Source organism: Oreochromis aureus, linkage group 14 (genome assembly GCF_013358895.1).
Source record: "Oreochromis aureus strain Israel breed Guangdong linkage group 14, ZZ_aureus, whole genome shotgun sequence".
NCBI classification, from domain to species: Eukaryota; Metazoa; Chordata; class Actinopteri; order Cichliformes; family Cichlidae; genus Oreochromis; species Oreochromis aureus.
In genome coordinates, this window is record NC_052955.1 from 24,007,977 (window position 1) to 24,074,737 (window position 66,761).

The window sequence follows — 66,761 nt, forward strand, 5'->3', positions numbered from 1 at the left end:
CGCAGGCATTATCTGTCCATCGATGTCTCCCGTCAGGGTAGGATTCTTTTTCATGGAGAAAAAAGACAAGACTCTTCACCCCTGTATCGACTTTCGTGGGCTCAACAAAATCACTGTCAAAAACAAGTACCCTTGTCTTCTGCTTCCTTCAGCGTTTGAACTACTTCAAAGAGCAACTACCTTTTCCAAACTCAACTTCTGCAACGCTCTGCTTCACCTTGTCCGCATTCAGGAAGGGGATGAATGGAAAACCGCCTTCAATACTCACCTTGGTCATTTCGAGCACCTCGTCATGCCTTTCGGCCTCACCAATGCCAGGCTATGGTAAACTCCGTGATTTCCTTCACCATTTTGTGTTTGTCAGCCTCGTCTTCTCTAAAACCCAAGCTGATCATGTAAAACAGGTTCGGCTCATCCTAGAGCACTTATTGGAGAAGCAGCTGTTTGTGAAAGCGGAGAAATGTGAGCTCCAGGTTCAGACTGTTTCTTTCCTTGGATTTATCATGGTGCAGGCGCAGTTTTGGGCAGACCTGGCTAAGATTATGGCTGTGGTTGAGTGGCCCGAGCCCAAGTCCTGGAAGGAAGTCAAGAGGTTCCTGGGGTTTGCCAATTTTTACCGACGGTTCATAAAAGATTTCAGTAAGGTGGTTTCTCTTCTTACTGAACTCACTTCCCCCAAACAGCTGTTTCTTTGGTTTCCCTCTGCCCAGCAGGCTTTTGAGCGTCTGAAGCAACTATTTTTGTCCGCACCTGTCCTGATCCAGGCAGACCTGATTCGACTGTTTGTTGTGGAGGTGGATGCTTCAGACTCGGGCGTTGGAGCCATCCTCTCGCAACAGGTAGATGGTAAATTACACCCCTGTGCTTTTTTCTCCCGTTGTCTGTCCCACGTGGAATGAAATTATGAGGTTGCCGACTGGGAGCTTCTTGCCAGTAAGTTGGCCCTGGAGGTGTGGTGGCACTGGTTGGAGGGAAGGTTAGAGGGAATTCTTCAACCGTTTTAATCTCACCATAACTTACAGGCCGGGATTGCACAACACAAACCCGGACACCGTCTCTCGTCAGTTTGCACCTGAAGTGGAAATGGAAGAGAAGGAAAAGCCCATTCTACCCATCACATGTGTCATGGGCTGGTTAACATGGAAAATAGAAATGCTGATCAGGGAAGCCCAGCAGCAAGAATTCGATCCTGGTTGGAGGCCCTGAAAGTCGACTGTATGTCCCTATGGTGGTTCATAGCAAAGTCATCCACTCGGCTCACACAGCAAAATTCTCCTGTCACCCAGGTAAGAATCACCTACTCCATATGTGCTCAAAACAAGGTACCAAACTCCTCACCTGTCAGCATGCTGCGACTGCTGCCTATTCCCAAGCAACCGTGGTCACATATCACCCAGGACTTCCTCCCTCCTCAGGTAGCACCACCATACTCACCATCACTGATTGCTTTTCCAAGGCAGCTCACTTTACACCATTTCCTAAACTACCTTCTGCCTTGGAAACCGCTAGACTCCTAAATCAGGACTTGGACCAGGGTCCCCAGTTCACTTCCCAGGTATGGAAGGAGTTTTGTTCAGGAGCCCCAAGTCAGGTTGTCCTCTGGCTTCCATCCACAGACTAACAGTCAAGCACAAAAGGGCAAATCAGGAGCTGGAAGCCATGCTGCGCTGCATCGCCTCCTCCAACCAGCCCACCTGGAGTGAGCACTTGGCGTTGGTGGAGTACGCTCACAACTCCAGCACATCAGCTGCCACCGCAATGTCCCTCTTTGAGGCATCGCTGGGATATCAACCTCTATTCCTTTCCATCACGGAGGTTGAGTTGGCTGTTCCCATCTGTTCAGCACCACATGCATTGCTGCTGGCAAGCATGGTGGAACATGAAGGCGGCCCTCCTAAGGACCGCGGAGCAAAATAAGAGACTGGGTGATCGTCACTGCCCTCCAGACCCAGCCTATCAACTCAGCCAAACGGTGTGGGTCTCCTCCAGGTACATCCCCCTGAGAACGGAATCCAAGAAATTAGCTACTCAGTTCATTGGCCCTTTTGTCATACAATCTATTATTAACCCTGTGACTGTTCAGTTGGCTCTTCCTCGTAACATAAGAGGTCACAATGTGTTTCATGTGTCTCAGATGAAACCAGTCCGGACCAGCTCGTTGTGTCAGTGTTGTGTTTTCTACCTTCTCCATCTCCCTGTTTGTTTATTTGTGTGTGAGCTCGCGCTTCTGGAAGCTCGGGCGCCGGTTGGCATTCAACCCAGAAGTGTTCCCTGTTGTGTTCAATTTCTTCAGGAGGAAGTACAGGAGAAAAATCTGTCTTTTAAAAAGATTTAATTTATTTCAGCAGAAATTAAAAGTTTATAGCACTGGACCTCTCTGTGAAAGCAGTCATCTGACTTCACAAAGAGGATGACCCTGAGTCGGGCTGTACAGTTTTAAACCACAACAATAACATTATTATTATGACTATCTTCTTCCGGAATCGACGTGGCAGTCCTGTTGTCTCCTTTCGAGTCTCCTCATGAGTTCACATCCACTCATGTCCGACCTTTTATCTGCTCCCTTCCTGAAATGACAGAGACAGCCTTGATTGTTTAATATTATCCTGCTACTGATTATTTTTTATTATCCAAGTTTGGGACATTCTGTCCGGACTCCCTTGGCCCAGAAAATATCATCCTGACAGTTATCTAGTGTGATGTGTAAGTATGTAGCAAGAGACCCTCTGCGCTTCCACGTCAATCCTCAATATTTCAATTCAGTCATAGCCCTCAACGACATTTCCAACCTCAGAAACAGGGAGCGCCAACATGTAAATGAGCACATGTGATGTGTATATAAAATAATAAAAAACAGATTTATTTAATCATTTTAAATCATAATATCCTGCGCTGAAGCCAACCACACCTGCCATTCATCAGCCGTCGCCAGCTGCCGCCAATCACTGCCATCTTGGGCTGCCTATATAACGGTGTGGTTGAGCGTCAGTCAGCGCTGGATTGTTGAGTTATACTCGGAAGTACAGTCGTGGAAAGTGTTTGTGAAAGTCTCGCTAGTATATAGGATTGCCTAGTCATCATGTTTTCCATTGTGCCACTGGAAATCAGGAGCGGAGAGTGTTTCATGGGAGAGTCACGGACTGGCGATTGTTGTTTGGAAATTGCGGTTTTCACTGCACAGCCACGAGCACTGTTTGGGATTCGTGAGAGAGCACTGTTTGGAGCCACCGCACTAGATTTCTGTACAGAACTGTTTACCCTTTGCCTCACTGTAAAACTCAGTGTTCTTTTCCTGAAGAGTTCCAAGTTTCCGCATACTCACACCTGACAAAAAGAGAAAGCAGTAAATGGATTCAAAAATCGAAGATTTTATGAACAATCCACAAAAGACCCGACTATGATTCTATGCTTTTCAGCATTTTTTATTTTCATCGTTGCTGTTTTACACACACAGCTGCAGCTTTGCAGCTCACAGCCAAACACATCACCCACAACAACAGACAGACAGGACCCAGTTCCCACTTTAAGCTGGTGAGGTATAATTGCAGATGCTACTCAGCCAGGGCCATGCAGAAATGTTTAAAGGGGTGGGTGCTCAAAGTTAAAAAGGGGCGCATAGAAACAGCATCAAGAATCTAATATGGAATCGCATAAAACTATATCACTGTCATCATGTGGGGACAAAGCAAAGTAAACACAGCCTATGTTTTACCTGATCGGGTACAATGTTGCTGTTGAGCGGTTAAGGGTGCCCCTGCTGGTGATAGTGCTGGAGGGCAGGGCTGTGTTGATCTGAGACTGTTGACATTAAAAAGTCTATAGGAGAGATGGTAGCTGATTAAACAAGTGTTATGAGATAATAGTAAAATGAAAAGATTTGTGATAGTGCTTGGAATCATAACACAAGAGATTTAAAAAAAAAAAATCTGGGAAATAAACTAGGCTCAACCTGTGACTCACTCTTTGCCTCTCTTCCTCCTTCCATCTCCTCATCTCAGTCTCCACTTGCTGTCCATCTGAGAACAAGGCACAATTTGCTATTGCATTAATCTAATATTTAATTATCCACACTTAAAAACATACATAACATTTGAATGCAATAAGTTTAATTATTTATTGAATATTTATTGAGTATTTTAATATTAGCAAGTACCCTTTGTTCCAGGTCCTCCACAGCTGCTCCTCATCAAGAAATGTGGTAGTTATCTGTAAAGAGGAAAGGTTGTTACTGAGAGCAAATAAAGTTAACCGTTGAGGAAAGATGGGGGAAATGTGTGTGCAAATCTAGAAATAAAGGTGGTGCAAAGAAGTGACTATGAGATGTGATTACTCACCTTCCTTTCCTGTGTCCTCTCCAGAGTGTTTGGGCAAATGCTTCCTGGGGGTCCAGACACCAGTTAAAGGCTCCGGGAGAGGCCATGGGTTAAGGGAGTGTGGGGAATCTTTGTGCCTGGGGTTTTTTAGAATTTTTATAATAATGGTTAAGGTGTAAAGGTGAAATGTAAAATATTTATTAATATGAAAATGTAAAATGTATGTCCATATTTATTTATTGAAATTGATGTATTGCATAATATGGTGGAAGGTTAGGATTTGAGAACTCACCTGTTAGTAAAATAATGGTTTAGGCTTTGGCCCACATCTGTCTAAAATTGTATGTAACCATGAATAACGTGTTGCCATGTCCACCAGGAGAGACTGGACAGTATAGATGTAAAACAAATATGCCAGCAGTTCATCTCAGTTAATGAGAGGAGAAGGCATGTGTTTGGCTCCTTCACATAGTGGACATTGACTTGTTATGTGGGACACCAGTAGTTCATGTCTGTTGCTGTAACAGTAGTTCATGTTTAGAATAAAAAATCCCAGCTCACTTACTTGATCGGGGCAATAGTGTGCCTAAAATGTTGCAAAGTTTTGCTGAGAGATCTTTTACTTTGTGGTAATCAATCAATCAATCAATCAATATACTTTATTAATCCCGAGGGAAATTAGGGTTACAGCAGGCAGCACGCTAATGGCGCATGCGCACTTACAAAGGAACCTTCTGACCAACATTACACAAACATCACATTGGGGAGACATGCCAGAGGGTAGGCTGATAGGAAGAAAAAACAACGAAAGTATGTGACATGAGGAGAGAGGAGGAGAAAAAAAAACTCCACTCAGACTGAGCTCCTAGTGGGAGAACAGTTTGATAACAGAAAAAAAAACACCTCAGCACAAAAAGCACATGACTATCAATACACCATAGAAACACAAGACAAGCAACGGGGCGGGGAAAGGGTGAGAGAGAGCCGGTGTAGACAGCGCTTCCGGTCCTGCAGCATGCCTGCGCTGGTCCAGTCGACTACCATCTTCACCGGTAGGGCACAAGCATCGAAGGCGTTTGGAAGGGGAGGGGGAATCAGTGTGTGCATATCAGTGTATGTGTACGTGTGTGTATGTCCAGAGTCAAGCTGAGACACTGTCCTTCGCCCTGCCAGGCTAAGTAAACAGTCTTCCAGCCAACTCAGGTGGCCTTGCATGGGATGGGAAGGAACAGTCACAACATAGTCGTTATCAGGGATTGTTTTTGATCGGCTCCAGCCTTGAGCCCACAGCTGGCGCCGAAGGGGTAGCCGTATAATGATGGTGATGTTTCTTTTGCAAACAACTCATAAGAATTTCAGGCTGTTTTTTTTAGCACTCCGACACAGGTCTCTCAATCTCCTTTTTTATAGCATCGACTTTCCCCAAGATGTTATTAGCCATCGATCCCGAGATCTTGTCACTCTGTTGCTCACAGAGCAGATCCTGAGACCTCACGACCGCAGCCAACTGATCCGAGATGTAGTCCAGCTTCCTCCCTGAGTTGTTGTTTCGGGTGGAGTCGTTCCTGATGTAATCCAACATACGCTCAGAGGTGTTAGTTTGAGCATTCACTGCAGTCGTAAGCGCCTCCAAGCTCTTAACCATGCTGCTGCTTTCAGTGAGCCCTTTCTGAGAACTCGCACCTCGTCCAATCATTTCAATCCCAGCGGGCAGCCTTGTGGGGATTTGGACAGCCGGCTCCGCTCTCTCAATTTTTCGATAAGCCAGGGCCAAGCCAGCTCCGATCAGCAAGAACCCTGTTACCATGGTTCCGAATAGGTAGATATCTTCAGCGTCCTCGATCGACAGTCCCGCCAGGCACACGACCCTCCAGTTCTGCCACCCGTCCATCGTGTATCCGGCAGGGAAAGTCCCTCCAGTCCCTCCAAAACTACTCATCTAATCTTAGATGAGTAGTTTTATGGACAAAAACCACCAGGTCATTCAGTGTTCCCTTAGTGCTAATGTGTAAGAGATGTTGGTGTACTATAACTGAAGTAATGTTGTTAAGTCCTTAAAGTCATATTCTTTTATTGTCATGACTGTATTTGAAGCTATTTTTATTTTTGTATGATACCTGATTTATATGGAATATGGCTGAAGTAAACTAAAGTCTAAAATACTTAGTCATTTGTTTAATAGTAATGTAACTGTCATGGTCCTGGGTCGAGCGACCCAGTGTTTGAGTTTATGTATCTTTTGTATTCTCTTGTGCCTTAGCTTAGTTCACCTTGTTTATTTCTAGATTGCAATTTAGTCTTGTTCCTTAGTTGTTTATGTCATCTCCCCCTGCACTCAGTCTCCCTGGTTTCTGCGTCTACGTTTCTTGTCTATGCAGTTATGTTAAGTTCATGTCATGTTTTATCTCCATGTCTAATCTCCATGTTTCCTGTTTTACTTTGAAAGTCTGTATTCTATGTCAGTGTATTTAGTTTCACCTCTCCTGTCCTGTCGCTAGGTTCATGTGTGTCAGCTGTGCTCCCATGTGTGGCCACTTCCCCTGATCATCCCTCATGTGTATTTAGTCTCGGTGTTTCATGCAGTCTGTGTCGCGTCGTCTGTGTTCCCACCCTCCATGTTCTTGCAGCCAGTCTGTATAATCATCGCCATGGTTTTCTGAGTCTCCTTAGTTTATCAGTATCTGTTTCCCAGTTTAGTTTAGGTTCAGTTTAGTCACGCTGTTTCTGCTTTGTTGTGAGACCTGTCATCAGCCACAATAAAGGCTCGCTTTCAGTTAAGTTTACTCCAGTCTACTCTCGTGTGTGCGCACCTGGGTCCACACACACCACCGCACGGCCTGTCTCCGCAGACCGTGACAGTAACATTATATAATTCACATATAAAACTATGAATTGTGATTTTAAATGGTTTAAAAGCATGTAGAATAGCATATGCAGGCAAGTATATTTCTCCTTTTGTTATCAAGAAGCAAAGACAAAAAGGAAAAAAGAAACAGGCCAGGGTTCGGTGGTTGAATCATCCGTCCCCACCAATGCCAAAACCAAATCTACGCCCTTGGCTGAGGTATTCACTGAGCATGCGGTCGGTTGGGGCCATCTTCCTGATGTACTCGTGGATGTTCGTTGTCTCATCTTAGACTGTGGTACTGACACTAGTCCCCAGCCTCCTTCCTTCCGCTTAGCATAGAGCCTCAGGGTGCCTGACTTAGGGTGAAACCGTCCATGCATGATCAGGAGCTTCCTGGTCTTGATGTGAGTGGCTTCTATCTCCTCCTTTGGCCAGCTTATTATCCCACAAAGGTACCTGATCACGGGCAGGGCGTAGGTGTTGATAGCCCGGATCTTGTTCTTACAGTTCAGCTGACTCCTCAGGACTTGCCAGACCCTCCGCAGGTACCTGGTGGTTGTAGCTGTCCTAGCAGCCTCTTTGCGGTTCCCATTTGCCTGTACTTATAGCTGTCCTTAATGTCTGCGATGTTACCTTCTGGTGGTTCGATCCCCTTCGTTCAGACTACCTTCCCTCTCTTCGTTACCATCCAACTACACTTCTACAATCCGAATGACGTTCCAATGTCCTTGCTGTGTATCCGGGTGGTATGGATCAGTGAATCGATGTCTTGTTCACTCTTGGCATACGGCTTGATGTCCTCCATGTAAAGGAGGTGGCTGACGATTGCTCCATTCTGTAGTCAGTATCCATAGCCATTTTTGTCAGTGATCTGACTAAGGGGGTTCAGGCCTATGCATAACAGCAGTAGGGACAGAGGATCTCCTTGGTAGATCCTGCACTTGATGGTGACTTGTGCTATGGGGTTGAAGTTGGCCTGTAGTGTTGTATCCCCACTGAGTTCCTGATGAAGGCTCTTAGGGTCCTGTTGATCTTGTATAGTTCTAGGCATTTCAGTATCCATTGAGTCACACGCCTTTTTGTAGTCAATCCAGGCACTGCACAGGTTGGTCAGTCTGGTCTTGCAGTTTTGGGTGACTGTTCTGTCTAGCAATAGATGGTGTTTTGCTCCTCTGGTATTCCTGGTAATTCCTTTCTTTGCCCCGCTCATGTACTGAGCCATGTGCCTATGCATCTTAGCCACTATGATGTCTGACAGCAGCTTCCATGTGGTACTGAGGCAAGTTATTGGCTGGTAGTTGGATGGTCCCTTCTGGGGATCCTTGGGGATCAGGTCTGTCCGGCCTTCAGTTAGCCATTCTGGGTGACTAGAAACTGGTTCATTTGCACTGCCAGATGCTCACAGAGTGTATTCAGCTTCTTCAACCAGTAGGCATGAATCATGTCGGGCCCTGTGCTATCCAACCCTTCATACTGGAGACCCTTTCTTGGATGTCTGCTACTGTGATGGTTACTTGGCCCTGTTCAGGCAGGTAGCTGTGTTCTGCTCTTAGATCCACTAGCCACTAAGCATTGCCATTATGGGTTGCATCCTTCTTCCATATACTCTTCCAGTATTGCTTAATATTGCTTGGTGGTGCTGCTCTCATATTGTTCCTCTGCCACTGAGAGTACACCTTGGATTGTTCTGTGGCGAACAGCTGGTTTAGTCTCCTGCCTTCTATTTCTCTGGTATACCTCTTAGCTGGCCAAGGCTGTGAGTCTTGGCAGTTTTCAAGACCTCATGAATGTATAGCCACTTGAAGAGTTACTTGCTATATGTCTTAGCCAACTATCAGAGCTGCAGAAAGGTGCAATTAAGAAGGTGCCTAACTTACCTCCATGATACCTTGATCTTGGCCTCTAGTCTCTTTCTCCATGGAGGGTACAGCTCTTTGTGGCTGTTCAGCTTGTAGCCAAGCATCTCACTGATTACTTCTGCCGTGTTGTAGATCAGCTGGTTAGTCTCGGTAATGGTCACAGTAGGTATTGGCCGTAGTGCTGTATTCACATCAGAGGGTACTTCACGTAATTTTGGTAACCATAATCTTGATAGGTTTCAAGGTTCCAAGCTTCGCCATGATCCTATCTTTAAGGTCAGTTCCTGTTGTACTCAAGACTCCTTCTGTCGTACTTGGGGCTTGATACCCAATCTCGGGTGGGAGGGGTGATGACAATATCTCCTCCCTGACCTGTCGTCCTGGCTCCCCCTTGCCGCAGCATTTGTTGTACCTTGTCAACCTCTAGCCATATTAAAGCAGTTCCTTCTTTTGAATGTTGTAACCCTGACCCACTAGTTGTCAATCTGAATGCTGAGATCCGGACTCACTGAACTGGTCCTTAGGTTCGTCCCATATAAAAACCTGACCTATAAACAAGATCAAATATATGTCACAACCAATTTACGGATAACCCTCACAAATTAAACTAGTGTCACACTGCAGTAACTACTATTCAGATCAGCTATCATCCATTCAGTCAAGCTGTACAACATTCAAATGTCAAGGTTCAAAATTCACAGTATCAAGGTTCAAAATTCAGTTGTAACCTGCAGTAATATTACAGATTTTCCACAAGGCTTCAAATATTCAGTAACTATAGTCTCCGTATAATTCACTTTCATAGTAAACAGTCATTACATCCATCAAAAATAACTCACTGTATATATAATCAATCACAAAGAAATAAGTGTGTTACTCCTTTTAAGAAATGGAGTAATACGCAAATGCTTATCAGAAACTGAACAAAGTGCAAATAATTAATTTCAATAACATGTAAACACAAGAACTCAGTCTATGCATAGGAGCATTGAAACAGATGTGCTTAATCCCCCTTGTACCATAGGCCTAATAGTACAAGTGGAAATACACTAAAAAATTACCTCCACATATTTATCACTGAGCATGGTAAAACAACTGATTGACTATGTGCACGAGAAAATGCTAACTTCCTGGTTTGAGGCCGGATATGGGGTTGCACATTTCCGGTAGCTTTACTTTGCGGTAAATCGCTACTGCGAAGATATACTCCAAAATCATGTCCAAAACTTGAAAATGGAAAGATTGCGTTAAGTTCCAAATAGCAGAAGGTGGGAACACTCACCACTGTTGTGTCACAAAAAAATCTAATGATAGATTTTGACGTTTAACCACTTAAGCCCCACGTCTCTGGTACCGGGGGCAAAAAGGAGGAGATCACGTTTAATCGGTTATAACGCGGGTTGAGAAATATAAGTCCAGACATGTGTGGTATCCACAGAAACCTCATAATCTCAGCTAAAATGTCATATAAACCATTTCTACAACCACCAAACACACCGAAAATAAGCCGCGATTAAACGAGCAGTTACGTAAATGCGCAGAAGTCCGCTAAACAAACAAAACCGAACCAGAAATTATTCGGACTTCATATAAGTAACTGGTTAAAGATAGGCTGGTTAGCTCCCAGAGCTATCACTGACTCCACACACCAAGTTTCACCACGATCAGACCAAAATTCACTAAATTAGCCGCAAAAGAAGACCACAAAACACACAGCGGCGCAAATGCGCTAAAACAGAAATTGGCTTACCGTCCGATTATTTTCGCGGTAGCGGTAACCACGTGATTGACGTTTAAAGAGTTTAGATCGATTGGTTGTTTGCATCACTCAACACAAGCAGAACTGCATCACTGCAGCATAAGACACATCGTCCACATTCAGAAGCACATCTCTGTATAGTGACTGGTTTTATTCTTTAAACAGGCAAATGTTCAGCATTCAAACTACAGATTAACAACAGTCACAGATGTTTCCCGTTATGTCCACACCTACACAGCATGTTAACAAACCGTGAAAAAGCCACACAAAAATGAACGATTGCTGGTGAGGGTTTCTATACATTAGTATGTATGAAGGGTATGTTGTGACTTACCTTCTAAATTAAAAAGTGCAGTACTGGATGTCCACGATGTCCACGCATCAAAAAATAAATTGGCTACTTGATTTCACCCATCGCTGGTTATTTTTAGAACATAACACCAAGCAATAAACGAGGGACAGCTGAGAAATATAACATTTGAATCCCTTTTCTCCTTTGCTCTGAGGTGTGGGGGCAAAATATCGACAAGTCCGTGAACATCATTTACAGATATATTGGGTAAATGACCAAGACATCTATAGAAATGTAAATCGATGCTTAATTCATTCATTTGGTTAACTTCTTTTGGACATTAAACAGGGCACGAATAGGACACCGGAAACAAAGCTCCACACAGGATTTTCCGCACCGGAACTAGCATATGCTATCGTGCACATAGTCAATTGACACCATAACAGTATCAGTATAGACAGTATAGAATTATCTCCCATAAAACTATTATTTTCAGCTGCTCTGACCATCTACAGCTTTTCACAGGGTAATGACTCGGTTAGTGATGTAATTAGCATAACTATAGTGCGTTTCAGAAGCTATGTCCTAATTCATATGCCGCATCCTTCGGAGGACCCAGCCTTCACGGTCTATGTGGGCCGGGTCCTTCGAAGGCTGAGAAGGCCTTCGAAGGACCTAACAGCGTGGCGATACCCAGTGCAACCTGTGTATAGGCCATTGCTATAAATGGAAGGGTCTAGCCCTCAGATTTGCATCACCAGCTGTCTCGGTGGAGTTTAATAAACTCAGCTGTCTCGTCTTTGCTCGCTAATATATAACAGGACATTGGAGTAAATTCTCAACCATCTCACACTTCTGTTTAATCAGTTTTCTGTTTGACGTTTATTCAGCTGTGTGAAAACTAGAACTTTAATCACAGCCAAACCGATTTACTCAGGAACAAATAAAACACTGAAAAAAGCCAAACAATAACATTTTTAAGTTATCGAAGTGACTTTTATATCACGTTTAACCTGAGTAGTGAGACACCACGGGGGTTTGAAAACGATGTGCTGGGAGTCCCGTGTTCTTGCCGGCTCCAGTGAGCCTCGACCTCCCAGTTAGCTATCTGCCTGGTGGGTAACAGACGTCTTCGAAAACATCGGAGCACTTTTGCAAATATGTGTGTCTTGATAAACCAAGCAGATATTTGAAGTTTACAAACCTACATTCTCACCTGAAAATATGTTAAGAGTTTATTTTATGACCCAGAAAGAGTAATAAGAGTAATATTAAAACTAAGTAGCTGCCGCCATTGTTGGAAACTGGAATTGGTTGGGTCGCGCTATGAATTCTGAGATAGGTTGGGCCACGAAGGATACACCTGACCCATCCTTCAGATATGGGGAAATGAAGGATGCATTTGTTGGCAGCATTTGAAGAAGCGTTCGAATTGGGACAGCCTTCGTCGTCTGGCTGTAACATAATCGGCCTTCAAATGTGGCCTCCAAAGGATGCGGCCTATGAATTGGGACATAGCTCTAGAGACACTTACCAACTGTAACCACACTCATATTGTAGCAAGTGCCACTCATATGTCTAATTAGCTACATTTAGCTTACTGCTGTCGAGTGGGATGCTCAGTGTTTACGTGACGCCAAGGCTCAGTAAACTCCCCGTTTTCGCCCTGTCCTCTACGACAACCAATGCAAAACCATACTTAGTGAACAATATCAGTTTAAACAGTATTTCACTCGTTAGAGGTTATTTTCTCCAGCTTACCGATAAAAAAAGTTTTAGCCCGCCTGCTCTGCTCGGCTGTAGAAAGCAAGAGACTGAAAATACGGGAGCTGGCGCTGAGGGAGAAGAACTGCCTAGAGCTTAAACGAGAGGAGTGGAATAAAACAATAGGCTCTCATCAGAGCTCATCAACACTTGGAAAAACTTAACTCTTGTTTAGCCAAAACACATATCATAAATCTGTGTCCCTTTCATGTTTAAATAAATATATTGATTTTGTTTCACTGTCATTAAAGAAGGACAGCAAGAGCAGAAACAATGAACATGACATGTTTACTTTTCTTTTTTTAAGGTGATTTTAAGAACTGGTTAACAGTGTGCTTGTTTTTATCCCCCAATGGTGAAAACAAACTTCCATACAAATCAGATCTCAGCCTCTTGCGCCATCTTGTGGACAGTCAAACATGAGTAGCATAGTAATATTTGTTAATATGAGCAGGCACAGGTGGCTGTTCAATTTACTGCATTCCTGCTGTCATATTTATGCCATTACACACCACAAACTGTACAAACTAAAACACAAATATTCGACTCAGGCTGGCATGTTTTGTGTAGAAGGAGCTCAGTGTTCTGGCATCATGCTGTTGTGTTTCAGGTCCAGGCCTGGCATTCATTGCATACCCTCAGGCTGTAGCCATGATGCCCCTGCCTCAACTGTGGTCCATCTGTTTCTTTGTTATGCTCATTCTCTTGGGTCTGGATTCACAAGTAAGACACACAACTTTAGAACATTGCATTTATGCTTTGAAATGTACTCATTATTTTGTCCATTCTCTGCACAGTTTGTTGCCATGGAGGTGTTGATGACGTCCTTCATCGATATGTTTCCCAAAGTGTTGCGCAGGGCCGGTCGAAGGGAGATTTTTCTCCTTCTCTTCTGCCTAATATGCTTCTTCTGTCAGCTTGTCACGATTACTGAGGTCTGTATGTAATGTATCACTGCCAAAAAATGATTTGGAAATGTGTGCTTGAGTCTGAAAGAAAATATTTAAAAAATTATATATCCTAAATTCCTGATTTAAGATTTAAAACTAAACGCATATGAAATAAATATCTGTGTCATTGTCTCCAGGGAGGGATGTTTGTGTTCCAGTTGTTTGACTACTATGCTTGTAATGGAGCCTGCATCCTCTTCCTATGTGTGTTTGAAACTCTGGCACTGGGTTGGATATTTGGTAGGTGTGCTCTTCCATATAGTTCCCTAGTGATGTCGTAATGATGATATGATCAGGAAAATTTTCACAGATTTATCTTGTGGACAGTATAGACATTATAATGCTGTTTAACACCAAGTGTGATCAATATATGTTGTTTATCTTGCTTGTTCTCTTATTAAGGAGCAGATCGGCTGTATGACATAATAAAGGACATGACAGGGACACAAGTCAACTACTTCTTTAAACTCTGCTGGCTCTACCTCATGCCACTGGTCTCACTGGTGAGTTGAGCTTTAAGTGTTAGGATGTCAACACTCAATTCTCCACCAGCTAAACCATCTCCTTTTGTTTTCTCAGGGCTCTTTTATATATTCTTTCGAGTACCAGCCTCTGACCTTTAATCGGTGGTACGTCTACCTATCCTGCACATATGTGCTGGGTTGGGTACTGGACCTCTCCTCCATCCTGCTTGTTTCGGGATGAGCCATGTATAAGCTGGGCACTGGGACTGGGACCCTAAGTCAGGTGGGATGATTGTGGCATAAGATTAAATACAGTGTGGGAAATAATTATTTTATCTTCTTCTGAATTTGAAAGTTGTTCACTTAGAAAGAAATGAACAGGGTTTATTTTTCATGGTTGTTTCACTTTAATAAAGACAAAGAATATCAACCCCAAAATTAATAAAATAACACATTACATGAAAGTTATAAATGATTTCTATCTCAGTTTTAAATAAGTCTTTGATCTTATTTAGGAGGGATTTTGACCCACTCTTCTTCACAGAAACTCTAATTCATTTAGATTTAAAATTTGCTTATTTAGGCGCTGCTTTGTTGCCTTGGAAGTATGTTTTGAGTGACTGTCATGTTGAAAGACCCATCGTCAGTGTTCTGGCTGAATGAAGGAGGTTGCCATCCATGATTTTATGATACATGGCTCCAGCCATTGTCCCCTTAATACTGTGAAGTCATCTTGTAACCTACCTTACTGTTTATTTCTTTGTGGGCAAATTTTTAAAATTCTAATAATTATGTACCCCACTGCATATAGTTAAACAAAAATGTATAGCTTGCGTGCCTACACTGTAATTTTTAACTACAATATGCAGCCATCCAGCTAACTAAATGTAGTTTCCTATGACAACATTTTTATGATTTACATCCCAGCTTATGTTGTAGATTTTCAGAATTGTTATTAAACTTTTAAGTATGACAGTCTCAAACAAACCCGTTAATGCATACTTCCTACATTTTGTAGCGTTTCCATCATCTGTGGCAGCCAAATCTTGAAAACCTAGGGAACCAAAGGAAAGAAACTGGAGAGCAGAACATCAAAGAACAACTTCTGCAGTAGTTCAAACTCAACTGATACAAAAAGGTCATCTGGTCCTTTAGTTTTTGTAACGGCTATGATTTGGAACTGAATGTGATGTGACTTTCTCTGTTTACCTTTACACAACTGATTGTATAAAACATAAAATGTTAAAATTTTGTCACGTAAAAATAAAATTATTTTGAATTGCAAATGAGACTGATTTAATGGCATCCACCAAAAAATGAGTAAAAAATACAAATAGCTGATTGAGTTACAACTTTAGTTTTGTCTGAAGCACTTAGAGCAAGAAATCTACAAAACAAAGGCATAAAGAAATTTAAGTTTTCATTTTTATATATCAGGCCTTGTTCATGTATGCCTTTTTCCAGTATCCAATTCATATACTATGAGAGATATTGGCATGGACCTTGTTAAGTCAGGTGATGTCCATAAATATCTCACTCATGATCCTCACTCATAGGTTTGGGCAGCATGAGGGGCATAACCTGGGGACCCTTACTTGGATGCATGCTCTGACCAAAACCCCTGACCAACTGTTCGAAAGACTGCTATTTTTAATTCCAAAGTGGTTGCAATGGTAATAAGAGCATTAGGAGTTGTAACTTGGTAGAGGACCCAAGCTTGTGAAGATGTCTCACACATCAAACACACAATGGAGGACATGCAAATCAATTTATGTTACTTATACTTCATGTTTTAGTGGGGTTAAGTTAACTGGTGATTCTAAATAGCTCATATAGGTCTCTCTGTGTTAGCCCAGCGACAGACTGGTGACTTGTTCAGGATGTAGTCTGCCTCTCGTCAAGTGGTGGTTGAGAGAGGATTCAGCCTACATTTTCTTTCCATTACAATAAAACTACCATAAAAACCATTGATAGTATGATGCCTAGCAACCACCCATTTAATATAGATAAGAACCTTAAGGAGTCTAAGCCATTCCTGTGTGCCAAGTATGATCGCTGAACTCCAGACTGTGTAGGAGCTGGCAGCCAAACAAAAGAAATCAAAAATCAAAAATCATCACACACAAAGACAGACTTCATGTGTTATGATAAGATGGTAAATATCTTTTTCATATAATTTAGAAATGATTAAGTAACTAAAACATTCAGGCAACAAAGACCAGTTTAAGCTTTAAGAGAGCGCCATACATATGCCTAAAATCCCATTCTGTTACAGTGCTTAGACCAGGGGTCCCCAATCTCAGTCCACGAGGGCCGGTGTCCCTGCAGGTTTTAGATCTCACCCTGGGTCAACACACCTGAATCACATGATTAGCTCATTACCAGGCCTCTGGAGAACTTCAAGACATGTTGAGAAGGTAATTTATCCATTTAAATCAGCTGTGATGGATCAAGGACACATCTAAAACCTGCAGGGACACCGGCCCTCGTGGACTGAGATTGGGGACCCCTGGCTTAGACCCTAGAGGAGTAAAATAACTGAAGGGGGTGCCACATCTGGTCTATACTTTCACTAAATATCAAGGACCAATTGTATAAAATGCTCACTCTTTCCAACAGCCTCTGTACATAGTGTACTTTTCATATGTCAGCATGGTATTTCATTAGGAAAAGAACAGTGTAGAAAAGAGTTACAATCCACACAATCCAGCAAATGGAAAGGAAACTATTTCCATGGCTTTCAGGAACCAGAGACAGTGCTGCACTTCTACCACATGCAGCACCCTGTCAGTTTCCATAGCAGCAGCTAGAATAATTCAAGGTTGAGTAAACATGTGGCACAAAAACACAACAATAATAGGATACTCACCTTGAAAAGCTCCACACTGAAATAAAGACCATTTTCTCATATTGTTTTATTTAAATAGCTTAATTATGAAAACTTAGCATTAAAAACCACCTTAAGTTTCACAAATGTGTTCATATGCAGAAAGAGAGAATAATCTTGCACATACCCCATGCATTTAAAAAACAAACAAACAACAACAACAACAAAAACAACTGCATATGTTTATACCCAAATTTTAAAATTTATAAAGCAAAGTGTGCTTTTCTACGAGAAAAACAAATGACCATATTAAAGCAACAATTAGTGGCTTGATCCAAAAAAAAAAAAAAAAAGAAAAAGAAAAAAGAAAGTAAGCCCAAAGTAAAAAATAAAGCAGCTACATGAGAGGATGTGGTATGACTGGATACATAGAGCTTGTAGCAGAATTGCTTCCATTATCATGAGATGTGTGCTGTGTTTCTAAAAGAAAGAAAAATATTATAACCAACAACAACAGAATGATAGCCTGTGATGGTAATGTGCCCCTGTTTAAAAAACAAAACAAACAAAAAAAAAAAACAAACTTTAAGGCTTTGTGGAAAAGAGATTGGACAGAAATCCATATGTCCAGTGTAGTGTTGTGCAGTTTATATTTTGAGAGTCTTTAGCTTCAGCTGTGCTATCAAAGGCACAGAATAATCACCCTGATGTTGGTGATACAGGTATAAAAGAACTGTTTTTAATTCATCTTTCCCTGAATGTGGTTGGATTGAAACGACGCAAAACAACCAAACTTGATAATATATACTGCAGATGTCACCACTGCATGAAGTGCCACTCTCCTTCCCTTCTCCCAGGGAAACGCGTTTTTTCTCTTCTTTAAGTGCATCTCAAGCAGACATCGTACCATCATCTGTCATCAGATGGCGACTCTGGATTTGATTGCACTCAAGTGCATTAAGCCATTAATTAGGTCCGAAAACTGTGACATGCACAGTAAGGACTAAAGCTGTGTCTTTGTTTGATATCCGTGGACCTACAGAGATTTTCTGCATTTCTCCTGTAACACTGGGTTTAAAATATTCATAAAACTAAATGTCCACAACTAAAAACTCACCATTCAAAAGGCACTGCAGACTGGGCTAACCAGTAGAACTGTCAGGAGGTGTAAAGCTGGCTTTGTCTAAGGATGTCTCACTGGCCTTGAGCTTCCTGTCTTGTTTTGACTGTGGCTGCTGTTGTGCAACACAGTGCTGCTCTGGCATGGTGCTGAGGAGGCACGTTGGCAGGGCTTGTGTGGTCTCGGCAGCTTGTGGCCTGTTGGTGTCCCCTTTGGAAATGCTTTCTGATGGACTGGTAGAACCTGGCACAGTTGAGATTTGGATATTCTGCAGGATTTTAAGGTTGGGATAATTTCCTGACTCAGCCATAGCTTGATGGAGGTGCTCCCAAATAGTGATACCATTTAGGTTGAGGCTGGGGTTGCTGGCAGCCTGGCACAGCAGCTCTGTGTGCTGCCGCAGCTGGGAAAGGTCCCACTCTGTGGCATTGCTCTGACGCATCAACTCCTTTGTGCGCAATGTAATGTCCAGCAGACCGGACTGTCTGAGGATTTTTACTGTGTTGAGAAAACGTCGGTGGTGAATACTAGTGGCATCTTGGTTAAGTCCAACTGAACTGGTTGTGAATAATGAGTAGCTGGTGTCCTGACTGGATACAGATGGGGATCTCTGGCTCATGGAAGTAGGGGTGGGACTTGGGGCAGACAGTTGATCTTGGGGTGGAGAAGAACACGGCATGCCAGCGGTTGAGAGTGCCAACTTAGGTTGTTTATGAAGGTGCTGCTCTGGCAGATTTCGGGTCACAGACGGGCCATCACTCTTTTGTTCTGAGAACACCCTCTTGCTGAGACTCTGGGATTCGTGGATTGATGAAGATTTATCAGGTGGCTTCTTGCTGGGATGTGGCGCTATGCGTGGATAGGAGTTCAGAATGGGTAAGTAGGAACCAGGCGTTTTCCTTTCTGAGACATTAAACTTTCGGGACAAGGGCTTTGATAGCTGGAAGGTGGCAGGCAACAATCCTGGCTGCTGGAGAAGGATCATTTGACGAGAACCCTGGTTGATGTCAGTGATGCTGTTTCTCCAGAGAAGCTGGCCTCTTTTCTGGGTCACATCTGACTGCTGGAACAAGACAGGAAGAGAAAAGTCAATATGACGCACAGTACATCTGATGGGAACATTATTTTTCTTTCTGAAAGACTATCCTGTGTTGGTTGTATCCTTCTTTACCTGCTTAAGCATCGTGTCCTTGATCATATAAACGGGTGGCTGGTTATGACCATCAGGCATCACAGAATGCTTTCCAAGATTCCTTTGCATACGTTCTTGGTTTTGTGACGTTTCTGCATGTTCACTGGCTCTGAACTGGCTTTTGTTTCTTTCCTGGTCCTCCACATCTGCCTGTTGCCAGTCTGAACCATCTGCAGAAAAGTTATTACAGGAAGAAATGCCAACAGCTGAACACCACATTCAAGAGGACAGTTGAACTTTTTGTGACACAAAGCAGCAGAAAGATGTTTTTTTTTTTTTTTTACCCTCACTACCTTATCAGGCAGTACCAAATCCAACTAGGCAAACATTTGCTTTATTCTCACAAAAGGGAAGACAGGAGGGACATGCATGCTTTCCTACAGTCAACACTTCTTTTGTGGTATCAGTAACACAGTGTTCGTATTTCTGTTTTATTAATTTTCTTATTTGTATTTGAAATAAAATTGTGCGTTAGATGCTCTTAAATGACTCAAGCCACACAAGAACATCCAACAATACTCATTGCATTATGATTTTCTTCAAATCAACTTTCACCGTGTCCCTTAGGAATGTCACATAGATTTCTACACCCTTTATTTCACATAGATGAAAAGCTAACCCCAAAGGCTAAAACTATATATTTGTAATAACTTTTTCACTTCGAATTCAAGGAGATGCTTTAGACATTATTCCAGCAAAGCTGAAATGAAGATATCAATGCCTGCACTGGCTTGCATAAAAATCTAAATGGCATGGTGAGTAGCCTTGGAATATAATATGAAGCGTTCGCTATATTGACTCGGACTCACCAGAGAAGCCAGAGTCCTTCTCGGAGCTGCAGTGGGAGCCCCTCCTGCTTGAGTCATCTTTGTCTTTAGTGTCACGTATAGCCAGTAGAGCTGTATTGTTGCTCTTATCTTTAACTTTCTTGCTGGGTGCAGCACAAGGGCTGTGCTGATCGAATGAAGGCTGTTCCTTTGGCATACTGGACCCTATCAAGAAAATCCAAGAAATTTAGATAGCTCCTCTGTGCTAAAATGTAGAATACAGCAACCCTAAACAGGTTTACCATACATATAATCCACAAATAAACAACAATATCCTCATACTTCATACTATAGGAGGGTAATTGTTTCAGTTTAATTGGTAAAATGTAATACTCTGTTTCATTTGATGCATGGTTAACCACAGAGTTGAACAGATGGTCCTAACATCACTCACAAAGACACAGTTAGACAGATACTTTTGTAGAACTAACCATAAACCAATCAAGGTGTGATTGAAGCACAGACTCAACTTTAACAAAATGTTGCACAAATTCACATTCAGAGGCTCAGATGTAATTGGACAAATCCCTGATGCCAGGTGAGTCCCAGCCCTGTGTTTTTTTTTTCCTTTGAGAAATTAAACAGATAAAAAGGTCCACGGTTAATTGCAAGAGCTGTATTTCACGGGGTGTCCTTTCACTGGAATGAAGGCCCAAAGAGAGAGTGTTGCAAGTGAGGCTGGAAAAAATGAAATCAAATAAAAAAAACTATTAAAAGGATAGCAAAAAATGTTTACCAACAATTTGGTAGATTCTCCCACGGGTCAGAAGACAACTAAGGCTAAAAGAAGATGACTAAAGTCCACAATGACAGAATTTCCTTGGTTGAGAAAAACAACTTGACAACATCTAACCAGGTGAAGAACAGAGGAAATAGGTGAGGCAATCATTGTCAAGATAATGATCAAAAGACAAATTCAAGAATGGAAATACAGAGCTGATTACACTCAAGAACAGAAAAACCAGATAAGATTTACAAGAATATACCAAAGTTAATCTGCACCACAATGTTGAGAAAAGTATTCTCAAAGACAAAAACAGTCCATGAACCAAAACATCCTCTGTCAAATATGGTGGAGGGAGCATCATTCCAGTGGAACTGGGTCAATAGGATTTCTTGATAAGATGTTTGCTGATAGAAGTAGCAAGAGGAAATGTCTGTTCAGATTCTGCGCCTCACAGTGCAAATGGATATGGACCCAAAGCCTACTGCAAAAGCAACTCAACAGTTTCTAATGGCAATGAAATATTTTCTTCAGTAGCCAAGTCTGTCACTTGAGCTCAGCTCAACAAAGCAATGTTCGATCATTTAATGCAAAACTGAATACAGAAAGGCAGCCAAACAAGCAGTGGCTGAAAATGGCTGCAGTAAAGGCCTGCAAGAGCATCTCAATGAAGGAAACAGCATTTGGTGATGTCCATGGGTTCTAGACTTCAGGTAGTCATTTAGTGTAAAAGACTTTGGTAAATAAATAACATTAATAATAATTCTTATATTTAAAATTGTTTGTCAAATTATTTGTAAGCCTCTTGTTATAGTTTTAATTCCTAAATAGTAAATGCAAATTGTATTTAATTTTTGTATGTCTTCAGCTTACTTCAACCACTTTTGACAGTTTGATTTATAACAAATTTGTACAGAGGGAAAATTACAAAAATTGTCTCTAACTGTATAAAGCCCAATGCCTTTGGAGTTAGTCTACAAACAAAATGTAATGTTGTTTGCACCACAGTACTCCATGGTGCAAACAACACTAATTTCTGCCAAAGGCCTGTGAGAAATCCCAGCAAACAGACATGAATGTTAGTTGAGGGATCTTTACTAAATAAATAAAAACACATTTGTTTGTAAGACTCTTGCTGACAGTGCAATATATGTGTAAATAATAGTTCAAGATTATAGGCCAGATAACAGAATTACATACGAGCATGTCCTAAATATCTGATCTTGTTATTCAATTAGGACTCAACTGTACCATGTATCAGCACACAAATATATATAATTATATTAGGAAGGTAAAGAAAAATGGGTTTCTGGTTTTCTAACTTTCCAACAACACATTTCACACACAAGTCTGCAGCTTACCTGCTTGACCCCACACCACTGTCTGCTCAGCTGTGATGTGTACTCTGCTACATGTGCTGCAGACAGTCACTCACCTGGGAAAAACTATGTGCCAACATCATTTCTAAATTGCCCCAAGCATCTCACCCTGCATTATGTTCTGTAAAACAAAAAGTAAAGGACGAAACAAGTAATCATATCAATTCATACTGTACAAAGCAGGCAGTGATATAAATAAACGGGCATGATAAAACCGCACAACCATTGCTCAGCTCCAATGAAGATACTAAAATGACTTACAATTAGGCTGTAATACACAGAACTCCTCATGTTGCCCACAAACTGTAGCTACAGTCTGATATTATTCCTCTGTGCTCTCTACTGTGATTTCTCTGTCTCAAAGATGAGTTGAGATGATAACGATTTAACTACAGCAGCATGTATGGTTGTGCAGTGGAAGGACTTTTAACTTTAATGGTTGCTCTTTAAGAATTTAAAGATATTATCCTACCAATCGGGTGAGCTCGACTGATGACATCATCACAGAATTTATGATATTATCGGGCTGGTTCCATGAAGGCACCACAGCCCGCTGTCAGCTAAACAACACCACACTTCCCCCCCCCCACCCCCCGTGTTATGTAACACCCAACTTTAAGTCCGGCCCTCTGCTTACATACACTTCCTCTCACACAAACAAAAACATAAAAAAGACATTTAGTACCCACGGTGGTAGCAATATAAACGCTCTGTGTGGATTTAGCTGTTGACATAAGCTAAACGTAAAACCTCTGTATGTAAAACAGCCAATTATACCATTCTAAGGCTTGTTTTCTAGATTCTCTGCTTTTTTTTATGCCGTCCATAAACCCTTAAATGTTATAGCTGTTGTATATCCAGTATCTAGAAAAAACATTTTATTATATGCGCTTTGTCAAATTTGCGGTTTTAAAAAACTAGGGTTAAAACGGTTTGAAATTAGGCAATGTCCGTCAAACCAAGTTGAACACCGTATGCCATAAATTTCAAAATAAAACGCACAGCTAAAAAAATAAAGAGTAAAAAGACGCGGTTCTGTGAATAATATCACATATATTTATACACTACTCAGTGCAATATATAGTTGTTTGTTGACTTTTCGGTTCTTCAATCAGTACTTACCTATACTTTTATCCAACCGGACAAATCGCGACACTTTTGTTTTGAAATTATAGTGGCTAAATTTTTCCTAGCTTGACGTCGCCGATCCCAGAAACGATCCGAAAAAGTGAAAAAAACATAACCAGTGTCCGCACGCTGTCACTCAATCCTGTAAGTATGAACAACACTGTGGGAGGACAGCCCAGCGGCGACACAATTAAACATGTGTTCGACCTGCTTTACCTTAACTGAACCCACAGCTGCCTGTTGGACCACCTACCACACACACACAATAAAAACGAGCTCTCTCCGCCAGCTAAGCTCCCATTGGTCCGTGACACAACTCCAAGAGCCAATCATAGGAAGCACGTGCGCAGGAAGGCAGCGCTTGTGCAGGAAACCAAGAGGGTCAAAAGACACATTTGCGAAAGGTGACACTTGTCTAAACATTACAAAAAATGAGAACGAATAAACTAATGTAGGAAAATTAAAGTAAAAAATGAGCTATGAATCCTTTAACGATAAAAAAGGCACCTCACTTATGAGATGGATGATAACAAAGGGCCAATTGCCATCTCTGTTCACTTAGTTACTGGAAGCCTTTTACAAAACCAATTTCTGTAGTTAAATTGATGAAAATGCCAAAGGTAACATGATTTTGACTGGTATAAAAATATTTTTTCCACTAACAAGGTGATTCCTAAAGAAGGAACTCTGTTTATCCATGCACTCGCTTCATTGAGTCCTCATCAAAAATGGTCTCGGGGGTAGGGTGGCTGTGAAGAAGACATTAAGGGAAACGGGAAGAAAGACTAATGCCAAATTACACTGCATTGAACATTAGTAACCAGTTCTATGGAGTGATGCATGCAAATTAAACATTCCTAGCTCAAATGGTCATCAATATATACAGATGTGGTCAGGATAGTGATTCAACAGTAAGTGTTTAATTTATGGAATAATGAACCCAGAGTACCTCAGTCAGATGATCCCAAACACTCTGCTAATGCAGTGAAAGCACTGATAGTGTTCCATTGTGTGCGTTGTTTTTTGTCTTCCTAGAGTGTGGATCATCTTGACAGAACAGAACAAAAAGACAACCAGTATCCAAAGGAGATCACTGCATATCCGTCAATAAACCATTCCTGAAGAATCAAAGAAATTACAAGTGCTCAGGTTGTGTTTACGAATAAATGTGGTCATATTAAATATTGACAGACAAGTTCTAGTTTCCTGTACATTGGCACATGGCTCGATACATCTCTACACCAGTTTCCAATTTTTCTAGCAAAACAAAGAAATTAGAGGTGGCTTCAGACTTGCGCACTTTTTTTTTTTTTTAAACAATCCAGGTGCCACTGGATTTAAATGTATTCCACATTTATGCACAAATGAATAGGCCAGATGTCAATACTCAGCACCAGACACTTTATTTTTTTTTTTTTTACATTAAAACTTTCTCAAATAACTTGGCATACAGACCACATCCTCTCCACAAAATGGCAAGACAAGGACATCAATACAGTTCAAATATATATTTTTTTAAATCAGCTACAAGATAAGTTCATAAAACAGGTGTGCTGCAAAGTTGGTCAGTACATATGTCTGGCAACAAATCTTACTTGTTCTTTACCCAATTATATGTCAACACTTCATGATCCATAGTCAAGATGATACTGCTTTGGTTGGAAGCTTTTTGTCAAAGGACTAACATTGAGTTATACTAGTGCAGTATAACTAGTTTAAACTAGTTTGTACTAGTTTAGCACCTTTGAAGCTCAAGTATGTAATCAAGTTGTTTCAAAGCAGGTATGTCAACTGCATACACCCAGTAGACTGGAGGCATTTTTCAGTCCTGGGTGTCTACTGACATGCATGGTTTCTGGAGATGAAAATTTAAGAAAAGTAGCACAGGTGTGAGCCTTGGCAGCAGCACTGGCTAGAATATGCATGATCTTCATAAGAGTAGCCTCACTGAAAAGAAAGAAGAAAAAAACCCCAAAAAACAACAGCACAGACATTAAACTGACCAGTACGAAAGTAACAAAGCTTCTTATAGATGTAAATGTGATAGCCAATTAATTTGTGATGAATAAATGTCTTGCTGACCTGCCAACATGAATGCTGGAGACTAAACACCAGGCAGCCTCTCCCTCTGGTGTTGTAGGCTCCTGCACAACTTGGCGGGCCAAACAGAGTGCGGCTCCAGCGAGCTGAGCGGGCAGAAACACCAAACACTGGCCCTCCAGGAGCGACAGCTCCAGCAGATAACGAGCCATCCACACCACCTAGTGCCACAAATAACAGGATGGGGTGACACTGGATCTTTCTGCTCAATGCGCACAACACATCTTGACAAAAATGTTGTCCATCTACCATGGCACTGCAGCGAGCAACAGAGGCAAAAATAAGCAGGAAATGCAGAGGTGGAGAGTAGGATAGCTCAAACTTGAGGCCAGAGAGGACTTTACGTTCCATTCGCAGAAACTGATGCTTAGTATAGGTATGATCCATCAGGGAGCAGAGTCCAGACACCTGGAGCAATCACCATGAGATAGAACAGCTTTAGAAAAAAGTTTATATCATCTTAACTTGCAAGATTAAAAATAGTAGTGCATCTCAAAAGATCATAAGGTTAATGTTTTTTGTGTTCAACTCAAAAGGTAAACTTTCATATATTCATTACACAATGTTAAATATTTCATACACTTTTCATTTTCATTGTTACAGCATATAGCTTATGAAAAATCAGAATTCCACCATCTCAAAATAATATTTCTTAAGATGAATACAAAAAAGAATTTAAAAGATGTTGAGCTTCTGAAGAGTATGTTTATACACTCAGCACTTAGGATAGGAAGTCTTTAGCACAAACTAATGCATCAGTCCTGGATGGCATGTGGGTGATCAGCTTGGGACACTGCTGAAATGTTACTGAAGCCAAGCTGCTTTGATGGCCACTTTCAGGTCATCTATGTTTTTGGGTAGGGTATCAGCTTTAGATAAGAGAAAGTTGAAAACAAACTTTCTCTTATTTTAAAAAAGAAAAAACAAAAAGAAAAAAAAAAAACCCCACGATTCTCTACGAGGTTCAGCCCAGATGAATAGGCTAGCCAATTAATCACAATCAAGAGGATATAACAAAGAATTATTTGTTAAGTCATGCCAAATTACACTGCATTGAACATGCTCATGGCTTATTTAGAGACCCAAGGATGCTGTATCTGTTCAGAAATGGAGTGCTGAGGCAGCATACCTCAGGGAGAAGACACTCTTCTTTCTTGGCAGCAATGAAGAGACAAACCATGCCAAGGAGCTGCAGGTTGGCTGTGGTCACCTTGATTAGTCGCAGTGAGCGGTTGAGGAGGTGTATGGCCAGATGAAGGGTCTCATCTTGAAAGTGCATAATTTCCTGGGGAAAAAAAAAAAAAAAAAAAAAAAAAAAAAAAAAAAAAAAAAAAAGGACCTTCACATACTGTATATGGAAGATGTACATACATAACCACAGTGATGCCATCCATTGATTTGTGGACTACCATTTTAAAAGCGTTGCTGTTTAGCTTTTCACATATTTCCATCTTGCCTTTTTTGGAGTTGAACATGAAGTGCAGGTTTATCAGCTAACGCTAGCAAGCTGTATCAAGCCTGCTTCCCTCAGGGAAGCGCTACAGGTGCATCAGCACATAGACCCACAAACTCAAAAACAGTTTCTTCCCCAAGTTCATAAACACCCTCAACTCATCCCCCTACTGTACTCAACATTATCAAAGCAGTGTGGGATCATCTTGGAATGAAACACAGCAAACATCCAAAGATGAGCTTTCAAGACGTCTGGAGAACTATTCCTGAAAACTATTTGATGAACACTTGTCTACAAGTTCAAACCACCATACGAAATATGGACTTTGAATATCATTAGAAATGGATCAACTTTGTTTTTGGCTTATATGTAGTATTTCCATGCATGTATACACTTAATTCCTAGACCCATTTCCTAACAAAATATCAAGAAATGAGGGATGGCTTAAGACTTAAATAGGATTCAAAGCCTTCATGAAAACTTATAGCTTTAACTCATTGCTTTTTAGATATAGAGTAACCCTACATTATCCACTTACTTTGATTATGCGTTTTCATGTGTGTCCTTTGTGTCCATTATCAGTTTTACTTTTAACAAATAACTCAACACAGGGATACAGCCTTTGATTATCTGAAAATTAATCTACTTAAAGGGGGACTTACATGAACCTGAATGAGCCAATCCACCAGAATACCTCGAGTGGCATCAGTAAAATACCTGGGGAGGTCAGCACTGGGAAGAAAGTTCTGTGTTTGGGTTCGCTAAAGGGTGAAAATAGAAGACAGAAGGCACACTAAATAAAGGATGAGAGTGCAATAATAAGTGTGTGAAGTCACATTACAAGTGAGGTGTGCACACAGCCCGCTTGAAAGACAAGGTTAACTCAGATGAGACATGAAGGGGTTTAATGGTGTCTCACCATCATGTCTAGAAACATCTCCCAGGCATATGTCCGGTCCCATATGAGATCTAATTTCTCTAATGCCTTCTCTATTTCATGGCGCAACAAACTAGGAACCAGCACTTGTAGGCTAGGAAGACCCTGCAGGCCACAAGGGTAAAGCAGCACAGGATCTTCTACACACCCTTCTGCTATACAGGACAGCAAGAGAAGCACAAGTTTATAAACTTTGAGCAGGTTTAAAACAATATTCCCTCTTATGAACACTGACAATTCAATTTTATTAACCATTCATCCTACATGTTGGCACAACATGCTTTTATGGCTCTGATCTTTAAAAAAAAACATACCAATTAATTTACCAGGTGACCATGCCCTACTGTCCTCATGAAACCCCATGATGATGCCTTCACTGGTTTGCAAGGACAGTCTCCTTTCCTGCAGAGAACACATTTGATCATTGCGAAAAGCTGCTCAATTTGCAACTCCTATGATCATGGCAAGGAAAATAAAAGCACCAATTCTAACCCAGACTTGTATTACTCCAAAGGAGAGGAACTTTACATCCACACAGAATCCCTGTAATCAGTCAAGACTTGGCTGGCAAAAGAATACATTAAGTCACTTTAAGTACATGAAGTCATGTTAGTGTGGGGAGACAAAAAGCATACCCATCTGCGATCTGGTTCCATTTTAAGCAGGTTCATCCTGGACTCGTCTGCTTCTACAGGCTGCCAGCGATCTATAGGCCCAGAGGCATTAGCCCAGGTTCTTAGTGGGGCTCGCCTTTCATCCGCCTGGAGGGATCACAGACAGTAACTGACTGACATTTTCTGATTCTGACATTAAAATTGAATGCCTATGCATTTTCCCCCTCTTCCTCCTTCACTTTAAGAGGTATGCATCTACAGTGCAGTTTGTGAGACAATCTGCTGACAGTATATCTCTGCAATGATTTGTTCAAAAAGTGTGTTCCGCATCAAGGTCCTGTTACAGCTACATGGACTCATAGCAGGTGAACACAATCAGTCTAATAAACTAGTAGACTTTGAGAAAGGTGACTGCAGTGCAGTAAACAAAGCTTTCAGACTCCTCTAATTATGTTGCTGTGAGATGATAAAGGGGTGCAATAACAAAGGAATGTGATTAATGAGGTAAAGGTTACTTTCCCTTTTTCATTTCTCCATCAGCTTGCCCAAATTCTCACGGCATTTGAGCAAGCACAACAAGGTTTAAGGCAGAAAAAAATGAAGCATGGAAACTGAAGAAATTTCCATGCTTCATTTTAGCAGTTGATTTTAGAAGTATATCACATATGTTTAAGACTGGGTCTCTGGAGCACACAGAGCAAACCTTCTTGTGTAAGTCCAGCAGAGGCTTGGTGTCGCAGAACCCAGTCCTGGCCATGGTCACAGCCGAAGACACAGGTCTCATGCACGGCCGCTGCAGCTACTTATCCACGGGTGTCGGCGGAGGCCTGGAGCAGAGCCGGCGAGCCAGAAGAGCCGTTAATAAAGACAGGTGAGCCCCACTGATTGGGGCGGGGTCAATGGTGTGATAGGCAGGTTAGAACTTCCGGTGGATAGCCAAATAGATGGATAAATAAACAAATGGGAGATTGCGCAAAAATGCACACTGTAGTGAAAACGTCAAACCGTGAGAAATTCGTGGGTCCTTAAAAGCTCATAAAATTCATCTGCGTAGTTCAAGGAAAAAGATGAATTTTAAGTCTTAAATGAAATGTTTTGTCCACCGCAACTTACGTTTTAGTGAGACCGAACAATGCTAACGGTTATATTATACTCTCATAATTGGGGCATTTTATGCAACCCCACGAAGGTCAACGCGAAGCCGTGTTCCTTCACTAGTTTTATAATACAAACAAAGCTATCATAGTGCAATCGTCCAATTACAAAATGATGTAATAATTGAGTTGCTAGAATTGGCTTGTGGGAAATGTCCTTTCTCAAATAATTGCTCAAATGCTATTTCAAAGCCTCTTATGGCTTAAACTAGGTCTGGGTTACATTTCTGTCTGCATCTATATTTAAATTCTAATAAATGACTCATTTTGTAACATTAATCTGAAGGTACAGTCCCTTTAGTTGACAGCCTTATCTAGGAGATGGAGTGCATGTATATGTAGCCTACACTCACCAAGTTCATGAAAGAAAAACACACACAGATTTCTTCAGTAAAAATGTTTACTGGCACATTATAGTTGCAAATGTTATAAGCTACCATACTGTAGCAGGTATCACCCGTTACATTGTAAAGTCTTGCAAAAGGGGGCTGGAAATGCCTTCCAGGACAAAGTCCTCCCCTTAGAGATTGCTTTTTTTTCATTGCCCTCTGAGCCTCAACTAACAGCAACAAGCAAAAAAATATCTATATAAAAAAAATGGGGGAAAAAAAATCTTTTATACCGGCATCAGGTGTGACATTCCTGACTGCTGATCACATTCAAATATACAAAGAAGCAAGATAACCATAGTAAAGCTGCAAATCAAACACTACGAAGCTGCAGGCCTCCCCTTCTACTAATGCTGCATTCCCCATCTAGCTGCTTCTTTTTCCTTTTTTTTTTTTTTGGTATTTACAAAATAATAAAGAGGCACTTGTTGTGCCCGTGTAAGCCTACAGGAGAGGTCAGGGGTATTAACTTGCATGTTTAGCTGTGAAGCATTGCTTAAAGCGTGGCCAGCAGCGAGGTTCAGTGTATGGCTTCACAACCAATATCAAAAGAAGTCCAGCAGCACCCCCTTATGGCCGTGATAGCAATGAAGGCAAATCCACAGTGGAGTCCATCAGTGCAATGGTTCTGATATCTGTTCCTGCTGTGTCCAAAACGCAGGACGCTAGGCTAGAGTATGACGACTGTGCCTGAGCCAGTGAGAAGAGGTGCTGGAGTTGTGAACTGTAAATCAAAGCCATTTGATCACCACATAATCATCATCATTTGAGGAGCAGGGGCCTTTAGATTCTCGTGTCCATTTCACCACTTTCACTCGGAGGCACACTCTGTCACACCGCAGCATTCACACAAACTTAAAATTGAAGAAATAAAGATGTGACATGACACGAGGGATATCCCAGAGAATGCTGATTTGTTGCAGAAAATATTTATATACACACTAAGTTCAGTCAAGTGCTGCTCTTGGCTTGCTCACAATTAACCCATTTTGGGGCAAATATGTCTTTAGTAAAACATAACAATCAAACTTCCGTTTTTTGCCTCCCCTCAATAAAGCTATTCTAATATCAGCTTATATGCTTAATAAAATGATTAAATTCGTTTTTTGATGTGTCTGATGTGACAATGCAAGTCAAATCACTACATAAAGCAATCCTCATGTGGAATCCCCTTGAAATGAAGAACTTAAAAGAAAGTGGTTTAAAAAAAAGTTTAATATATATCTTATATAACGTATACTCAAACAAGACAACGTGTCTTCAAAGGTTTGAGAAATAGATGGGGGGGGGGATGAAAAAAAACAACAACAAACAAACAAAAATGATGACATACGAAAAAAAAAAAAAAAAATAGTTTCGATGTTCCTTTAGTTAAGTTCAAAGAGCAACCAGCATCCTCTTCCAGCATTATGGAATACACGTTCATCAATTTGAGTACTCTTTCAATATCATGTTCAGGGCTTTTATCATTTCAACGTCAGCGCTCACGTTTCCATCAGTTCCTCCTCTTTCGCAGGCTGAAGGTCGGTCAAACAGCTCACGCAGCTTTTAGTCTGATTGTAAACCTGCAGACTGTTGCTCCAGACGTACAGCTACACAGATTTAAGTGCTTCAACACAGAATTTAAGAAACAAACCAATAAAAAAAACAAAAGAAAAAAAACCCTAAAAACACAAAGACTCTAAACATCAAACGTGGAATCATGTGAAGTGTTTAACAACTCAGTCAAATTTTAGCCTCTAACCAATGATTGAACGCTCATTCTCAAAATACAGGGGAGACACCCACGGGCTAAATTAAAAAACAAAACAGCACACACAAAAAAAATGATATTACAGACTGAAAATAAAAGATTGGTGCCAAATTCTTCAGTGAGGCAGTGAGAACAGTGGATGTCTGTTCTCCGCTAGATTGGTCTCTGTAGACAGGTTGGGGGGGATTCCTTTCTATTCCTACTGCTTCAACATGGAAGTTTGGCTAGCCTGAAGGAAAACTTTCTTAGACTTTCAACTGGCTACAAGCTGGTCGCACACTTTGGATGCTAAAAGTTTGTCTGCTGCATCAAGATAAATTTAATGCAGTATTTTAAAGCAAATGTGAGCCATACACACGATCCCAGTTTGTAATCCAGACTGATTCAACTTAGCAGTAAGCCAGCCAATCATAAATAACATGCCTGTTCCCTTAAGAAAAAAACAAAAAACACACCCAGCCTGTTTAGTGTGCTCTGTGGTGTCCTCTCTTGTCCATATTCCAGCAAAAGTTCCGAGTTTAAAAAAACAAACAAAAAAACATCGTGCATAACAACAGACACAAATGGATGGCTGAGACTCAAAATGGTTGTTCATACATTCTCTTGCACCCTACATGCACATACGTTCACACATCTGCTCGACCATTTGCACACACACACACACACACACACACACACACACACACACACACACACACGCACACACACACACGCAGTGCAAACAGTAATGGCAACCCGTCCTTACCCCTCTCCTCTTCCTTATCGCCCCCCTTTAACCCAACTGTAGGGAAAATCCCACTCTTGATTTGTAACAGCAAGTTCCAGAAAGAGCACTTGTTAAAAAAAAAATTAAAAAAAAATGCAGAAATATGGCTTTACATTTAAAACCGTAACAAGTGATGAAATCAAAATTTGTCTTCCCCATCATCAAATTGCTGTGATTTTCCCAATCTTGATTATACTGGTTTTGTAAAACTCTATCAAGTACATTTATGCAGTCTGTGCATGAGTTGGTAGATTTTGGTGTGTGTTTATTTGTGTGTGTGAAGCATGGAACAGCTGGTAAAGAGGTGTTACTTGCTGGCATAACCTGGTTTTCAAAGTGTCAAGGCTCTGATGTGTTGCAGCAGAGGTCCCGCAGGGAAGCCTAACGCAAGCCCTGAGAGGACTTACAGAGACAAAGCTGCCAGTCTATCCACACCAACCTGCTGAGGTCAGTCATTCGGGGTCTGTGTGTGTTCATTCCCTACTACTATGATCTGTGTCTTGTCTGATTTGCCAGTATGTGTGCATGTGCGTTAAAAACAGAATGAAAATGTGTCTTGTGCCACTTTCTTTTTCCTTTTTTTTGTTACTTTTTTTTTTTCTTTTCAAATTGTTGGTGTCGTTCAAATTTCCTCAGCAGTGCAAGTGTGTATGTGGGATTGTGATCGTGTGTCAGCCTGCCTGCTCATTCAAAAGTCTGAGGGATCATTCCCGTATGCTGGCAGAGTAGGAGAACTGAGGGAAGTGAGTACGCTGATCTGAATCCTCTACGTCTAAACTGTCATCTGGAGGGGAGAGAAGAAGATGATACAAAGATGAAACTGAAAGCTCAGCGCTGCTTAGAAAAATAAATCCAAGCACAAAGAAAAGCAGCCACTTAAGTGCACTTACACTTGTCTGGAGGAGTTATTGTAATAGATTGTGCTGTGAACTCGTCGTCAAAGTAGCGCGTGTCCGTCTCGGACGTTACGTGTGGCTTGAAGGGTGGAATAAGCTGGGGAGAGGAAAGAAATCAGTCAGTTCACATGCAGTTCATCCAGTTTCCCCCATCGTTTGTTTTCATCTCACCTTTTTGTCAATGACATCCTGCCAGTTAATGGAGGTGAAGAACTTGTGGCTCATCACTTCTTTGGCATCGTCTGGACCACCTCCGAGCCTGTAAACACAACAAAAACACCATCATCGTCACCACCACCCACACACTCACCAGCTACAAATAAATGTACAAAACACAGTCATTAGATGGGCACAACAAGCACTTGTTGTGTTGGTCTCCACTGACTTATATTTACCAATTTGTAGACAAATTTATTTTTCATTTCCTTACCATTTACAATGTGTTAGTAAGCCTGCAGGCAGTCCTTAATGTGCTAATATTAGCGGTTCTTCGACTATTACCAGAAACGCAGTGCTTGGTCAAAACAACAATTAATTACGTTCCTGTTTATGGCCATTATCCTGAGCCAAAACAAATCAAGAAAGAACATGGGCTTAAATAACATGGTTACTCCTTTTATAGCTGAATACATGGTGCCCCTGAGCACAGTGGAAGATTCAGAAAACTAACCGAGTGCAACAAGTGCAGCTGTACTGCTGCCATGTATCCATTATGCTGCAGATAAAGTTCAAAACAATGAATAAATATCCATGTGTTCAAGAATTTTAAGCTTTAATCAGAAACATATTTTAGGCTGTTTATTTTTGGTTAAGTGGCTGTAAAAATCTTTAAAGGTTTAACTTTGCTTTTAGCCATTTAATCCTCTCTCTCTAATTATTCTTCATAATATTCATAAAGTAGTGCTTATTGTGATGGGACAACTTGCCTCTGTTTGGGATCTTTTTTAAGCAGGCCTGCCAGCAGGGCCTTGGCCTCAGGAGCCAGGTTCTTGGGGAAGCGGATCTCCTCCATTAGGATAAGCTCAAAGAGGCGCTCGTGGTCCTGGTTGTAAAAAGGCAATCGACCGCACATCATCTCATACATCACCACGCCCAATCCCCACCAGTCCACTGCTCGACCATAATCGTTGTCCTCCAGCACCTGACAGGGTAGAAATGAAAAGTGTCAAGAAAGAAACCAAACAATGGAAATAGAGGTGCAGGAATATCAGTAACCATTTTTTCAATCACAAAAAAAAATTGGGAACAAGGTGGTAACAGACATCCTCTGGTAAAATGGCCACTTTGAATACTATGACTGGTCCTTTTATCATGGTAATACTGTTTATCATCTCTCCCATTTGTCTCATCCAGCTCTGTGTCACTGGTGCCTTTTTACATTATACTGTCCACAAATAACCCTCATGACAATAAAACCAACCACTGAATTACCTCTGGTGCCAAGTACTCCGGGGTTCCACAGAAGGTTTTCATGGTGGCGCCGTCTGTGATCCCTTCTTTACACAAGCCGAAGTCTGTTATCTTTATGTGGCCGTCCTTGTCTAACATGAGGTTCTCCAGCTGTGTGGGGAGAAATTCAAATTAGAGGCAAATCAGCCCACAGCCATGCTGGGAAAATAATTTAAAATCGCATACTTATTGTACATATTAAAAGTCTTTATTTGTTGTCCTGTTGCAGTATGACTGCAAAACTTGGATGTTTTGATGTGTTGCATCAGAGATGCTGCATGGAGTAATGACTCTATCAAGACATTACTCCCTTACTAGCTCATCCCTGTATATCCCTCCCATCCCTCCTTAATATATGTATACATTACTGTTATATAGTCAAAGCCAGAAATCATCCTACCTTCAGGTCCCTGTAAACTACATTGCGTGAATGAAGATACTCCAGTGCTGACACTATTTCTGCACCGTAGAATCGAGCCCTGTCTTCTGTGAATACTCTGTCCCGGGATAAGTGAAAGAAGAGCTGCAAGAGAATTACAAACAGGAATGAGCTCAAAAAAACATATTCTTAAGGCTTCTCAAGACATTTGATTTCCTGAAAAAAAAAAATGCACATTGGAATACAATTCTCAAATCAAACCTATACTTTTTTTTTTATTTATTAATGTGACCCAATACTGCAGCGTCCTCTATGTTTTTGCCCTTCTGCAACTAGCCATCTTCCAAAAGGTCACACAAAGAAATGACACAACAGTAAGAGAAAGAGGAAGACTTACTTCTCCTCCATTTGCATACTCCATCACGAAGCATAGCCGGTCGTGTGTTTGAAATGCATATTTTAGTGTCTGTAAAAGAGGGAAGATGAATTACTGACTGTGTTATGCTGATGAAAGTCCAGTCATTGTAGGAAAGCAGAAACTGAAACAACAATAGATGCACCGTTACCCACCGTTAGAAAAGGATGCCGCGTGTTTTGGAGAACTCTGCTCTCTGTAACTGTGTGTGCCACCTCATCCTAAATATAAACACACATTCAGTACTTGGAGTGTAAACAACACCTAAATAACTGCTCAGAATTCTGCTACTACACATATTGATGTGACAGGACTCACTTTAGCAATGATGACTTCTTTGCGCAGGATTTTCATGGCATAGTACATCCCTGTTGCCTTCTCCTTCACCAGGATCACTTTACCAAATGTCCCTTTGCCCAAAAGCTTCAGGTAGTCAAAGTCACTCATAGTCTAAGAAAACAGAGGTCAAAGATAAGCAGAGACAAATTAATAGGTCTACAGGTGCTCTCGAACGAAACTCAACTCTCAAAGATGCCACCAGTGTTTCATCTTTGAACTCTGATCAGACTGAAGGATGTGTTTTTATGTATAAATACATCAGAACTGCCTCTATCTAAAATGTAAAGTAACAGCTATTGGACACTGCTGATGTATCCTAGCATGTTGATTTCTCGTGTTAATGACAGGCAACATGTTATGCCATGATGTAGTTCAAAATATTGCTAATTTTTCATATTGGATGAGAAACAAAAGCAAAAAGACAGACTCAGATTAATTTCAAAGAATTACTTCAAAGACTTGTGCAGGCCTCTAGTGTACAGCATGTAAGGGAGGTGACAAGGAGGCAGATCACAATTTGTATTAGATCGCACAAACACAAAGTAAAGCAGGACACTTCAGCTGGGATAAGACCATAAAATGATAGGAACACTTTTACCCCATAAATTAAGACTTCTCTACAGCACAACAAACTTGTATATGATCAGTACACATTAACAGCTATACATGTTATATGTTTTTATTACTCAATAAGAACCTCACTGGTTGTTAAATAACAACCTCACTGGCTGTTATTTTCAACAATCTTCAAAATCAATTGAAGTGACTTAGCACTGGATAAAATATATAATGAAATGTTACCCTGAACTCATTTAAAGATTGCTTCACCAAAACCGGAGAAAAAAAAAAAAGCTTTGAGAAAGAGGCTTAAAGTTTGAACAACTTGCTCAATAAAGATGAGCTTAGCTGGACAAACACAGCATACACTCAGCTGCCAGGCACTGCTTGTGCAAATACTGACCACTTTTGTGCGGGATTTGGACACAGCAATCTCCATGTCCTCCATGCCACTGCTGTCACTCGGGGAGCCAAATTTGATCTCCATGGGCTCCTCATCTTGCTGCTGACTCTTCAGGCTGTTTGCTACCGCCTGGATCGATCGCATCCATTCCTCCCTGATTGGAGCAAGACACACGCATCAAAGTAGTCAAAATTTAAATAAATCTCAGTGGGAAAATTCGTAGTCTAGCATGCTAAGTTTAGAAGGTAGAAGATAATCTGTGTACTAGTCATCTAGGGGCTTCTGGGATTTGCTACTTGGCAGAGACGATGTAAACAAAACCCAATGACGAATGCTTGGGTTAGAGGTGAATAATCAGGCCTAATCTGGCCCTGAATTCTCTTTAGATTATGATGGCTGCTCATACTTGCAAACTAAATGGCTTTCAGTGAGTGTGGTTAACAATGACCCATTTATGGACTCTGGATTACAGTCTGGTCCATTCTGTGTCTTTCAGTTTTTATTCTTTTAAAGGTGTTTTGAGATGTGATCAAAACTACATACTAAAATCAACTTGGTTACACAAAGACATCATGATAGTTTCTGTATCATATACATTTAAAACCATTGCCAACACTGTGATACCATGGCAACACTAAGCTGACGAAATCTAAAACAAATTGTTTTCTTTTTCAGTCTGGCCTTCAAACTAAGCCCACAAATGCACTTAAAGATTAATATCTCAGATTATAAAACTCTCCTGTTGTTTTAAATCTGTAATATCTGCCTTAGTGGACACCAAGACTGCAACTGTACGATCAGTTCACTTATTTAAACTTGTTATTTATCTGAAACAAAAGAAAGGGCAAAATCCAATTCAGAGCAATTAAATAATAACTGGATATAAATAATAAATATATAACTGGAGTCTGGCTCTAGTGAAACAGCGCTCTGCAAATGATAATAAAGAAAACAAGGTATATTGAGCTCAAGCAGAGTTTATGCCATCTCTAAACAATATTTAAGTTCATTTTTAGGATATTTATGTAGTATGGAGAGAAAAATTGCAGACAAAAGCCATTTTCACAAGTAAAATGAATTTTAAGATGCACCAGCCTAAAGCCACTGTGATCGACACTTTTCCCACAGAGAGCATAAGTCTTACCTCTCCTCATTGCTGTCTACATGGAAAGTCCGCTCAATAACGGAGGTCCACTGCAGACACCGAATGACAAACGTGTTGGGCTTGGGGCGCTCCGTCTTCATCAGCTGACACTCTGCAAAAGCACAGACACTTTAGCTGAAGGCACCAACAATAAAACAGAGTTTAGATATTGCACTGAGTCAAGTTTGTCAGCCAGAGGGAAAAGCTGACCTGCGACAGAGAAGTTGTTGAGCGGTGGGAGGTTGTGGTCACTGGACACCTCGGGCTTCTCTTTGTAGCCAATGAAGGAGCCATTGCTCTTTAAGATGAAGTAACGAGGACGCCATGTCTTAATATATTCACCTGAAAAACAGATTACTTATTTATTTATTTTTAAAGAGAGAGGCCAGTGATGTCTGACTTTCCCATAAATGTACTTGAACATCATTACACTGGGAATCCATTAAGGTTGTCACAGCCGTTCTCTGTCAAAAAAGGAACCCCTGACAAGCTCACGAGAAGTAGCTAATACTTAAGATATAACATTATGTCATTTAATGTAGACTCAGGTGATGGATGCTGAACACAAAGGGCCCCTTACCTCTCTTGTGGAGCCATCCCTCTCTCACAACACTGACTTCATTCATGCTGGGGCAGAAGACTGTCTGGGTAGGGAGGGGGCTGCAGACAGGTTGGTGGAAATTGTGCAAGCTGTTGTTATTGGTCAAGTGCCTCACTGTGGCTCAGATAATAAAAAAAAAAAAAGAAAGAAATACCTGGAGGAAAGAACCAAGCAAACGAGTTAAACTGAAAATAACCAAGAAGAGCATGAAAAGTAAAATACAACAAAGCCAGTTAAAAAGCCAAGTTAAATAGGTTATCTACATTAATTTAAATAAGAAGTGCAATAAACACGCAGAGCTGCACAGGATTATGGAAAGAGTGTAATGTTAGTTGTCGATAACTACTAAAAACGTTCCCTGACTTGACAATTCGGTTCCTCACTTTGAATAGGAACACATAGCCTCAAGTAATTGTTTTTTAATGTTCACTAAGGTGCAGGGGAACGCTGAAAAATGAATGCGAGAAGACACGGTGCCTAAAGGAAGCAAAACGGTGAAGACATAAACTGAAACTGACACACATGCACAAAGAAGAAAAAAAAAAGTGTTGCTCTTGATGCCTATCTGACTGCTGTCATTGCAGCAATGTGCCTGAGTAAACTCTCCACCTTCTGCCGCTTTGAAAAGCAACTCCACAACAAAAGAAAACTGCTGCAATTTGCACATCATTATCATGACCACTCCGGGTGCTGTCATCATTATCTCATGCAAATCTCTCTGACAAATCTTTACCACCCCCCCGGTGTTTTCACTGTCACGTTATAGCCAAACATAGTAGATCCTCGTATTCTAGAAATGGGCAAGTGAAAGTGATCAGGAAATCAATGCCGCTCATCTAACACTTAGCGAAATGGCTGCAAAGCTGTGTAATGTCAAAAAGCAACAACGGCTCTTGTTAAATGTTTGTGGAGAGGCCTTGGTGATCCAGGGTCAGTCCTGAATCAACAGCTTATGTTAGATAATAGGTTTACCGGAATTTCGCAGCGTTTCGGTGAAAATGATGGGGTTGAATATTACAGTGCGTACAGTCACAAAGACTGTTTGAACTGCCTTGTTTACAAAGATGAAGCAGATAAGGCTCCCCTCGACTTCAGACTTTTTCTTTTTTTATGACTATCCTTAGTTATCACAGCTTGGCCAGAATAATAGGTAATTGCTCTCTGAGATAATAAACAAGGAGGACATTTCCTTGTAAACTTACACCCCTTTGTTTTTACAGACGTGACCTCTCCTCCCAACACTACCAGTCAAGCGTTAAGGTTGTTTTTTTGCCCCAAAATGCAGCAACTCTTAAAGAAACGGAGGAAAGCCGACACATATGCGGCTACTCTGTCGGAAAATATCATTTAATTCAAATTTCAAACTAAGCACCGTACTCAGCGCGACCACAAGCTGCCAAACGTAAACATTACCGTAACGTTAACACGTCCACATCCTCCAGTGGTGTAGCTAGCTAACTGAAACAAAGTCAACAAATGCTACCCCTCCAAGTCCAAAGCGGGCTTAAAGCTTCTCTAGCTTATGAGTAATAGAGTAGTTACAACACTCCCAGCTAACATTATAGCCAATGTGCAGCTAGGCCAAGTGGCGCGTCAGGTAGCAGCGAGGACACTGACCGTGACCGCATTACGACCAAACAAGGCAGCTAGCCAAAATATCCTTCAAGCTAACAGCTAGTTAGCATGTTAGTTAGCCGTTTGCGGTATTTCTCGTTACTCTGGTTGTTCTTACCTCGGCTTCAGTGACAACGAAGAAGTCCCAGCCGTCGCTTCTTTGAAAAGTCTCGGAGCTACGCTATCGCAGAGCTACCCTCAGTTATCACTGGAAGCGTGTGTGTATTGAACTCTGTCAATGATCACACAGCTTAGCGGACTGCTCGCCGAGCTTGTTTTCTTCTCTGACAACAACAGCGGTAGCGGCGGCGTGCTTGCTCAAGTCGCTGCTGCAGTGCTCTGTTGAAACGTGTGCGAACAGACCAGGGAACAGATTCCACTAAGGTGCGAAGTGCCGGGCAGATAAATGCGATGACAAGTAATTAAAAAGACCAATCCAGGAGAAAAGAAAACGCCTCTTTGGAGTTTAATAAGGTTAGCACTGAAGCCCTCCGTCCCAGCCAGACAGTACAGCGGCCCCGCAGACTCACACTAAAAGGAAGTGACGTACGAGACCAGAGAGGGGTCCACTGCACCTGAACGGTCAGTGTAAAAGCACATCAAGTGCTTTGCTGTAACCTTAACCTGAAAGAGCTGGACTGAGTGACAGGGAGGCGGTCGTGTGACACAAACCAAATGAATGTTAATGGCTCTTAAGTCAGTCAGCTAAGAGTTTAAAAAGCAAACACAGAGTCACAGCTGCAGTGTAGCCTGTAAAGTGGAGGGATTAAAGAAGACAGAGGCGATTTTATGACCACTACGTTTTATTATTCAAATGTCTTCTAAAACTACTCCTTTGTATTCCAGCGTATGAATCACTTCCTTAAAAACATCAGAGAGCTTTACTCTGCTGCCTTTGCTGCTTTCGCTGCAGGTAGCGAGCACGAGCATCGCTCACTGTGGTTTCGTTGTTTCGCTTCTCCAGCTTCTTCATTGCATCCTCATTAGAAACCTCTGGAAGATGAAAAAACAGGAAAGCACCACACAGGTTAACCCTTTTAAATTCACCCTCTTTGAGCTATTTTTGATGGTATCTGTCAGTAATGTGAGTACAGACCAAGAACCACAATATTTATAACAATGAATAAATACATACATCATAAATACATATTCTGACAATGCAGTTTTATCCCCTTCAATTTAATATAGTACCAAATTACACCAACAGTGCTTTATATTGTAAGGTAAGGACCCTACAAAAATACAGAGAAAATCCCACAACCCCTTATAAGCAAGCACTTGGTGATAGTGGAAAGAAAAAGCTCCCTTTTAAGAGGAATAAATCTCTTGCATTTAGAGTGGTGTATATAACACATGGTGAAAAGAGGTGAGGGAAGTCAAATCCAAAATGGGAGTTGGTTTCACAGAAGAGGGGCCTGAAAGCTGAAGGCTCTGCCTCAGATTCTACTTTTAACAACCTGATTGTCTTTTGGCGGCTTCCCTGGACTCCCATTTTGTCATCTCCTCGGCTGTAACTTCTTCTCTCGCCACACTGCTCAGTTCATAGGCGTCCACTTCATGGAGCTTGGGTAATAAATCCTTCACCCACTCATATCGAATAGGACAAACTGTCCGGATGTACACCCGTGATGTCGCCAGCACATCATGGAAGATGACCCAGTTCAGCTCTGCCTCCTGGTCAAATAGCTTGACGCCACAAAAAAAAACTCAGAGTAAGTTTATGTTGCATTTTGAATATAGAAAATTATTTAAACCAAAAACATTTTTTAAAATCATTTACAGATGAGGATGGATGAATGTGAACCATTGATCCATGGCCATCCATTGTACAAAACACCTTTCCAATAGACCTATGTGGGATGGAATAAAGCAATACGTCAACAACCACCATGAATTTATTATCTTTTATATACAATGAATCCCCAAATGAGGCTGCATAGCATCATTTCAGATACCTTCTTGCAACGTTAGTGAAGTATCCTGTGCAGAGGCATCGCCTAAAGAGTTCACTCTTGTTGCCATCAAATGTTTCTACAGGGAAATCTTTTTTCTAGAAGGCAAGCAGGCAGATCCACAAACAATGAGAAACAATATGAACAAATTAGCAGAGCGTCGCAGTGATGTCAAAAAGCTTTACCTGCTGGAGTCGGTGGAGGATGTCTCGTAGCTGAGTCTCCACACTAAAGGCTGACTTCAGCGCCCTCCAGTGGATCCAGTTCTCTTTACACCACGCTGAAGGTCGATCACTATAGAGCACATAAGAGGCTCACACAGCGGTTCACAGATAAAGTCATGCAATGTGAAGTTCTAGAGGAAGAAGTGGAAAATAGAAATGCATCTTGTAGTACTAATAGATTATTTTCTTCACCTGGATTTGCAGGACTGAAAGACATTGAGAAGTGTGGCAAAGTCGTTCATACTGCCAGTCTTTGCAGCCAGTGCTCGGTGCTTCTTATCTGCCTCTTTCTGCTTATCAGGGTGGCCTGAGGGGAACAAGAGATCAGCCAACACTTTGTGAGCCAAAAGCTTTATTTCATACCACGTCACCTGCCTTCCGCATTTGGTAGAACGTGAAATAAATACACAAATAAACCAGCATATCAGTAAATAAATGGACTGTATTGTATGTACAGCTTATTGTCTCTGTTAGATGACATTTCCTTTAAATCATCAACATCAAATCTTACTGCGGACCTGGCCTGATGAAGATGTTCTCCACCGACAGCATGGCCGCCACAGGAAGCAACAGGTCTTGGCAGCCGAGGGAGGCAGCCTTGAGCAGGGCCCTGGTGAGGCCTGGGTGTAGGGGGAACTCCACCATCAGCTCCCCAAGCTTTGTCACATTTCCTCTTCTACAGCCAAAACATCAAAGAGATAAGAGGATAAGAGCTCATAAAATTTACATAAGACTGCCACTAGTGCCCCCGGAAAAACAACAATACACTGGATTTAAAAAGTCTACACATCCTTGATAAAAGGCCATGGTTTTGTGATGTGATCTAGAACACATATAATCAATCTGATAAACAATATAAACTTAGATAAAATATTTTTTAAAAGTACAATAATCTGGCTGCATAAATATGAACACTCTAACACTTTGTTGAAGTTTTTGAATTTAATACAAAATTGAGTCCTTTTTGGGGAGGAGTCAGCACAGCAATTGTTAACTTGGTAACTTGCCCACTCTTCCTTGCAAAAGCGCTCCAAAGCTGTCCGATTGCAAGAGCGTATCCTGTGCACAGCCCTCTTCGGGTCACTTCAAAGATTTTCCACTGAATTTAGGTCTGGGCTCGTGCTGGGCCATTCTAAAACTTCAATCTTCTACTGGTGAAGCCATTACTTTGATGATTTGGATCTATACTTTAGATTGTTGTGGTGAAAGGTGAAATTCCTCTTCTTCTTTCTAGCAGACACCTGAAGACTTTATGACAAAAATGACTGATATTTGGAACTGTTCATAATTTCCTCCAACTTGACTAAAGCTCCAGTCTCAGCTTAAGAAAAAGAGCCTCTAAAGCATGTTCCTGCCACCACCATGGTTCACCATGGATATGGTGCTCGTTAGTGATGTGCAATGCTGTTTTTTCTGCCAAACAAACCTTTTGGAAGTATGACCAAAATGCTCAGCCTTAGCCACATCACACTATAACATATTTTCCAACACACTTTTGGAAGACTTCATGTTCAAAACATCTGATTCCAGCTGAATTTTGCATACATTGAGTATGCAAAATTCAGCTGGAATCAGATGTTTTTCTCTATAAGAAAAGGCTTCTGTCTTGTCATCCTTAACCACAGGGACTGTTGTCTCATGTAGTGCACAACCAGTTCTTGATAGACGTTCCAGCAGCTCCTTTAATGCTCCTGTAGTCCTTTTCACAGTAATGTCACAGTGGCTCAGGCAGTAGAGCGGGTTATCTACCAATCAGATTGGTTGGTGGATCGCGCCGACTCCTCCAATCCTGATGTCAAAGTATCCTTGGGCAAGATGTCTAACCCTCAGTTGCCCTCAATGCATCCATAAATGTGTATGTGAGTGTTATAAAGCACTTACGTAATGGATAAAATCACTGTATGAATGCGTGTGACTGCATGAATTAAACTTGTGATAGAAAGCACCTTGAATGCTCAACTGAGTGGAAATTTATAGAAGTAACATTTGCGCAATATCTTCTCCACTCAGTGATGACAATCTTTGCTGTGTTTTGTGGTGTATTTCACGACATAAAGTTTTGTCCTTCCAACGATGATGCTATGTACGCTCTTTGTGGACCAGCTTGTAAGATGCAACTAAAGTAAATGTAAGCAAAATCCTACAAGAACAGCTGACTTTTAAATCCACTGTACTCACCTGTCGATGGCATCGAACTGGTAGAGCTGCTTTAGTGCTTCTAATATGAACCTTTCCTCTGGACAGTCCAGATAAGGAAACCTTAAAAACAAATCAACTCTTGTTAATGAATAAATCAGTGACAACCGGAAGGCAAAGGTAGTCAAACTACACTGAATAAGAAACTGAGACAGAATGAGGTGAAAACATACCTGATGACATCATGAATTCCCAGGCACTTGAGCGTGAGTATCACAGCGGTCAGACTCGTCCTCTGGATCTCTGGAATTGTGTATTCAGGCATACACGTCTCCCAGAATTCCTTGGTATAGATTCTGAAACATTTCCCAGCTGAAGTTCTTCCAGCTCGACCTGCTCTCTGCTGCGCCTCACTCCTGATTACAAAAAAATAAATAAATCAAGTCTCTGTTAAAGCTGTATGCAGGTATAAAATGACTTGTTATTTTTTTCAGAAACTCACTTTGAAATAGGCACAACCTCCAAGATATCCATGCCCACCCTCGAATTGTGGTTGAGCTGCTTCACGAAGCCGCTGTCCACAATGTACCTAAATGTGGACAAGAATGGCGTGACGATGTGTTTGCCAAAAGGTGTGAGAGAAACTGCTAAACCACTGTACCCCAGGTCTTTACTCACTTTATGCCATCGATGGTGAGAGAGGTTGCAGCAATGTTTGTGGCCACGACACACTTTCTTATTCCTGGAGGTGGTGGCTGAAAAATCTGCCGTTGTTGATCTAAGACAGGAAAAAACAAAAAAGAAAAGAAGATGACATCACAGTGATACCACACAGAAAGCTGACACCGGTTCAACATCTGACACAGCAGCTGTGTGCGTTTACCAGTCGGCATGGATCCATAAAGGGGCAAAATGAGAAGGCCATCCACTGATTGGTCTGTTACATCATAGCGATAGTCTATACACTCGGCTTTCTCAAACAGCATGTCACAGGCGTGTTCGATCTCAGACTGACCTGTCGTCAAAAAAAAAAAAAAAAAGGAAATAATGTGGCTGATTATCAATATTATTTTTAATGGGTATATTGCAATCTTGATATTTGATGAAGACTAATCATTATTTGCCTGTCAAAAACACCAGAATATCCCCAGCCATTTCACTAGTGTGAATGTCCAGAGCCACTTTCACAACCTGTAGAGCAGAAGGTGTAAAATCTGATAAACGCCAGCCAAACACATCAATCTACAACATATCTAAGCTTACCTAATCCCTAATAATTATTATTGGCTATATAACAATTACAGAAATATGCATGCAAAGCAGTGCCTGATTTCCAGATGACCCTGAGTACCTCTTTTACATAACCAGTGCTTTCCAGATCTTTAGGTCCAACAGCCGACCCAAACGTGCAGGTTACAGGAAACGTCCTCCCAGGAATAGCGAAGACAGGGCAGTTACTAAGAAAAGCCGATAGTTTGTCAGCTTCCAAAGTGGCCGACATCACCACCACCTTCAGAGGGAAGGATCGGCCCTTGGTGGCCTTGGCTGGGTTAGTGAAGACTTTCTTTATTAAACCCAGGAGAATGTCCTTGTAATAAAACACACAGAGAAACAAACTTAAAAGGGGGAAAATAAACTTTCACCAAAAGGTGGCAGTGTTTAAATGGATAACTTTAGTGCAGTTGTTCAACCCATTCAGTGTTTCAGTCTTCTATGTCGTTTTGAAATTATTTTGTATATTTGCTATCTTGAAAGATGACTTCTAACTAATCTAATATTTCTATGAGGTTTTAAAGACTACAACTACCAAAACATTTGCAGAGCATGATTGTAGCAGGACTTCTGTGGAAACGCTGAGGTGAGACTAATTTGAATAATCATCTCATGTTAGAATCGGGGCAGACTGGGTGACACACTGACTCACTGGAGCAAATTAAAAACAGTTTTATGTGAAGCGCACATGATGAGTGCATGTAAACCTAGGCCCACCACAGATATGACATCACAGAATTTTTTTAATTTTTTTTAAAGGCTGTAATTTTGTTGTTTTTTTTTTTTTGAGGACTGGAGGTTTTGGTTTAAGGAAGTTGATAAGCTTTACTGTATGTCAGTGTCTCAACAACATGGTGTTAATTACTCTGGGTGAGCAGGGTGACTCACCGTGTTAAGGCTGCGTTCATGGACTTCATCCAAGATTATAACACTGTACTGAGAGAGTGCAGGGTCTGCCAGGACCTCCCTCAGCAAACAGCCGTCTGTCATGTACTTCACCACCGTGTCCTGGCTCAGGCACAAACAAGTGTGTGTCAAAAAAAATACTGAAAACACGTATTTTCTGCAGGGGATAAATTATTACTATTATTATTAGTAGTAGTATAATTATTGGATTTTTATTTATTTTTACCTGTGACGTGCAGTCATCAAAGCGGACCTGATAGCCAACTTCCTTTCCCAGAGTGCACTGCATCTCCTGGGCTACCCTCTGGGCCACAGTGATGGCAGCTACCCTGCGCGGCTGAGTGATGCCAATTTTGCCATCTTTACAAAAGCCTGAAAAAACAAACAAACAGACAAAAGTTGGTCATTGTTTTCTTTTAATGGTCACCACACTAACTTCGTACTACTCAGACGGTTCAGTTCAGGTACACTGCATTTATATGGTGACTTTACGTGCAGAATTATTCAGTATGTCTGTGTCTTTCATAGTAAAAGCCAGCTTACCTGCTTCACGCAGGTACTGTGGGAGTTGTGTGGTTTTCCCGCTTCCAGTCTCACCGGTGACCACCAGGAAGCTGCTGTCTTTGACAGCTTGAATTAGTTTGCTTTTGTGCTGATAGATGGGTAGACGTTTTGACTCGTTTTCTTTTGGGCTCCATTTCGCTGATTTGGACATAACCGACAAAACTGAATGTGGTGAGCCGTGCGAGGAACACGTGAAACACTGACCTTAACAGTCCAGAGCACACTGAAATTAATTTTTGTTGCCAGAGTCTTTATAAAACTTTACAGAGCATCAGCTTATTTAAAAATGTCGTCCTCTCGTTTCGAAGGCGACACGCTACTTCCGTGACTTCCGCAAACTAAAGTCATTCTCCATTTCTATTGGCCCTTTTTTGGACACATGACCTAGGAACTTTCACAATAAAAGCAGATGGATTTTTCTTTTTCTTTTTTACTTTTATTGAAATTAAACCTTACTGAGAGGGAAAGTTGCCAATCCAACCACAAATCTATATAAAACCTCAACCCCACCATGTATTAAAAATATTTTCTCTTTACATTACTCTTTATAAAAGCAGTAACGGGATCTCTTACACACCACATTATTATAACAACCTCTTATTAAATGTAAGCAATATACAGTTTTACCTTAATGCTACTCTTAGGATCCATTTCTGGATATCATCACGACGTAACTAATTTCTATCTAAGACAATGATTTGATGAACTTTAATAAAACCACTCCCACATGTGCAGTGCATTTTATTTCCTGTGGGAAGTAAAATTTATACAGTTAGTAGATGCAACATGTATCACTTTAAAGAAGTCAAAAACAAACAAGGAAAACAGAATTATTCCGTCACTAATATATCCACAGATCAAGTCAGGATTTCTCTTGGGATTTACTCTTCGCGTGACCTGTTGGACTGAAAAACAGAATTTTTGTTTTGTGTTGTTTGTCACATACTGATAAATAATTCTGAATATTTAGGATAAAACATATCCATTGACATTAGTCTGCCACCGTGCTGATTATCTTTAAGGTGGGGATACCATGACTGTGACTTTGACATTAATGTCCCAAACTGGGGTATCAGAATCAGCCACAGCAGCTTCCTTTGACAAAAGCATGACTGCAAGGACCTGATGCAGCTTGCTTTCGCTCCCGATTCTTCTCCTGAACCTGAAGGTGTTTCAGATGTATTATTGCCTAAACACAGATATGAGTTAGTCTTAAGGAAAAGTGTACCTCCACTGATTATCGCTACTAGATTTTTTATTTAATTGATATGATAATAGCCCAAAACAGTATCAGCAAGTCATTAATGGTATACAATCAGTGTGGGATGTTCTGTTACATCATGTGACAAATGGCGACTAACAGCATACTGCAGCAGCAGGATTTTATGTCCATCTGCATTCATAAGCAGCTGAACTTTTTGCTTATAATAAAGCCTGTAAACTGGCTTCTGTATTATCTGCTAACATTATACTGAGTATATAATTACGTATATGCTCAGAACCTGTCGTCATTTAGGAACGTGTTGGGTGCCCGAAAACGTAATATGTTGACGATTTGTCACATGGCGTAAAATATTACGCTTAGGGAGTGAGAACGTGTTGATATGCTCCTCCAATTTCCAAGCTGCAGCTGAGGTCTTTAAAACTACAAGTGAAAAGATGTCACTAGACTGCAAATTTGATTTGGTATTTTTGGGAATGAATAGTGAAGTTAATAAGGTCTGTGTATGTTTTAATTGAATGTAACATATACATTTCTTTTATTTATCTTAGTCTTTTTGTAGTTGTAGTGTCAACTATAATTGCTGTATTTTTACTACAGACCTTCTCTTTTGAAGCCACTGCAATCAATTCACACATAAACACACACAGTGCAAGAAAGTTGGGTCTCAATATAATATCAAAGAGTTAGAGCTATGCATAAACCACAGTGAGGTGTGAAACAAAAGACCAACTCCCATGTCTCATTTCAGAAGTGAAAAGTACTAGACGTTACTTGTTACACATGTATAGAAAAAAATGACATTAAGTGCTGTTCACCTTTACCTACTTTATAATTATCCAGGGAAAAAGGAAGACAAATACCGGTGTGAATTTACACTGATTTATTTTCTATTTCTTTTATAAACATAATGATGTTTGTAAGGAAAAAAACTGAAATTAGATCAGGGTAACTTAATGCTACAACAGAGTTAACAATCAAATTTTCTTTTTTATCTGCACAATTAGCTAAATAATTCTTCGTGCTTGTCTTTTGTCTTCTGCTTCTTCTTTGATTCTTCTTTTTTTTTCTTCTTATAAAGATGAAAGTGAGGAGGAGGAAGTTTTGAGTAGCTCTTCATTTTTCTGCTCCTGTACATTTAAAAAAACTTTTTTTTATAATATATTTCCCAGATATAGTGCACATTGTATCTTCTTGCCTGACTGATAAATGTTGATTATTTGAAATTTACAGCAAAAGTACTATTACATATAGGAGGCTTACAATATTGCCCAAGAAGCCACAGTCTAAGAAAATTTTTTCAGTAGTCTGATCTATTTTCTTCCCTGATGCACCTGCGCTTTTTTATTTTTTGTTTTTGTTTGTCTTGTTTTTGTTTTGTTTTGTTTTTACATCAGGCTATTATACAATATAAAATGAAAATTTTAGACTGTCTGGGGTTCATTTAAAAATACATTTATATTATGAATTATTAAGTATCTGTTGTACAAAAGTCTGAGGAAAAACAGATAAACTTTTCTCTCTGTAGAGCGGGCCAGACAAAACAACTTTAAATTACCAGATCTGAAATGAATGCTTACCCTCACTACCTGCAGTTGTGGGACTGTTTCCACTGTCCTTTGTTTTATTGTTACAGTGAGCTGAAATATAAATGAAATGGGTGTTAAATTACTAATCAACCCCCAACTAACCAGATTCTTTTACCTCTTTATTGATGGAGAATGTCAGACATAGTGTCTCCTTACAAATGCATTTGTAGCAGCAGTAGCAACCAACACACAGCAGAAGGACAGCAGCCACACGAGTAACAATGGAAATCAGTGGCTGGAAGCCTTGGCTTGAACCTGCATGATAAGTTGTGGTTTTATAAGATGTCTTTAACAGGAAACAGCACTTGTCCTGTGTTAGGCAGTGAAGTTTGTGACCCCAGTTTTTTTTTTTTAAACCAAACAAACAAACAGACATGAACTTACTTAGGCCTGTGGTTTTACAAAATATGTGTCACAGGAAACAGTCGCTTAATCATTTGTCCCTTCTCATGTAATGGGTCTTGAGGTTTGTGACCCTGGAAAGGAAGAAACTCTACAGGCTGCTGTTTAGTATTGAATACTTAACATAGCTTAAAATAAAACTCCACTTACGACTTTCCATCACTTGCACTTGAACACACCGCCACCCACAGCGGTAACATCCTAGGTCAGATATTTCAAGCTCATCGATTTTGATGGAGTAGTTCCCGTCTCTTTGCTGGTTTGAAAAGACTTTGACTCGGCCATTTCTGGGGTCCAGGAACTTAACATGCCCTTCAGATGAAAGCCGGACCATCTCTGCCTGCTTTGTGGCAGCGTGGCTCCATGTCACCCACTTGGAGCTGGTTGGTCGAGCGGTGCATGGTAGTAACGCAGACGTGCCAATTGAAACGGTCAGACTGAGCTTCTCACAGAAGTCTTCTGAATCCCCACAAGATTTTTCATCTTAAAGGGAAAAATGAAATACAGTCAAGTTTGTTCATTTCATATTCAGATACTCTTTTTCATCCCTACAGCAGCTATTCGCAACTCTTATGTTTTCAAATAAACTTAAAAAAAAATACATTTTTAAAATGTATGAATTATTATAACAGAAGGAATTCAGCAGGCGAGCTAAAATAAAATGTTTCAATGATACAGCTGATTTAGGTCATTAATATGACCTGCCTACATAACAGGAAAAAACTGACCCTATGATACTATATTTAAAAAACTGTATTTTTTGTTCTTTGATTTTTTTCTTTTTTATTGAGGAAAAATGTTGGAATATGTATACAGTTAAAAATATTTTCGAATCATTTCTGTACACCTCAGAGCTCACACTAATAAAGACACCTTGTGCACCGAATCAAGAAAACTTTGCATACATTACTGTAAAAAACACATTAATTGATTAATTAATATGAATTAAGTCAGACACCCCTGCTATCTCAATATCAATGTTTTAATTACTGTTTTAATCACTTAATTACCCAAATGACCTTTATTATAATTTCAGGTCTCTCTACATGTTTATTCTTCCTATCAAGTTTAGACAATTTTGAAAGTATATCAGCTGGGAATACAAGATGAAGATGAAGATGAAGATGAGATTAAAAACCAGACAAAGCAGATGCGATTCTCTATTTTGCTATTGCTTTGAACTACAATTGAAATAATCTTGGATGTCACCATTAATTTTGATAACATATATTTAAATTCTAAATATATGTTAGACATGTTAGACAATGCTATGAAGCTCATGAAACATATAACCAAAAATATGCGATGAAAAGAATAATGTACAATACATATTTTTTTTAAAAAGCTGATGTTTTTGTTGTTGCTGGTGTTGTTGTCAGATTTTTTTTGTTCTTTTCATTTTTTAGCAAAACTAATTTTTTACATGAAATTTTGTTAGCATGTATTCACACTTTTTAAAGGTTTGAAAAAAGCACTTACCATTTGGAGACACACAGATGAAACACAGGGCAAAAACGAAACTCCACCTGGCAGCGTGCATCTTCACCAGCATCTCTAACAATGCAAGCTGCTACCTGCAGTGTTTTAGTAAACCCTTTAAGCTTCACAGAAGAAAACCACAAAACCAACAGTTTCATGCATGTAACAGAATGCTTTGCTCTATTAACCTTCACACAACAGCTGCCAGATGTCTATGTACGTAAGTTCGGGCAGTATTTTTTTATTTTAATTTTTTTACAACAAGTACAGAGAGAAAATTTAAAATAAAATAGCTTTTGATTGGTTCTGTCACTGATGTTTGGACTGTGTTTGCCTGCCAAAACCCCATTTTAATCCTTGAATAAAGAAAAACTTGAAGCCAGTCCAAAGTGAAAGACTAGAAAGTAGAGTGGGATCTCAAAATGCCGTGTAACAAAAGAGGTGTGAATTTGTTTCTTTTTTTTGGATTGTTGTTGTGTGTCTCGTTAACCAGCCAGTACAGGTGATATATGGAAATAATTCTGTAGCATGTTTTGTTCAACAGCGTGGCCTCATTCATTTTCCTCCTGAGCTCGAGGGTGTTGGAGCTACACTACAGGCTATATACAAATATGATTAAGGTTTAATAGATGTTGCAACTCCATTGATCATCATCCTGCAATTTTCTTCTTCGATTTATTTGATGATAGTACAAAACAGTTCACAGAACATAATAATGATACAACCAGAAAGCAAGCCCGTGTTACAATGATGGAACAGTTCACTAAGAAACTTTCAAGGAAAAAACAACCACAAGAAATTAAGTTGGATTATATACAAAACTAAAAAGTAACAGAGCAGAATTAACAATGATTTTTTTCTTTTTAGCCGTGAATAATTTATTTATTTGTAGAATTTATTCATTATTATTTCTTTGCGTTCTTTTTAGGCTTTTTTGCTTCTCTTTTACATTTTTTCTTTAGTTTTTGTTTGTTTTCCCCTCTGTTGAAGATGAACATGACGGAGAGGAAAATTCTGTGGCCCTTTACCTTTTTGTTCCTGTACACAAACAAAGAACAGATCTTATTGTAGATTTCCCAAACACAATCATTATCATTATGTTTCTGCCTGAGTCACACAGTTTATTTAAAATACTCACCAAAAATGTTGACAGTCACATCATTATATCCAGGAAGCTTACAATATTGCTTTATAATCAACTTAATCAACTGTAAGGTAAATTTTTACCCACTTAGCAATTCAGCCACCCAGATTCTTTTACCATCTCTACTGAATGAGAATGTCAGACATGTCAGGTTCTCACCTATGCATTTCTTGCAGGTGTAGCCGCCAACACACAGCAGAAGGAGAGCAGCTACGCTAACACAGATGTAAATCGTCTGCATGTCCCTCCTTGTACCTGCTTGTGGATTTACAACATATTAATCACAGGAAACAGTAGCTTATTCATTTGTCCTTTTGTGTATGTTGAGTCTGAGGTTTGTGACCATAAAAAGGAAACTGTACAGGGTGCTGCTTAACTTAACTTAAACAAATGAAAATCCACTTACCTACTTCAACCAACACCACTTGAACACAGTTTTCACCCTGTATACAGGAGTAACATCCGAGGTCTGTTAACCCAAGATCATCAATTCTGATGGAGTAGTTTCCCTCCAAGCCCTGAAATGGAAAGGTTTTAACTCTGCCGTTTCTGGGGTCCTGGTACTTAACATGTCCTAAAGGTGACAGTTGGACCATCTCCCCTTTGGGAAAGTGGCTCCATGTCACCCAGTTGGAACTGGTTGGTCGAGCAGTGCATGGTAGGAGCACAGATGAGCCAAGTGAAATGCTCAGTCTGCTGATGCTGCAAAATTCTCCTAAATCTTCACATGATTCTTCATCTGAAAGGGAGAATTAAATACGAGAATAAGTTCAGGTCACTCATTTCATATTCAAATGACCAAAGAGCAAGCAGAAGAACCAATTTCTCCTCCTTACAGCAGAACTCCAGACTATTTCTTCAAGTAAGCAATAAAGCATGTGAATGTATTAAATATAAATCTTATTTCTCTGTATTGCTCAGTATTAAAAAATCTTGAAAGATAAAACGGATATATAGTTAAAAATGCAGAGAAAATATTTGTATTATTAGTTTGGTATCAGCTGTGATAAAAGTTTCTCCTGTATTTTCTTCAAGCTTCGTGACTAATCTGCAGGATTTCGGTTTGATTCTCCAGGATATCATAACTATAGTCGTGATTTTGAGTTTGCTTTCTAAATGATTCTCCATACTTCAGAGTGCACACTTCCTCCTATAATAAACAAGATCACTTACAAGATTGGACACAAAACGTTTCTATTTATTTTGTCTGATCATATTCTATTCACGTTTATACATGTTTGAAAGCAAAAATGCGGAAGACGCAAGATAAAGTCCAGATAAACAGGAGAAGAATATAACTGGCACCTTTGTGGGGGAGGAGGGGGGTGGGGGGCTGCCCCCCACACCCCCATTGCCGAGCTTAAAAACTGGCACTTTTTGCACGTACGAGCACGTGCACATGCACACTCATGCACGCGCTTTTACTCATCCGAAAAAGGGGCACTTCCGGGCCATGCGGTCCCACTGCGCACGCTCTGTCTTCTCCTAGCGGGGTGCGTTTTAATTAGGTTCATCAGCCGCTGTAGGCATTTTGGCTTTTCATGGTAAATTTATACAAACAGGAATGACTTTGTCTTTTTATACTGACACTATAGAAAGACTTTTGTTGTCAGACAATCGAGCTGAAACGGCAAATTGTGTGTGTGTGTTTGTTTTATAAGCAGATTTTCTACGGTTAGTTAAGCGACTACCAACCTTGTTGCATTGTTTCTAACAACTGAGCATTGTTGGCTGTTTCAGACTTTAAGACGCCGTTTATCTCAGGAAATGGGGAGATGAACTGCTTTTTGTCTGTTTTTGAGGGTGGGGGAAGAGGGATAAAGGTTGACAAGAGCCAGCGAACTCCTTCCTTGAGCCTGACACCCGCACGTTAGTTTGTGTATTTGACCGTCTAAATTTCATATTTTTTAGACAAAATACGCATTGATTTTTGATGCCATCTTTAAAACATAGATGTGCAATATATTATTTTAATCTTGTTTATCAACCGCTGTGTGCGTTTTGGTTTTCAGTGTGAATTTGTACAAACAGGAGTTATTTTTGTAAATGCAGGATCACATTTTTTAATGGTGCTTTTTAGACACTGATCTGAAAGATTAATGTTTTTGGTAGAAGCAGCTTTGCTGGATTTGTTTTTAACTTGGTGAAACATAGTGCGAAACTCTTAATTCAGTATTTTTACAGGTTTTAACTCTGTGGTCTTTCTGTCTTTCTGGAAAATGTAGGTCAACTTGTGAAATGAGAGCATGCACCGTGCTCTTCAGAACTGTCAGCTTTGCTCGTTTCGTTGTTGATAAAACTGATTGTTTTTTGTTTTTTTTAAAATGGATCTTAATGTTTAGAGACAATAGCGAAGGTACTGACCTGTGTGTCTCTTTAAATTCTAGATGTTAAATTTTAAGGCTACATATTTATCTCGCACTAAGTCTGCTTGGCATATGCTATGTATAAAGGCTCTGGACCTTTCCAAAAAGGCGTAGAGGCGACTTTAGCGTGATTAATTTATTACAATGTCAGTTTCTGGGAAGTTTTCCGTTTTCCCTCCTGTGTCTATGGCTGGTGCAAGCTTTTTGTTTATTTGTGAAACTGAGCGTGGTTGTGGACAATTCCGACTGTGCTGTTTGATTTGAGTTTCGTGTTGGATCACTTTCTTTAATTGTTAATTCTTTGCGAGCAGTGAAGAACCAAACTAGCACTTCAAAGTTTTGAATCCGTTTTGCCCCAGTGGCCAGTGCGAAGTTGTGCTGCAGATCCCAGCATGAAAGCTGAGGGTCCAGCCAGCCGGCAGAAAGGCCAGTTGATGCCTCGACGTGCGTTGGAACCGGCTTTGCCCGCACAGAGCGTTTCTGACAGGCTGGCGTTGCTTATGCATAAGAGAAAAGCAACAGTACAGCGTGCTTCTCTGCTCCAAGACATCCGCGGTCCTTTCACACGTAAGTATGTCTGTCTGTCAGTGCTAATTATTCAAACCCTGTTTAAAAGGCGACTCATTTGTTGTCCAAAAACATTTCCTCTAAATTTGCAAAGTTGCTGATTTAAAAATATATATTTTCGATTTTTAGCTGGATGTCACACATATGATAGACTCTTGAGCATATTTATATAGCAAAATTCACAATGGTATAACCATGTTAAATAAAAGATGCCCAAGTGTGCACCAATGCACTCTAATGCAAGCCTTTAAACTGTATGCTGATAAGTGCATGAAGTATACCTTTACCTCTATAGCTGAAAAGACTCTGTATCCATAATTTGTGGATCTGCAGATTTGTTTTTAATGTGGCACCTTTTTTTTCACGAAATGCAGATGATGAAATCCTCTTTATTTGAGAAAGTGTCCCTAAGCTATTGTTGTTCATACTTACTGAGTTCCCTAGCTACTTCTTTACTGTGTCAGTAAACTTTTTGAACAAGAAAGGTATCGTAGATTTATAGACATCTTAATTGAAGCAGAGGCAAATAATTGGAATGAATTTTATGTTCATATTAAAGAGTGAAAATCCAAAAGCTGGTGCAATCTTTTGTATTAATGATCTCTCTGTGTGTGTGTGTGTGTGCGTGCGTGTGTGTGTGAGTGAGTGAGTGTGTGTAATGCTGCGTGTGTATGTGTGTGTGTGTGTGCACAGGAGAAAGGTGATGGCAGGAGCTTTTTTTAATGCATTTCGAATCAATTTTTTTTGTTTTACAAGAAGTGTATTTCATATATTGGAATAAATGTATTCTTTTCTATACTTTATCAGTATGAAACTCTAAAGATTTTAAGTTCATGCACATTGTGAAACAAGAATCTAAACCTTTCTGTCACAATGATTTCTCTAAAAAGCATGTGGTTTATGGGCATAATGTGAAAAATCTTTTGTGGGCTCTAATAATGATCAGTGGTGATTGAAGAGGAAGCTTGAACCCTGGCTCTGGAGATTTTCATGACAAGTGACAGCGCAGACATTTGCTAATGAGAGAACATGTTTTATCATCATAACGACTGCGAATTTAAGCGTCGTTAAAGTGTCACTTCAGCAATGCTGCCGGGAGAAAGAAGTGTTGACTCATGTTTTTTAATAGAAGAATTAAAACACTAAACTCTAATTTCAGGGGTTTATTTTAAGTTTACAGAATATAACATCTGGTATGACAATGAGTTTTACTTCTCAGTCCGTGTTGTGTGTATCGATTTATCATGTATGCTACTTTGCTCTGTGGACTAAAACGTTTCATTGTATTCATGAAATAAACCATAATTTCAATGTCCGAATCTTTGACTGTTTTTCTGCTTTTGTTCACTCCAACTCTGACAAAACACAGCTCACTAACATCGCGGAGCAATCTCAGTGTATTTAGCTGCTTTTTCCCTAAACACAATCAGTTCACTGAAAGAAATGCCTGTAGTCATCCACTTTGGTCATTGTGAATGTTGAAGGAGATTTGTTCCATAGACACCTTATACTAGTGTTTCCTACACTTAATCCAACACTACTATGTTCTATTTAAATCCAGATTCCTTTTATAGTTTGCAGTGAAATTTGTTAAACCATCGCTTAATGGGACAGAAGTACTCGTCACTCTTTACGAACACATTGTAGATAAGTTTATTGCTGGACACCACAGCTCACACAGTCTTTAGATTTTTGAAGTTTTGTGTGTAATGGTTTAGCCTCTCACACCTTACCCTTTTCTCTCCAGTATCACAACAGTATGACTCCCAAAGTACGGCTCAGTAAACAAACAAGGACTCTGAAGTCAGAACAGAAAGATACAGTTGGAAGATTAATGATTGCGTTTGTATGATGCGTAGTAAACTACACCCTCTTCTTCTTCTTCTCTGTGTTGTTGTTCTTGTGGAGACTTACAGCATTTCAAATGCGCGTCCAAATGCTTTAAACATCTGCTTTGTCTGTAACGACAGTATCAAACTGCAGAGCATTGTTTTTACTGAAATTCAGCATTTTCTGATGAAAATTTGGCTGCTTTTTTTTCACTGTAACACCCCTCAGTGCCATTTTTTAGGATGATATTCTTGGAGATTGTTTTTTTTTTTAATATATTTATGCTTTTGGAGTGAGGGTATCTAATACGCACGTTGTCACTGTGTTTTGTACTACCAACTGTGAGGGCTTTGCTTTTACTTTGAGCAGTCTGGTTTTATTTTGTCTCGTGTGTGTGTGTGTGTGTGTTTTTCAAAGGAGATCTGTTGGGGGTTGTGGATTTGACACCTTAGCATTGTGAAAGTGGGGAAACACACTTCTGGCTGAGCATAAAATTTCTGCTTACAACATAGAATCTCAGTTCTAAATGAAATTCAAAATGTTTTTTGTAAGTGTGGCTAATGTATACTTTGACTTCTAAAGCAAACACACACACACACACACACACACACACACACACACACAAGAACAACAACACAGAGAAGAAGAAGAAGAGGGTGTAGTTTACTACGCATCATACAAACGCAATCATTAATCTTCCAACTGTATCTTTCTGTTCTGACTTCAGAGTCCTTGTTTGTTTACTGAGCCGTACTTTGGGAGTCATACTGTTGTGATACTGGAGAGAAAAGGGTAAGGTGTGAGAGGCTAAACCATTACACACAAAACTTCAAAAATCTAAAGACTGTGTGAGCTGTGGTGTCCAGCAATAAACTTATCTACAATGTGTTCGTAAAGAGTGACGAGTACTTCTGTCCCATTAAGCGATGGTTTAACAAATTTCACTGCAAACTATAAAAGGAATCTGGATTTAAATAGAACATAGTAGTGTTGGATTAAGTGTAGGAAACACTAGTATAAGGTGTCTATGGAACAAATCTCCTTCAACATTCACAATGACCAAAGTGGATGACTACAGGCATTTCTTTCAGTGAACTGATTGTGTTTAGGGAAAAAGCAGCTAAATACACTGAGATTGCTCCGCGATGTTAGTGAGCTGTGTTTTGTCAGAGTTGGAGTGAACAAAAGCAGAAAAACAGTCAAAGATTCGGACATTGAAATTATGGTTTATTTCATGAATACAATGAAACGTTTTAGTCCACAGAGCAAAGTAGCATACATGATAAATCGATACACACAACACGGACTGAGAAGTAAAACTCATTGTCATACCAGATGTTATATTCTGTAAACTTAAAATAAACCCCTGAAATTAGAGTTTAGTGTTTTAATTCTTCTATTGAAAAACATGAGTCAACACTTCTTTCTCCCGGCAGCATTGCTGAAGTGACACTTTAACGACGCTTAAATTCGCAGTCGTTATGATGATAAAACATGTTCTCTCATTAGCAAATGTCTGCGCTGTCACTTGTCATGAAAATCTCCAGAGCCAGGGTTCAAGCTTCCTCTTCAATCACCACTGATCATTATTAGAGCCCACAAAAGATTTTTCACATTATGCCCATAAACCACATGCTTTTTAGAGAAATCATTGTGACAGAAAGGTTTAGATTCTTGTTTCACTGTAAATGCTGTTAAAATGTTCTGTGTAGATTTCATGATGTAGATGACTGATTTATAATAAGTTACATAATTTCATGAACATATATATATATATAGTTTGTGTTAAAATGTCTTTATTTGAAATGTACATGTGTAAAGTGTAAAAGCTAGTGTCTCGTGAGAATACCCCTTAACGAGAGTACACGAGACCTTTCATGGACTGCGAGGGAGCAGATGTCTCTCATGAAGTGATTTTAAGCTAAAGGTTTACTAAAAGAAAAGGTAACACAAAGACTTAAGGACCTCTTTTCAGGACAAGCAGCCAACGAGGTATTTGTCATTTGAGAAATGTTTTCATTTGTGTTTGGACTTAATATGTGTACTGTAAAGTTGCTAATTGGTTTGTACTGTTTACTCGTGACCAGTTCTCACGGCGTAAAGGCGTAATGGCGTATCGGCGTACTGGTGATGGTGAAGCTGAGGAGAGAAAGCTCAAGTAATAAACGCCCGTTTCAAAGAACCGACCTGTGTCTGTGTTGTCGTGAAGAGAGCTACAGTGAGAACTCGCCTGCTCAACACGGGTAGGAGAGGACAGGATCGCCGCGGATGACGAAACGACGCGGATCCGGTGCATCACATCAGATAAGCAGAGTGCATAACGCATTCTCGGCACAGCGTTAACAAGCAACGGTGGTTAGACTGAGTTAAAGCGCTAAATTTTCACGTCTAAAATCAGAAGAAGCTCTACCACAAAAGTGAAGTTAAGGTGGTGTGAGAAATGGTTAAATGTGGAAATTGCAACCAAGAGACTCATCTGTTAATCTTGCTTGCTTAATGTAGAGATTAATCCAATGTGTTTGCATTTATAGTTGTTGTACATCACAAGGTTTATAGAACAAACAAGTAAATATTTAACAAGCTCACAGGTTACGAGTAATTTTGAGTTTTACAAAATTTGCTGAGTTTAAAGGGGCACTTTCTGTGAATTTTAAAGGGGTACTATACTAATGTGAAAAATTGAAAACCTTTAATGTAAATAAGGATTTAAGGTATTTCTAAGTATATTTACACTGTTACTGAGGGTTTACTCGTATATTTGTGATAAGGTAATTTTTGTTGTTCTTATCTGTTTGAAACTTAAGTTCAGTACTGAAGTCAACAGTGTGTTGGAAGACTCATACATACATTTATGAACCTTACTGGCTATTCAAATTAAGTCTATTGCAACTTTCACTTACACATAGTCCAGAAGAAATCTAGTTGAAGTTTAATAGCTGCACAATCACACTGCTATAATCTCAACATGTCTGACATAAGCAGAGAGACCTGCCATAAGGATGCTGAACAATCCGCTCAAGCTGAAGCTACTGGCACTGAATCTGCAGCAGAACTAGAGGGGCTTCAAGAAGAAGAGAGGGCTGCGTACCCTAACAGAAAGGGGAGAGCATACCAAGATGAGAGACTGAAGCAAATTCAACGCAAATACAAAATCATCTATGAGAAGTGGAGGTGTCATGCACGAATAGGCAAAGAGTTATTAAGTGGTGATTCTTCTAAGGATGAGTTAACTGATCTTATTGAGAACATCAAAGGCACCTGTTCTGATGTAAAGGTAGTTTATGAGGAGCTGCGTCAAGTGCAAACCCCTGAACCAGACCTGCGGCGCAGGGTTGATACATGCATGTCATTCTCAGAATTTATTATTCAAAGAGCACAGAGACAGCTTAAAGGCCATGAAGCAGATAAAGATGAAGAGTCTTGGCCTGATGTTGGATCTGTTCTAGGCTCAACAGGTTCTGTTTCTAGACCACTGTCTCGTCAATCAGGATGTAGTTCTACCCACTCTAGAAGCCACTCTGTCAAAAGAATAGAGGCTGTAGCTGAAGCTGCTGCAACTCAGGAAGTCTTGGCAGTGTTGGAGGAGCAAGAAAGGGAAGAAACAGAACTTCAAATGTTAGAGGCTGAGAACTTAGCCAGACAGCAAGCAATCCAAGATAAACGTAGAAAACTTGCACGCCTAGAAGAAGTAAAGAAGCTGAATGCTGCTAGAGCTCGAGTGAGGGTCTATGATGAAGCTGAAGAAAACATAGAAGCAACTGATTTGTTGTATGGTAGTGAAGTACTGCCAGAGCTTAGAGTCACTGACTCCACAGCACTTCCAGTCACAACCCATTCTCTCAATGCATCAAGCCCCCATTCATTCCTCAATCCCTAGCAGTCACAAGTCAAGCTCCTTGTCCACAACAGCTACCTCAGTCTCCTCCAGCCTCAGTGTTGAGGCCTCAAGAACAGAATAGCTTAGATCTGGTCAATGTGCTAGTAGAAGCTATGAGTGCAAATCGGCTCCCAACACCAGAGCCTGCGGTGTTTACAGGAGATCCCTTGAAGTTCAAAGACTGGCAACTGTCCTTTGAAACATTAATAGAAAGGAAGAACATCCCAAAGAATGAAAAACTGTATTACCTAAGAAAGTACTTAGGTGGCACAGCAAAGAAGGCCGTGGAAGTATTTCTTCTACTGGGCACAGAAGCAGCATATGAGTCAGCCTGGAAGCTTTTAGAGAAACGTTTTGAGACCCATTCCTAATTGGGAAGTCACTCAGAGACAAGCTGCATGCATGGCCAAAGATAGGTTCTAAGGATGCTTGCGAGCTAAGAGAATTTGCAGACTTTCTCAAGAGCTGCGAGGCTGCCATGTCTCATGTCAAGATGCTGGAGGTCTTGAATGACTGCGTTGAGAGTCAGAGGATTCTGCTGAAATTGCCAGATTGGTTGGTTTCCAGCTGGAATCGCAAAGTGATGGAAGTCAGACAAGTGAAAGCTGAGTACCCACCATTCAAGGTGTTTGTTGACTTCCTATCAAAGGAAGCAGATCTTGCTGCGATCCAATTTCTTCAATACAAGCACTTAAGAGTGTTGAAAGTGAGAAACCAAGGCATCCACGAAGCCAAATACTTCAAGCAAAGACTCTGACCACAAGTACAACACAGAGCAGTATTACATCATGTGTTTTCTGCAAAGGACAGGACACATCCTAGACAAATGCCAAGTTTCACAGAAAAGACAGTTCAGGATCGTGTTAAGTTTGTACACACAGAGAAGCTTTGCTTTGGATGTTTGAAGACCGGTCATCACTCAAGAAAATGTGATAACAAAAGCACGTGTGAGAAATGCCAAAAGAGACACCCGACATGTTTGCATGACGATAAGTTCAAGGAACGTCAAAGGCCAGTCCACCTAAATGGAGGTGAAATTTCAAAGGACAAGGCAGACACCACAGAAAGGACTGCAACAGCCACTTCCAACAGAGTTATCCAAGAGGGTCTAAGCACACAAACATCTTCTATCTTGCCAGTCTGGGTGTCATCTATTAAGCAGCCAGATCAAGAACTGCTAGTTTATGCACTCTTAGACACACAGAGCGATACCACCTTCATACTAGATGAAGTAGCTCAAGGCCTGAACACAAACAAAGAGAATGTCAGTCTGCGACTGTCCACAATGTCTGCCAAGTCGACAGTTATTCCATGTCAGAAACTGACAGGTCTACAAGTGAGAGGATACAACTCAGAGAAAAGGATCCCACTACCACCTGTTTTCACAAGAGAGTTTATCCCAGTAAACAGGCTGCACATTCCAACCTCTGAAACAGCTCTAAAATGGCCACATCTAGAGCAACTGTCAGAAACGATTCCACCACAGTTGGATTGCAGTAGGCCTTCTTATAGGCTACAACTGTCAACGGGCCCTCCTCCCAAGAGAGATCCTGTCTGGTGACGAAAGTCATCCATATGCGCAGCGGACTGATCTGGGCTGGAGCATTGTTGGTTGCTCACATTCAACAAGCGATGAAAGCGATCCAATAGGATTCAGTCATAGAATCATAGTACGACAAGTGACACCGACTGTGCATCCATCAGTTCAGCTAAAGAAGGAAGTGCACTTTGCGTGCAGGACTCAAGTCAAAGAGATCAACCCACTTGACATAATTAAGACTCTTGAATCAGATTTCACAGATCACTCAGCAGATGATAATCCAGTTTCTCAGGAGGACCTCCTCTTTCTGTCTAAAGTGAAGGCTGGAATAAGACAGAAGGAAGATGACCACTATGAACTTCCGCTTCCTTTCAAGACAGACAAACCTAATCTTCCAGACAATAAACAGTGTGCAGTTCACAGGCTCAGCTCATTAGAGCGTCGACTGAGGAGAAATGGGCAATATTACATGGACTATGTCAACTTCATGAATGAAATCATAAGTAGAGGAGATGCTGAGAAGGTGCCACAGTCTGAATTAGACAACCAGCCAGCATGGTACATACCACACCACGGTGTCTACCATCCCCACAAGCCCGGGAAGATCCGTGTGGTTTTCGATTGTTCGGCACGCTACCAAGAAACCTCTCTAAATGACCATCTCTTGACAGGTCCAGACCTGACTAACACATTAGTTGGTGTGTTGTGTCGATTTAGAAAGGGTCCTATAGCCATAATGTGTGACATCGAAAAATGTTTCACCAGTTCCACGTTGCAAGGGAACATCAAGATTATCTCAGGTTCCTCTGGTGGGATGGAGGTGATTTGGATTCTGAACCCTCGGTGTACAGGATGAAGGTACACCTCTTTGGGGCAGCTTCATCCCCGGTTGCTCCAACTTTGGACTGAAGTACCTAGCTTCACAAGGCCAAGGCAAGTTCAGCAAAGAAGCCATCAAGTTCATCCAAAGAAGCTTCTATGTGGATGATGGCCTGACAAGTGTAAGGTCGACTGCTGAAGCCATACGCCTGGTGAAGGAATCAAGAGCTCTGTGCAAAACAGGAAATCTACGGCTACATAAGTTTGTATCCAACGATGAGGGTGTGATTGCAACAATTCCACCACAAGAATGTGCTCAGACCAAAGATCTAAACATGGCTCTAGGAGAACTTCATATCGAGCGAGCACTTGGAGTTCAGTGGTGTGTTGAGGCGGATGAATTTCAGTTCAGGGTGGTGGTAAAAGAAAACCCACTGACAAGGAGAGGGGTTCTCTCAACTGTTGCCTCAGTCTATGATCCACTAGGTTTTGTGGCTCCATTCCTACTTGTCGGCAAACAGATTCTTCAAACACTGTGTAGAGACAAGGTAAGCTGGGACGAACCTCTCCCCGAGCACATCCAGCCACAATGGGAGTCATGGCTCAAAGATCTGCCTCATTTGGCAGCTCTAAGGATTCAAGAAGCTACCTTCCATCAAACTTTGGTGAAGTCTCACTATATGAGCTTCACAACTTTTTGCGATGCAAGCTTCAAAGGGTATGGTGCATGCTCATACCTTAGGCGGTGAGTGAAACAGGACAAATAAGTTGTTCACTGCGTCTTGGGAAAGCAAGAGTAGCCCCTACCAAACTAACAACCATCCCAAGGCTTGAGTTATCTTCAGCTGTGACCTCAGTCCGCATTGGTGATATCATCAGAGGCGAGCTGGAGATTGAAAATGTGCCAGAGTATTACTGGACTGACTCAAAGGTGGTCCTTGGCTATGTGAACAATGATGCTAAAAGGTTCCAAACATTCGTGGCCAACCGCATCCAGCGAATAAGATCTAGCACAAAACCTGAACAATGGCGATATGTCAACTCTGAGGACAACCCAGCTGATGGAGCCTCAAGAGGATTGACTGCAGTTCAAATTAAAGAATCTAACTGGCTGAAAGGACCCAACTTCCTTTGGCAGCAAAATCTCCCACATGAAGTGGGAATGGTGGGAGAAGTTGAGGCTACTGATCCTGAACTTCGGAGAGCACATGTTCATGCAGTTAAAGCAAGAGAACAGAATCCAATGGTTAACCGTTTATCTAAATTTTCTGACTGGTCCAGAGTGGTGAGAGCAATTGCCAGGCTCAAGAGATTTGTCAGAGAGTTTAAGGGATTTCAGTCGAGAACTAACGAGTCGACTAATCTTGAAGAACGAAGAGAAGCAGAGATCTTCATCATCAAACTCGTACAAGAAGACGCGTTTGCTGAAGACATAAAGAAAATAAGAGGCAAGAAGGAACACACTTTGAGTAGGCACAACAGGCTACACCAGCTGAATGCTTTCCTGGACGAAACCAATGTTCTCAGGGTGGGAGGACGGCTGTCTCAGTCAGCCTTACACCATGATGTAAAGCATCCTGCGATACTTCCGAAAAAATCTCATGTGTCAGCTCTGCTGGTCAAATATCATCATGAGCGCATACACCATCAAGGAAGGGACATGACCATGAATGAGTTGCGCGCAAATGGAATATGGGTCCTAGGATGTGGAAGTGTGGTCTCTTCACACATTTACAAGTGTGTAAAATGTAGACGATACAGAAGAACAACTGAGGTTCAACAAATGGCAAATCTACCAGGAGAGAGAAGTGAGACATCCCCCCCCTTTACCTATTGTGGGCTTGATTGTTTTGGCCCCTTTATTGTGAAGGAAGGAAGGAGAGAGTTGAAACGATACGGATTGTTATTCACCTGCCTATGTTCTAGAGCAGTTCACATAGAAACCCTTGACGATTTGACAACAGACGCATTCATGAATGCACTTCGATCATTCATAGCTATTCGAGGACCCGTGCGCCAGCTAAGATGTGATAGAGGGACAAACTTTGTTGGTGCTAGAAAGGAGCTTTCTGAGTTGCTTGAAGGAATGGATCAAGACCGTACAAAAGGGCGCTTGGTTGTGAATTTGTGCTGAATGTCCCATCAGCTAGTCATATGGGAGGAGTTTGGGAGCGCCAGATTCGAACAATCCGAAGCATCCTGATAACTATGCTTGACAAGTCTGCCAGCAGACTTGACACCACAACTCTAAGAACGTTTCTGTATGAAACAATGGCCATAATCAACAGCAGGCCACTAAGTGTCAAGCATCTTCACGATCCTACTGGTCCTGAACCCCTCACTCCTAACCACATTCTAACCATGAAATCATCTGTAATTCTGCCACCTCCTGGACAGTTCTGCAAAGAAGACCTCTATCTGCACAAAAGGTGGAGAAGAGTGCAGTTTTGGCCAATGAATTT

At 40.7% G+C, this 66,761-nt stretch overlaps 5 protein-coding genes and 1 long non-coding RNA gene across 11 annotated transcripts; 1 reads left to right on the plus strand and 5 right to left on the minus strand.

Moving 5' to 3' along the window:
• Positions 1-2,373: 2,373 nt before the first annotated feature.
• Positions 2,374-4,403, minus strand: LOC120432851. Its single transcript, XR_005608135.1, has 5 exons — positions 4,335-4,403; positions 4,154-4,206; positions 3,961-4,016; positions 3,713-3,816; positions 2,374-2,567 (listed from the first exon to the last, which is right to left on the minus strand). It is a non-coding gene; the product is annotated as an uncharacterized LOC120432851 (long non-coding RNA).
• A 582-nt stretch (positions 4,404-4,985) lies between these two features.
• On the plus strand, positions 4,986-16,538 carry LOC116313844 (sodium- and chloride-dependent betaine transporter-like). The gene is made up of 7 exons (XM_039598154.1): positions 4,986-5,365; positions 13,446-13,558; positions 13,633-13,770; positions 13,923-14,025; positions 14,188-14,288; positions 14,365-14,532; positions 15,268-16,538. Exons 1-6 carry the CDS (start codon positions 5,329-5,331, stop codon positions 14,488-14,490), a joined length of 618 nt encoding a protein of 205 aa, XP_039454088.1. The 5' UTR covers positions 4,986-5,328; the 3' UTR covers positions 14,491-14,532; positions 15,268-16,538.
• A 611-nt stretch (positions 16,539-17,149) lies between these two features.
• On the minus strand, positions 17,150-23,731 carry LOC116313842 (CLOCK-interacting pacemaker-like). Of its 3 annotated transcripts, none has more exons than XM_031731659.2 (5): positions 23,441-23,731; positions 22,301-22,439; positions 20,198-20,380; positions 19,368-19,558; positions 17,150-19,259 (listed from the first exon to the last, which is right to left on the minus strand). In XM_031731659.2, the coding sequence occupies exons 3-5, from the start codon at positions 20,370-20,372 to the stop codon at positions 18,219-18,221; spliced, it is 1,407 nt and encodes a 468-aa protein (XP_031587519.1). In that variant the 5' UTR covers positions 20,373-20,380; positions 22,301-22,439; positions 23,441-23,731; the 3' UTR covers positions 17,150-18,218. The 3 variants fall into 3 exon arrangements, with proteins under 3 accessions (XP_031587519.1, XP_031587520.1, XP_039453908.1); XM_031731660.2 differs by having other exon boundaries at positions 20,952-22,439; XM_039597974.1 differs by having other exon boundaries at positions 17,150-19,256; positions 20,198-22,439.
• Positions 23,732-24,826: 1,095 nt separating this feature from the next.
• On the minus strand, positions 24,827-29,437 carry LOC116313850 (cyclin P). Of its 2 annotated transcripts, none has more exons than XM_039622497.1 (9): positions 29,254-29,437; positions 28,572-28,697; positions 28,251-28,338; positions 27,919-28,088; positions 27,662-27,760; positions 26,676-26,831; positions 25,796-25,954; positions 25,529-25,707; positions 24,827-25,393 (listed from the first exon to the last, which is right to left on the minus strand). In XM_039622497.1, exons 1-9 carry the CDS (start codon positions 29,332-29,334, stop codon positions 25,234-25,236), a joined length of 1,218 nt encoding a protein of 405 aa, XP_039478431.1. In that variant the 5' UTR covers positions 29,335-29,437; the 3' UTR covers positions 24,827-25,233. The 2 variants fall into 2 exon arrangements, with proteins under 2 accessions (XP_039478431.1, XP_039478430.1); XM_039622496.1 differs by having other exon boundaries at positions 27,919-28,091; positions 29,254-29,436.
• Positions 29,438-30,090: 653 nt separating this feature from the next.
• akt2 (v-akt murine thymoma viral oncogene homolog 2) lies at positions 30,091-40,949 on the minus strand. 3 transcript variants are annotated; one of them, XM_031731658.2, is made up of 14 exons: positions 40,529-40,949; positions 38,776-38,855; positions 38,406-38,537; positions 38,196-38,307; positions 37,052-37,205; positions 36,070-36,201; positions 35,907-35,972; positions 35,734-35,802; positions 35,358-35,480; positions 34,940-35,068; positions 34,435-34,649; positions 33,680-33,767; positions 33,503-33,605; positions 30,091-33,396 (listed from the first exon to the last, which is right to left on the minus strand). In XM_031731658.2, exons 2-14 carry the CDS (start codon positions 38,819-38,821, stop codon positions 33,317-33,319), a joined length of 1,449 nt encoding a protein of 482 aa, XP_031587518.1. In that variant the 5' UTR covers positions 38,822-38,855; positions 40,529-40,949; the 3' UTR covers positions 30,091-33,316. The 3 variants fall into 3 exon arrangements, with proteins under 3 accessions (XP_031587518.1, XP_031587517.1, XP_039478763.1); XM_031731657.2 differs by having other exon boundaries at positions 38,776-38,950; XM_039622829.1 differs by lacking the exon at positions 40,529-40,949 and adding an exon at positions 40,210-40,384 and having other exon boundaries at positions 38,776-38,950.
• A 246-nt stretch (positions 40,950-41,195) lies between these two features.
• On the minus strand, positions 41,196-47,810 carry dhx40 (DEAH (Asp-Glu-Ala-His) box polypeptide 40). Its single transcript, XM_031731656.2, has 17 exons — positions 47,444-47,810; positions 47,127-47,272; positions 46,883-47,002; positions 46,074-46,310; positions 45,847-45,913; positions 45,606-45,737; positions 45,401-45,500; positions 45,225-45,311; positions 44,956-45,138; positions 44,765-44,845; positions 43,105-43,262; positions 42,779-42,893; positions 42,548-42,656; positions 42,366-42,460; positions 42,191-42,260; positions 41,868-42,096; positions 41,196-41,403 (listed from the first exon to the last, which is right to left on the minus strand). Exons 1-17 carry the CDS (start codon positions 47,613-47,615, stop codon positions 41,282-41,284), a joined length of 2,223 nt encoding a protein of 740 aa, XP_031587516.1. The 5' UTR covers positions 47,616-47,810; the 3' UTR covers positions 41,196-41,281.
• Positions 47,811-66,761: the final 18,951 nt, after the last annotated feature.

Excerpts from the sequence above, each read along its gene's own strand:
- dhx40 (XM_031731656.2), bottom strand. The coding sequence starts at position 47,615 with ATGTCCAAATCAGCGAAATGGAGCCCAAAAGAAAACGAGTCAAAACGT. Across the intron at positions 42,657-42,778 it reads TTTCAGTCCTGCAAATCCAG|TGATCGACCTTCAGCGTGGT; the intron begins GTGAAGAAAATA and ends TGTGCTCTATAG. Across the intron at positions 42,261-42,365 it reads TTCACTAACGTTGCAAGAAG|GTCTATTGGAAAGGTGTTTT; the intron begins GTATCTGAAATG and ends CATCCCACATAG.
- LOC116313842 (XM_031731659.2), bottom strand. The coding sequence starts at position 20,372 with ATGCCAAAGGAACAGCCTTCATTCGATCAGCACAGCCCTTGTGCTGCA. Across the intron at positions 19,559-20,197 it reads GAAGGACTCTGGCTTCTCTG|ATGGTTCAGACTGGCAACAG; the intron begins GTGAGTCCGAGT and ends ACTTTTCTGCAG. Across the intron at positions 19,260-19,367 it reads AGGACACGATGCTTAAGCAG|CAGTCAGATGTGACCCAGAA; the intron begins GTAAAGAAGGAT and ends GTCTTGTTCCAG.
- akt2 (XM_031731658.2), bottom strand. The coding sequence starts at position 38,821 with ATGAATGAAGTCAGTGTTGTGAGAGAGGGATGGCTCCACAAGAGAG. Across the intron at positions 38,538-38,775 it reads GGGATGGCTCCACAAGAGAG|GTGAATATATTAAGACATGG; the intron begins GTAAGGGGCCCT and ends TCTGTTTTTCAG. Across the intron at positions 33,397-33,502 it reads AATAACTCCTCCAGACAAGT|ATGACAGTTTAGACGTAGAG; the intron begins GTAAGTGCACTT and ends TCTCCCCTCCAG.
- LOC116313850 (XM_039622496.1), bottom strand. The coding sequence starts at position 29,334 with ATGAGACCTGTGTCTTCGGCTGTGACCATGGCCAGGACTGGGTTCTGC. Across the intron at positions 28,698-29,253 it reads TGCTGGACTTACACAAGAAG|GCGGATGAAAGGCGAGCCCC; the intron begins GTTTGCTCTGTG and ends TGATCCCTCCAG. Across the intron at positions 25,955-26,675 it reads AAGAGTGTCTTCTCCCTGAG|GTGTCTGGACTCTGCTCCCT; the intron begins GTATGCTGCCTC and ends TGATTGCTCCAG.
- LOC116313844 (XM_039598154.1), top strand. The coding sequence starts at position 5,329 with ATGCCTGCGCTGGTCCAGTCGACTACCATCTTCACCG. Across the intron at positions 13,559-13,632 it reads TCTTGGGTCTGGATTCACAA|TTTGTTGCCATGGAGGTGTT; the intron begins GTAAGACACACA and ends TTCTCTGCACAG. Across the intron at positions 14,289-14,364 it reads TCATGCCACTGGTCTCACTG|GGCTCTTTTATATATTCTTT; the intron begins GTGAGTTGAGCT and ends TTGTTTTCTCAG.